The 68,773-nt window shown below is 57.5% G+C and overlaps 1 protein-coding gene and 1 long non-coding RNA gene across 11 annotated transcripts; one reads left to right on the top strand and one right to left on the bottom strand.

Annotated features, from left to right (window-relative positions):
- Positions 1-8,310: 8,310 nt before the first annotated feature.
- Positions 8,311-39,229, bottom strand: ELN (elastin). Of its 10 annotated transcripts, none has more exons than XM_032430985.1 (36): positions 39,086-39,229; positions 33,227-33,277; positions 32,110-32,139; positions 31,562-31,594; positions 29,597-29,626; positions 28,314-28,349; positions 27,869-27,961; positions 27,515-27,592; positions 27,361-27,429; positions 26,656-26,703; positions 25,763-25,834; positions 25,477-25,506; positions 24,948-25,019; positions 24,285-24,326; positions 23,860-23,919; positions 23,518-23,565; positions 21,764-21,850; positions 21,626-21,679; positions 20,925-21,047; positions 20,265-20,306; positions 19,571-19,693; positions 19,300-19,341; positions 18,823-18,909; positions 17,889-17,945; positions 16,517-16,576; positions 16,374-16,433; positions 15,816-15,941; positions 15,084-15,122; positions 13,620-13,673; positions 13,461-13,520; positions 13,203-13,283; positions 12,599-12,637; positions 11,900-11,944; positions 11,474-11,503; positions 10,837-10,887; positions 8,311-9,583 (listed from the first exon to the last, which is right to left on the bottom strand). In XM_032430985.1, exons 1-36 carry the CDS (start codon positions 39,165-39,167, stop codon positions 9,540-9,542), a joined length of 2,178 nt encoding a protein of 725 aa, XP_032286876.1. In that variant the 5' UTR covers positions 39,168-39,229; the 3' UTR covers positions 8,311-9,539. The 10 variants fall into 10 exon arrangements, with proteins under 10 accessions (XP_032286876.1, XP_032286877.1, XP_032286878.1 ...); XM_032430986.1 differs by having other exon boundaries at positions 20,940-21,047; XM_032430987.1 differs by having other exon boundaries at positions 27,869-27,943.
- Positions 39,230-41,937: 2,708 nt separating this feature from the next.
- LOC116648758 lies at positions 41,938-43,131 on the top strand. Its single transcript, XR_004302566.1, has 3 exons — positions 41,938-42,075; positions 42,681-42,853; positions 42,933-43,131. It is a non-coding gene; the product is annotated as an uncharacterized LOC116648758 (long non-coding RNA).
- Positions 43,132-68,773: the final 25,642 nt, after the last annotated feature.

Genomic DNA, 68,773 nt, shown 5'->3' with positions numbered 1-68,773 from the left:
TTCCCCGCGGGAACCCCTGTGACCCGAACCAGCTGGAGGCCAAGAACCCAGACCCGAGCTGGAGGAGGCGGTGTGGACCCTGAGGACCGTGGTGGTCGCCTTGGGGAGGGGCGCCTGTCAGGTCCTCTCTCTCTCTGTCTCTGAGGCCTGCAGTGAGGTCAGGCCCTGGCGGGGGAAGGCCATGGCCCAGGTCTCAGGCCCTCACCGCCTAGGCAGGGAGCTAAAGGAGGACGATCTGGGGAGGAGTGAACCTCTGCCCGGACCTTCACAGATGAGCTCAGGGGTCTGCTCTTCCCAGTTCTGGAGACCTGGAGCTGGCGCTACCCTGCCCAGGGTGCGGAAAGAGGCATAGCTGAGCAGGGTTTGGGCTGAGTGAAATGGCCAGAGGAATTGGGCCGTCCCCAAAGCACAGGTCCCCAGTCTAGCACTGAAGAGGTGGACCATCCTGCCTAGAAATGGAGAATCCTAGAATGCTGGACCTGGGGAGGGGGCGACCCTTTCTCCCTTTAGACGCACCCTCCCACTTCATCCCATTGCAGACAGGTGGTGAATGGAGAGGTTGAGCACCATGCCGAGGGGTGCCCAGTGAACAAGGGGCAGAGCGGCCTCGACTTGGGCTCTACATAATCGTGTGTAGAATCCTCTAGCCAGGACCCACTGCCAATGGCCTGCAAAGCAAGGGCACTCACCCCTGGGTGCAAAATACAGTTCCTGGGGGAGGGAAGAAAATATTAGATTTTTAATTTCTTTTCTTTTTTTTTTTTTAAGATTTTATTTATTTTTTGACAGAGAGACACAGTGAGAGAGGGAACACACGCAGGGGGAGTGGGAGAGGGAGAAGCAGGCTTCCCGCCCAGGAGGGAGCCCGATGCGGGGCTCCATTCCAGGACCCTGGGATCATGACGTGAGCCGAAGGCAGACAGATGCCTAACGACTGAGCCACCCAGGCGCCCCTAGAATTTTAATTGCTGACAAGAAAGAACCTAGGCTCTTAAAATACTTAATATTTAGACTGGTGTCAGTGTCCTTGCTCTGTTTGTTGGTCGGATGGCTTCGGGAGCAGGCCACAGTGCAGGCTGGAGGAGGGCACAGAGTGGACCTGGAGGGGCCATGCACCTGTGCCTAGTTAGCTGAGTGATATTGTCAAGTTTTAACAAAACTAACACAGAATGGACTGGTGGCTGCTAAAGATTCCTGAAAAGAAAGCTGAGATCGAAGACAATGCTGATACTGCAAGACAAACAAAAAGATGGAGCTGGGCTTCTATCCTTGGTAGGAACTGCTTGTCAGCCCCCGTCCCGGCAGAACCAGTGACTGGCTCATCAAATCTGACGTATTCAGTCACATTGCTCATATAAGGTATTACATCTTTTTTTTTCTTTTTAAGACAAAAAAAGAATTTTGTACTTTTAAGTAATATAATCGTTCAAGTATTGTTTTTCATCTTTTGAGGACTCTTCGTAAACTCTGCTTTTGCACGGTTATGGGATGACCATGTTTTGTTCGCATAGTCAAGTACGTCTATGATTTAAGTGAGTATGAGTATGTGTGTGTGGCGGGGAGCAAATTAAGAGCCCCGGCTTGGATGCATTAAGTTTTGGGTGCTTGTTTGCCATCCAAGTGGCAAATGTGTGTGTGTGTGTGTATATATATATGATGTTTGCTCAAAAATATTTTACTGATGGGGTTCATGATAAAAACTTTCTAGATGAGGGGTCAAGAGCCCTGGGGGGAAAGGCTCGTTTACTCTAGGTCAGTGATTAGGATTTGTCCAAACTCGCTAAATTGATGTCTGGCTAAACACAAGCTGGTGACAAGCAAGAAGCTCCATGGGGGATGGGGACACTGTCACAGGATGAGCCCAAGACTGTCACCCAGGGCAGGGGCCTGAGCCTGAGCTGTCCTAGCCTCGGGACAAAGAGATGGCATCATGGGATCCCTGCGGCCAGACACAGTCTGCCCCCTTCTCTCCCACTCTGGGTGACCTCACCCAGACATGTTGCTTGGTGACTCCCCTGCCCCGTCTTTGAACTGCAGGACCTAAGGACCCAAATGTCTCCTTGGCACCTCCACTTTGATGGCAAATGGGCACCTCACACTTAATGTGTCCAGGCCGGAGCTCTTAATTGGTGCCTGGGGGTGCTCTTCCGCAGCTGTTCCTCATCTCAGTAAATGACACTACCATCATCTAGTGGTTCAGGCCCAAACTCGCAGGTGCCCTTGACTTCTCTCATCCTCTCCCCTTGCCCCTTGCATCTGATCCGTCAGCACATTCTTTTGGCTTTCTGTACAGAATATATCCAGAATTCCACCATTTCTCCCTCCTCCCTGGTCTAGCTGCGTGTACAGGGCAATAGTCCCCAGGTCGTGTCCTTTTATGACCCTTCGGAGCCTCCAAACACATGGGTCAAAGTGTGACATTTTCTTGCTTTTTAAACCCAAAGCCCTTACTTCGACCTTTACAGGACTTAGCCCCTGGCTAGTTCTTTGCTTTTACTTCTTCTCTCCTTGCTCACTTTTGTTAACCACGGTGCACCTCTTGTGCTGTTCTAACTTCCCAAGCATGTGCTCATCACAGGGTCTTTGACGGGAGGTCAGGTATCCCCACCCCTTCCAATAATGTACCATTCTTTGTCACTCCCTATCTTCTTTCCTGGCTTTTATTTCTTTTTAATTTTTAAAAATATTTTTTTCAGTTTATTTATTTTTTAAAGATTTTATCTATTTATTTGAGCATGAGCAGGAGGAGGAGTAAAGGGAGAGGGAGAAGCAGACTTCGCACTGAGCAGGGAGCCCCATGTGGGGCTCGATCCCGGAACCCTGAGATCAGGACCTGAGCCGAAGGCAGACGCTTAACTGACTGAGCCACCCAGGCGCCCCAAAAGTTTATTTATTTTTTTAGTAATCTCTAAACCCAATGTGGAGCTTGAACTCACAACTCTTCCTACTAAGCCAGCCCAGTTCCCCCATCCTGGCTTTTAATCCTCATGGCTCTGATTCCCCTGATACTAGAGTGAATCCTTTACTGACTGTCTCCTGAGGGCTGCTCTAGCAAATCACCCCAAACTCGGCTTAAGTGAACATGAGTACGTGTGTGTGGTGGGGAGCAGATTCACAAACAACAGAAATTAACTTGCTCACAGTTCTGGAGACCAGAAGTCTGAAATCAGTTTGAGCCCAAATCAAAGGCTGCACTCCTTCTGGAAGCTCTAGAGGAGAATCAGTGTCTTTCTTCTCCTAGCTTCTTCTTTTTTCAATTGTGGTAAAAAGCACATAATATAAATTTACCATCTTAACCATTTTTTGCTTTAAGGAAGCTCCACGCCTAGCACAGAGCCCAGTGCGGGGCTCGAACTCATGACTCTGAGCTCAAGACCTGAGTGGAGGGGCGCCTGGGTGGCTCAGTCATTGGGCGTCTGCCTTCGGCTCAGGTCATGATCCCAGGGTCCTGGGATCGAGCCCTGCATCGGGCTCCCTGCTCAGCGGGAAGCCTGCTTCTCCCTCTCCCACTCCCCCTGCTTGTGTTCCCTCTCTCACTGTGTCTCTCTCTGTCAAATAAATAAAATCTTTAAAAAAAAAAAAAAGACCTGAGCAGAGATCAAGAGCCAGACACCCAACCAAGTGAGCCACCCAGGCCCCCCCCATCTTAACCCTTTTATTTTTTTTTGAGAGAGAGAGAGAGAGCTAGCTCGCACGTGCACGTGACCAGGGAAGAGGGAAAGGGAGAGAGAGAATCTTAAGCAGGCTCCACGCCCAGTGTGGAGCCCAACGTGGCGCTCAATCCCAGGACCCCAAGATCATGACCTGAGCAGAAATCAAGAGTCGGATGCTTAACAGACTGCGCCACCCAGGCGCCCCTGTTTGTTAAACTTCTAATTTTGTTCATGTATTATTTTCCTGATTTTGTTTAGCTCGTTGTGTTACAGCTCACTGGACTTCTTTAGGACAATTATTTTGCATTCTCTATCAGGTAGCTCATGGCTCTACCTTTCTTTACAGTTGGTTACTGGAGCTTTATTAGTTTCCTTTGGCAGTGTCATGTTTACTGGATTCTTCATGATCTGTGTGGCCTTGCCTGGATTTCTCAGCACTGAACACTGACACCCCTTCCAGTCTTTACAGACTCATTTTAATAGCTGAAGACCTGTTCCTGCCAGTTCCCTGGATTTATGGGTCTGTCTCTGGGATTGTGTTATAGTGGGGCTGGAGCTGGGTCTCATTTGTTGGGCCCACCGTGGGGTCCCACCCAAGGGCATGGGTGGGCATGGCTTCTGCTGGGTCCTTGAATGTGCTTTCGTTGCAATACTGGGCTGGTCCTTGCGTGGGCGGAGCTGCTTCCAGGCCATGGTACAATGGGGCTGGAGCCAAGTCATGGGGCTGTTTTAGGGACTATAGTCGGGTCTGAGGCCAGCAGGCCTGTTTACTGGGGGCTGGATGGGCATTCCTGCTCCTGGATCCCGTGGTGGAGGGGTGGGTGCCAGGATCATGGAGAAGCAGGGTGTGCTAAGTCCATAGCTACTGGTCTACTGACCACAGTTGATGGGCCTGCCACCAGTGTATGGATCTACCTTCTAAAAATGGTCATCCTGTGGGGCGCCTGGGTGGCTCAGTCAATGGAGCATCTGACTCTTGGTTTCAGCTCAGGTCATGATCTCATGGGTCGTGAGATAGAGCCCCGTGTTGGGCTCTGCCCTCAGCACGGAGTCTACTTGAAGAGTCCCTCCCTCTGCCCCTCTCCCCCAGCGCGCTCTCTCTCTCTCTCTCTCTTAAATAAATAAATAAGTCTTAAAAAAAAATAAAAGTGGGCATCCTGGGTTTTGGGCACCACTGAAGTTTCACCTTCTACCTAGCTCCTAAACCTCCCACAGAAGCATTTTTGTCCACGAACGGCTGCCAAGTATTTGTTTCGGTGAGGGTGTGTGGGCTGGGGATGTATTCTTCCCTCTTGCGGTCCCTTTTCTGTAGTTTTCTCTTCTTGTCATGTTTTTGTCTGATTTTGGTATCAGGGTAATGCTGGCCTCTTAGAATAAACTTGGAAATGTTCCCTCCTCTTTCACTTTTTTTTGAGGTGGGGGAAGAGTTTCAGGAGGATAGGTGTTCATTCTTTCAATGTTTGGTAGAATTTACCAGTGAAGGGCGCCTGGGTGGCTCAGTGGGTTAAGCGTCTGTCTTTGGCTCAGGTCATGATCCCCAGGATCCTGGGATCGAGTCCTGCATCGGGCTCCCTGCTCAGCGGGGACCCTGCTTCTCCCTCTGCCCACTCCCCACCCCCCGTCCTCCCCTTGGGCTTGTGCTCTCGCGCTCTCTCTCTTGCAAAAAATAAATAAATAAAATCTTAAAAAAAAAAAAAAAGAATTTACCACTGAAGCCATCTGGTCCTGGGCTTTTCTTTGTTGGGAGAATTTTTATTATTGACTCAATCTCCTTGTTAGTCATCTTTTCAGATTTTCTATTTCTTCATGATTCAGTCTTGCTTTGTTGTGTGTTTGTACGAATTTATCCATTTCTTCTGGGTTGTCCCAATTTGTTGGCATACAGTCTGTCCAGATTGTTATAAGGATATTTGTGATGGCATTTAGCGCCAACCAGGATAATCTCCCCATCTCAGGATCCTTAACTGAATCACATCTGCAAAGACTCTTTTCCCATATAAGGTAACTGTTATGGGCTGAATTGTATCTCTGCAAAATTCATATGTTGAAGTCCTACCCCCAGTACCTCAGAATGCGACTGTGTTTGGAGAGAGAGCCTTAAACGAGGCAATTAGGTTAAAATGGTCATCAGAATGGGCTCTGGTCCAATCTGACTGGTGTCCTTATAAGACGAGGAGATTAGGAACAGATATGCACAGAGCGGAGACCACCGTGGGAAGACACAGGGAGAACAAGCCGAGGAGAGGGGTCTCAGAAGAAACCAACCCTGCCCACACCTTGATCTTGATCTTCTGGTCTCCAAAACTGTGAGAAAATAAATTTTTGTTGTTGAAGCCCCCCAGTCTGGGGTACTTGGCTATGGCCGCCTGAGCAGACTAATGCAGTTAATAGTCACAGGGTTAGTTGGTAATATTCACAAGGCTCAGGACCCGGATACCTTTGGGGCTATTATCCAGCCTAACACATTCACTTACCATCTTTCTACCGTAGTGCATAACTAAGAAAAACAGGGCGTTTATGTATTTTATTTGAAAGATTTTATTTATTTAGAGAGAGAGAGAATGAGAGAGAGAGAGAGAGCACATGAGAGGGGGAGGGTCAGAGGGAGAAGCAGACTCCCCGCTGAGCAGGGAGCCCGATGCGGGGACTCGATCTTGGGACTCCAGGATCGTGACCTGAGCTGAAGGCAGACGCTTAACCAACTTGTTCTTCAGACAGTGTTTAGCCCCAGGGGAATTTACATTCTGGTGTGGGGAGTCAGATGAGGAACAAAGAGGTGAAATATCCTGTGTCACATGGTAGCAGGCGCTCTGGAGAGAAAGCAGGCGGGGATAGGTGAGGGAGGAGTGGACAGTTTGTGATTTTAGACAGGGAGATGGAGAAGGTGACATTGGAGTCACTGAAGGCCGAGCGGGAGCCAAGCACCTTGATAGCAGAGGGAAGAGCGCTCTGGGCAGGGGAGACAGCAGATGCTGACCCACAGCGGGGTGGCCTGCCCCCCAAAAGGAAAAGAGAGAGGGCCTGTGGAAGTGCCTGGCCTGACAGAGGGCGGGGGAGCGGGACGTGGGGTCAGAACAGCAGGTCCCACTCAGGTGGGGGCTCCGAGGCCGTCAGAAGGCCTTTCTGGCTTTGGCCCTGAGAGAGATGGGAGCCATGGCAGGATTTTGAGCGGATGCATGGCTTGACTTGACTTAGGTTTTTTTTTTTTTAAAGATTTTATTTATTTATTCATGAGAGAGAGAAAGAGAGAGGCAGAGGCAGAGGGAGATGCAGACTCTCCGCCCGACGTGGGACTCGATTCCAGGACCCCGGGATCATGACCTGAGCCGAACCATCTGAGCCTAACCATCTGAGCCACCCAGGTGACCTTGACTTAGGTTTTAAAGGGATTTTTTTTTTTTTTTTTTTTTTGGCTGCTACGTGGAGAGAAGGCTAATGGGGAGCCTGGGAGAGAATCGGGGAGTGAGGAAGCTACTGTGGTCATCCGGGCAAGGGCTCCTGGCGGACCAGGGTACCCAGCCCTGGAGGCTGTGAGAAGGGGCTGGACTCTGGGCGTCTCCTGGAGGTAGCATTGTGGGATTTGCTGGGCAATCTGCTGTGGGGAGTGGGAAGAGAGGAGTCACATTGTCACAGGGGTGTCACCCCTGTGGGTCTCCAGGAACATGCCCCTCCCCCCTTCCTCCCCGCGGCCCCCTCCCTGCAGGTGCTCCATCTGTCCAGACCCTCCTCCTCGGTCTTCCCAGTAAATTGCTTTTTTCGCTCCACTGTGCCCTGGGATATCCTCCCAGAGCATCACTCCACCTGCTTCTCCTTCCATCCCAGCCCCTCCTGGCTTTGCAGGCAAACACGCAGATACCCAGGCTCCCGACAAACAGCTCCCTCGCCTCCCTGCTGCCTTATGGGTGTGCCTAGCAGCTGTGGGGTCGGATGCAGGCGTGAGGCCGTGTGGGCCCCGGAAGTGGAATTGGTGGTGGTGGGGAGGGGATTCTAGAATCTGGCACCCAGGGCGTGGTGTGAAGGGGAGTTGTGGGCTCTAGGTGGGCACATACCCAGGCCCCGTGGATTTCTGGCCCCGAGGGGAGGGGAATGGCCCTGGGGCTGGGGGCCTCCGAGGGTGGTACTGAGGCTCCCAGTGCCACCTGCAGGACCTCACTTGTGGGGTTTTAGCAAGAACTGAAGCGGTGCCGTGTGGGTGAATGGCTCTTCCTTCGAGGGGATGTCTCAGAGGGAAGCCCGTCTTCTGGTTTGCTTAGGTGGGGCCGTTTCTCCCCTCTCCGCGTGGCTGTTCACCAAGGCCAAGGGTTTGGTTTGGACAGGAGGGTCATTTTGTTTCCTCTACCCCTTCAGCTCTACCCTCAGCACCTGGAGGCCACCTACCAGGCCCTGTGCCCAAGGTCTTGGGCCCAAGGGGCAGGCCTGGGGAAGGTATGGCTGGGTGGGTGAGCCACCTCCTCAGGGGAGACCCATGTGGGTGGGCATGCGTGGGGCTGGCTGGCCCTGCTGCCCCTGCACAGGGGCTTTCATTGCTAAAGGGCGAGCAGACCTTGGAGAAGGGTTGATACACCCAGAGCAGGTGATTTTGGCAAATAACCCCCCCAAATACACCTGTTTCTGCCCTCGGGGCAGAGGAGAGAGGACAAAGGAGGCCTTGACCCAGTTTCCTTCAAAAGGTTTTCATTTATTAGTCTTTTCTTAAGCAGTTAATTCTCTTTTCATATTTAAAAGGAAAAAAAAAGGTATGTGTTTTCATCCAGAGTTATACCAAAGTGATTAAGATGAATCTTCTCCTGGGGAATATAGCTCCCAGATCAGAAGAAAAAAAAAAAATTTTTTTTTTTTTCAATTAAGCACGAAAATAAAACCAGGAGAACATCAACAATCCAAAATCATCCCCAAATATCCAGGACAAAAAATAAAATATTTATTGATCTATCACAGCGAGACACAAAGAAACGGGCGGGGCAGGGGTGGGAAATGCTCTGAAGTGGGTACAGTGGTTCGAGGGAAGGACGGGGGGGTATACAGTACTGCATGGGGGGGACCCAGGTCGGGGAGGAGATTCCTGCCGCCCCAGCTGGTGTAGCTCCTCACACCCTGGGTGCTCAGGCCCCATCGTAGGGGTGTGTGTGGCGGGGGGGGGAGGCAGGGCACAGGTCGCCAGGACACGTTAACCAGGTTGATGGTGGGGGCACCCAGCCAGCTAGCGGTGCTGGGCAGTCAGCTGGGGACAAGGATGGATGGACGGATGGACAGATGGCTGGATGAATTCCACAAGAGCAAGAGCGCTGTTCCCAGTGGGGGTCTTCCCATCCGCAGGTGTCCCAGACGTGGGGAATAGGTGGGGGGGCAAGGGGGCTGAGAGATGGTATGACCGAATCCAGCTTGAGGCTTTAGGTGCTTAGGTACCAACTGGACCGCAGCCGGGGTTGGGGGGTGGTTCTGGTGGGCAGGGGGAGGTGGGACTGCCCAGGGAGTGTCCGCACCATCTTCAGAGGAGTCCCAAGGGGGGGGGTTCCCGAGGGGCCGCCCTTCCCTCCTCCCTCCCCCCAGGAAGATGAGAGCACCAGCATGTAGCACCAAGTTCCCCTGGAGATGGAGAGTGTGTGGAGGGGGAGCTCCTGGGTGGGAAGGGGGTGAGGGCGGGGGGCTAAGCCCACCCACCCCCGGCCTCTGAAGTTGGGGGCCTCCTGGGGGTCCACTTGGCTACCTCTCTTGTTTCCTTGCTTTGTGGATTTCCAAGGGCACCCAGCCTGGCCTGTCCCCTCCCAGGGTGGGGACGGGGGAGGGGGGATGGGGGATGGGGGAGGGGGTCACAAGGGGTTTACATTCTCCACCAAGCAGTAGCACCAACGTTGATGAGGTCGCGAGTCAGGGGTCCCGGGAAGCTCACTTTCTCTTCCGGCCACAGGATTTCCCCAGGCAGGCCCCACCTGGGCGGGAGGAGGCACTCATGACGGTCCGACCCCTCCGGGGTCCTGCTCAAGCCCCTGCCCGCTTGGACCAGCTCCAAGGTCTTCTCACACCCACATCAACACAGTGGGGAACAGAGGCTCCAAAGCCATGAGAAGCCTGGCCACAACCTCCCACCAAACTCTGAGCCATTGCACTGCCCTAACTCCTCCCAGGCAGGGGGGTGGGAGCAGGGCCCATGGGATGGTGGCCTAATCAAGGCTCAGGGAGGGGAAGGGCCCTGGCCTGGACAAGGTCTCCATGTTCTGAGTCCACTGCGTTTGGGAAGGCTTCAGCGAGCAGCTCTGAGCGCACCGATTGGCAAGACTCGTTTTAAGCCATCAAGGCACCACTGTCTGGTAGCAGGGCCTGATGTAGTTTCTACCCCTGGGGAGCTCAACACGGCTCCTTACCGCCACCTGGTGGCAGCGAGCAGCCGAGCGGGGCAGGGACAGGCTTCTCCCTGTGAAGCTCATCCAGTGTGTTTGGAAAGCAGTGTGATCAGGCCACACGCATCAAGTGGTACCTGAGAGTGGGTTACCCTGGACAGGGTCGGGCTGGTCTTGCCTCTGCCTCTCCCAGCCCTGGCCCCAGCTGCCCTATCTGTGTTGTGGGAAGCAGGTGGGGAAGGAAGGGATTCCACAGCCTGAGCAGACACAGGGGTGGAGCTGGGCGTCTTTGGGTCTCCTCTGGGTACTGTTGGGAGGTGCCTTGGGGGGTGGTGGCCATTACCTGCCCCCCCCCCACACACACACTCCCAGAGGCACGTCTGCAACTTTGAGCAAGGGTGTGGCTCTGTCTGGACCAGATGGTGGCCTCTGCCCACCCTGCCCGGCTAGGGGCACCTTGGGTCCCCCATCCACCCCTCAAATTCCCTGACTCTAAGGTCCATTGTCCCATTTACTCTCTCTTCCTCTGTTCCTCCAAGTTCCTCCCTCGCCCTCCTCCCTTCTCTTTCCCTTGGCTCCTCCCGGTGGGCAGCCGGGAGGGAGAAATTGCCAGGCCTGGCTTGGGGAGAGCCTGGAGGGTCCCAGGCCCACTCTTAGCTTTGGGTGTCTGTGTCGGAGGTAGACGCAGGGATGGGGGTGAGGTGCCCAGCTCCCCCCAACCTCCCCACTCCCTCCCCGCTAGGCCTGCTCCAAACGTGCTGCTCCCAGGCTGATGGACCCCAGCCCTTTGCCTCGGTCCGCTCCTCCCCGCCCTGCCCGCTCCCAGGGGCTGAGTCTCTACTCACCTGGGAATCCCAGGGCTCCCAGGGCCCCTCCATAGGGCTTGGGAGGTTTGCCTGTGGAGGGAAGGGTGGGGGTTGGGGAGGCGGCCAAGCTTTGCTGCCTCTCCCAGAACCCCCACCATGTACCAGGCCTCCAGCCTGTCACAGAAGGTTCTGAAGACCTTCCTGCCCCCAGCCTGGCCTTCGGTCTCACCCAGCTGGACACCTGCTCTGCTCCTTATGAACGGTATCCTGCCTGTGGTGGTCTGAGCAACTAGGAAGATGCCCCCGCCCACCAGTCAGACCCCAGGCACGCAGACTGCCCCACCTAAAAAGCCCTAGGCTTTGGCCTCCCTAACCACCTGCTTGAACAGACCTTGTTTTCCCCTTACATACTTCCTTTCCTTTTCTGTGGGGTCTCATCAGGTTCTACAGTTACACCAGAGACGGGGGCTGGCCCAGGTCTCTGTCTCCTGGTGTCCCGTCAAATGCCAGGCTGCGAGCCCCGGGAATGGGATCCTTGCCCCCCCACGCATCCCTACATCCCACAGCTGAATTTCCTTGGCATCGGAGGGCCAGCCTAGGGCCATGGCCTCGGTCACCGCTGCCACGGTAGCACCCCACCCCCACTCCACGAAAGTAGCTCAGGGCCCTGACTCACCACCAATGCCCAGGCCCCCGGCTCCGCCACCTGCAGGACAAGGGGAGGGGCTATGAGTGAGTCCACTCTGGGGAGCCCGCCAAGCCTCCCTCCCGCCCCCCGGGGCAGCCAAGTTCTGGGTGTCAGGAGCCTGGGTGTCAGGAGCCCTCAGCTCGGCCTCAGTCATCGTGTGACCTTGGGCAAGTCCCTGGCATTGTCTGAACCTCAGTGTGCCTCGTCTGGAACGTGGTGCTTTGGAAAAGCTGATGCTCCCTGGCCTTGCAGGGGAGGGGGAGGAGAAGGAGGGGAGGCCCGGCTTCGTGTAAGGGAGGTCATGGGTCTACCCCCGGGTCCTGGCTCCGCTCTTCCGAGCAGAGGAAGCAGGGGAGTGGGCAGGATGGGGCCGGAGCGCCAGGCCGGGCCGGGGGACAGGGAGCCTGGGTGTACCTGGGTAAATAGGGGACAGTCCGAAGCCAGGTCTTGCTGCAACTCCTGTGGGAGGGGTTCGGGGTTGGCGTGGGGCAGGCCCTGCTCCGGCCTCATCACCTCCTGCCTCTCTGCCCAGGACCACCTCCTCCCCGCCGCGTGCCCCTCGCTGGCAGAGCAGTTTCCCTAACAAGTCTTGTCTCCGCCCGGCACCCTGACAGGGGCCCCCGCACCCCCAGCTCATCAGCCTGGTGTCTGTCGCCTATGGTGTACCCACTGGTCTGAGGCCTGCCCCTTTGCCCAGGATGTTTCCTTTCCTGGACTGCTCCCTCCACCCTGTCTCTCTCTCTCTCTCTCTCTCTCTCTCTCTCGTGTCCTTGAGCTAGATGTGGCTCCAGGAGTCCCCCTTGCTAGCCAGACAGGCCTCCTGTAGACCCAGGCGGAGCAGAGGATCTCACAGAGAGATGGCCCCTATCTCCGACTTGGAATGGCCTGGTGGCTCCCAGGACCCCTCCTAGACCAGCGGCACCTGAGGAGAGGGTGGGCCGGGTTTGGATGAGGCACAGCTGAAGGGGCCCTGAGCCCCCTCTCTGGGTACTGGGGTCGGGGACATCCTGGGCAGGCCTTCAGGGGTAGTGTGAGCGGACTGAGGCGGGAGCTGGGGCAGGGATGGGGTGGGGGCAGAGACAGCCTGCTGCCTGGACAGAGGGAGCAACTCACCATATTTGGCTGCTTTAGCAGCTGCGGCCGGGGACACACCTGGGGAGACATGGGGCCAGAGGGCTCAGGAATAGCACCGCCCTCCCAGAGTCCTGTCCCCTCCTGGCCTGCTCGCCCACTCACCACCTGCCACCATCCTCCCATCTTCCCCAAAGTCTTTAGTGAGCTATTCCTGTGTGTCCAGTCAGGAGCACACAAGACGAGACACAGTGATGGCCCACGACAGAGTGACATGTCAACGTGGTGGACACCCCCCCCCCGCCCCAGGGGGTGGCAGAGACTTTGGGGAAAAATTTTCCCTCCCAACTTTGCTTTTCTCCTCTGGAAAATGGGCACAACCATCGTCATCCCGATGAAAACTCCCACTTAAAGTGGGTGGGTAGGCTGACACAGGAGAGGGAGTGGAGGGGTGCCCAGCTGCACGCGGTGGCCCCAGTGTGCGCTTGCTGAAGGTCCTCCAAATGCTGCCAGCCAGCCTGGGGCAGGTGTGGCAGGTGGGAAGGAAGCTCAGTCTCTCTCTCTCTCTCTCTCTCTCTCTCTCTCTCTCTCACACACACACACACACACGCCCCCTGCACCCTCTGATTCCAGAGCAGTCCCTCACCTCCAAGGCCTCCAAGCCCCCCGACTCCGAGCCCCCCGACTCCGAGCCCCCCGACTCCCAGGGCTCCGGGTCCCCCGAGGCCTGTGGAGAGAGCTGTGTGTTAAATTGCTTGTGGGAATGGCGGGGTCTGTCTGCAGACGGTGGGGTTCTCATCCCAGGACCCAGGTGGAGCCTGAGCTCCCAGGGCCTTGATGCCCCTGAGGGCCCCGTGCATGGTCAGAGCCCTCCCCCCAAGTTCCACCCCCAACCAATGCTCACCAAACTGGGCGGCTTTGGCGGCGGCTTTGGCAGCAGCGGCCGGGGCCCCAGGTCCGACTCCTGGGGACACAGAAGGAGCTCAGGGTGTGTAGGGGGGTGGGGGACTCTCCACTGGTCAGTCTTCCTCCCTGCCCAGCCTGTCCTGGGCTTTCGACTCACCTGCCACACCGCCTGGGACACCTATTCCGCCGAGAGCCCCGGCACCTCCCACTCCTGGAGAGAAGATGGAAAGTCAGTACCCCAATTTCTTCAGGACGGGGGCTCCCTGCCCCAGGGATGCTAGGCCAGCAGACATGTGGCCAAAGCCACGTGACCCAGTGGAAGGGGCACTGGACAGACACCTGAGTCTGAGTCCTGGCTCTGTCCTGGCCAATCGGGCAAGGGGGGGGGGATCCCCTTGAGCCGCGGCCCGCCCATTTCTGCTCCTTCCCAGCCAGCTAGGGCTGGGAGCCACCACCAGTCACAGTGGTGGCCATGAGCTGCGGAGGGGAGAAGACTAGACTCCTGTTCTGATAGCCCTGTGTTCGAATTCTGCTTCCTCCACTCATTATAGCTGTCGCCTCTCTGAGCCCCAGAGCCGATGATCCTTACCCTGCTCACGCTGCAGGTGTTTGGGGAGCAAAGGGACACCCCCACTATGCACGTACTCTGCGCTCTGAGCCACTGCTCAGGGCGGAGCCGCTGCGTGTGGCCACGGCTAACACTTGATGTAACATTCACGGTTCTCTGTGCTTCGCACGGGGTAGCCTGCTTATTATTCACTGCAGCAGGGAAGGTAGGGACCGCTATCATCTCCATTTTGCAGATGAGAAAATTGAGGCACAGCAGAGGTTAAGCAATGTCCTCAAGTTTCCACAGGCAACACATGGCTTGGGAGCCAGCGCCCTCAACTGCTTTGTTTCCCTGGCAACGTCTGTTAGACTCAGGCAGGCCAGCCGCCGGCCAGGAACAGAAGAGGGGCCTGTGGGTCACCAGGCCCGTGCGGGGGTGGGGGCTGAGGAAGCCGGGATTTTCCGAGGTGGAAACTGGCCCCAAGTGGACTGGCCAGGGCTGGTTGGCGGTTCCCTGGCAGGGGCCCTGGTCCGGCCCCTAGGAGGCCAGGAATGCGGGGGCCACAGACAGTGTGGGTCTGTCTGTCCAGGCGGGGCTGCCACGTCCTACAGGCTCGTGGCAGGCCCAGTCGTGCTGACAGCAAGGCGGGCGGGAGGCCGGGGGCCTAGGTGAGGTGTCCCGGCTCTGCTGACGAGGCAGGCCTGGGCCCTGGCCCCTGGCCTTGGGTCCCACGAAACTGTCAGGGGTCAGGGCCAGAAGGGCCTTAGGGACCACGTCCGGTCTTCATCAAGGAACTGCCACCAGGGGTGTTGGAAACGTGAGGGGCGTTTTGAGTTGTCCTGGAGGGGGAGGCATGCTAGGCATTTAGCGGGCAGGAGCCAGGGCTGCTAAACCATCCTTGATGTGTCCCAGAAACTGCCTTTTTCCACCCTGACCCTCCCAGCCTTGTGCTGCAGGCTCTGGGCACTGGGCCCCGGCCCCGCGGAGGGGAGATGGGTGACCAGGTGTTATCAGGGCTGGTGGGGCAGCAAGCAAAGCAACCCCAGGGGGCAGTGTGTGGGGTGCACTCACCATATTTGGCGGCTTTAGCTGCAGCCAGGGTTCCAGGTACTGGGGGGAAAGAGAAAAAGGAAAAGGGGGCTGGTCAGCAGCCGAGGTCTGTGCCCGGGAGTTCTGCCTCCTCCAGGGAGCCCTCCCTGACTTCCTCAGCCTTCATCACTCCTCTCAAAGCTCTGAAGCGGTGGCTCCCCAGCCAGGAGCTCCCCCTGCCAGGTAGAGAGCTCCAGTATCTAACCGTGCCGCTGCCAGTCTGGTCTGGGGCTGGTTGAAGGCTGAACTGTGCCTCCTCGTCCTATCTGCCCCTTCCTTCTGCTCCAGGCACAGTGTGACCTGCTGGAGGCTGGATGCAGAGCAGGCACTAACTAGGTGAAGAACTGGAGGTCCTAGTGGCCCTCTTGCCATAGTGCTGCTGAAGGGGAGCCGGACTGGCCCACTCATGCCCGCTGACCCCAGGGACCTCCACCCTCCTTCTCCTGGGTAGTGGGCTACTTCTCAGTTTGGAACCCTGTCACTCCTCTAACCGAGCAGGCAGAAACTCTGAAATCTAGCAGCCTGGGGCCCCCTTTGCCTGGCCTGCCACCCATCTGTTACCCCAGTCGTCTCTGATTGCTCAGGAGAACCTCATGGGGGATTCACTATGAGCCCCTGAGTGAGGCTGCTGGAGGATGTGCGGGCCGGAAGAGGGGTCTCCCTTCTCGGAGCTCAGGGGGGCAGTTTCCGCCCAGGCCCTACAAGGCCCCTCACCTGCACCTGCCCCAAGGCCAGGAACACCAACTCCAAATCCAGGAATGCCGGCACCAACTCCGAATCCGGGAACGCCGGCACCAACCCCAAAGCCGGGAACGCCAACAGGGAGCCCGGCTGCAGCCCCTGGGGGAGATGGGCAGTGGCGGGGGGGCAGCAGGCTAGGAGCATGCGCCCACGGTGGGGGGGGGGTCCTTCCCAGGGAGCTGAGTCAGCCCTCAGGGAGGGGGTCCAGACGCAAGCAGGGGCCTCCTCCCGCTGAACCTGCCCTCTATAGTGCCACCAAGAATGGTCTTCCTAAAACGCCCACTGACCGCCAAGTCCAGCCCCTCCCAGGTTGGCATTCAGGGCTGCACGGTGGCTGTGGACACCCCACGTGTCACACAGGAGGACGGGGGGATCTCAGAGATTGCTTTGGTAGGGTGGGCCCCAGGACCTGAACCCAGGTGTCCCTCATGCCCGATCTGTGCTTCCGACCCCTCTGGTGGCCGCTCTGGGACCCAGTGAGGCTGCATATCGTGCAAGGGGTGTGGGTGTAGCTCAGGCTTGGGTACTCACGGTACTGGGCTTTGGCGGCTGCTTTAGCCGCGGCTTTGGCTGCAGCGGGGGCCCCTGCTCCTGCAGGGAGAGGGAGGGGGTTCAGGGACGGCACCCAGGGAGGATTCAGAGGCCCCTCAGGCCCACTTACTCAGGCAGCTTACCTATAACACCACCGGGACCAATGCCAATGCCGGGACCCACGCCAACACCGGGGCCTAACCCTGCAAGAGCCAGAAGAGCTCATTCTTAACCAAGTCCTGACCAAGGACAGAAGCCGATGGAAAGAGCAGCGGGCTGGGAGTCAAGAGCCTTGGGATCTTGTCCCAGCCCGGACACAGACTTGCTGTGTGACGTCAGACAAGTTGCTTTCCCTTGAGGGGCCTCAGCTTCCTCATCCCTACAATGAGGCACGTGCAGGATCAGGAGCTCTTTTTTTTTTTTTTTTTTTCCTTAAAAAGATTTTATTTATTTATTTGAAAGAATGAGAGAGAGAGCACATGAGAGGGGGGAGGGTCAGAGGGAGAAGCAGACTCCCTAATGAGCAGGGAGCCTGATGCGGGACTCGATCCTGGGACTCCAGGATCATGACCTGAGCCGAAGGCAGTCGCTTAACCAACTGAGCCACCCAGGCGCCCCAGGATCAGGAGCTCTTAACTTTGAAGGACAAGGACCCCTTTGGGGCTTCTGAGGGTGATGGAGGCAGTTACACAGTAAAGGGAACTTGGCAAGACGGGTAGACCTGGGTTCAAAGCTCAGCTCAGCCGCCATTGAGCTGAGCGAATGTGGGCGCGTGACTCAAGCTCTCAGAGCCTCAGTTTCCCCATCTGTAAAATGGGAATAGTAGTACCAACCCCATAGACTTGGTGTAAGGATTACCTCCACACATACTGGCTTGGCAAAAAAGGGGTCGTTTGCCATACGTGAGTTTGGGGGTCAGCAGACCTGAAGTCAAGATGCTCTCTGGCCTAGACAGTGCTAAATTTTGTGATCGGAACCTTGATGTCTGCAGGTCCCCAAGGCCAAGGCATAGGGACCTCCCCCCGCCCAGGGCCTGGCGTACAGTTGGAATCTATAGAGTGGGGCTGCTGTGGTTTGCCCTATTCAGGAAGGTGTGGGTGCCTGGGGCTGCCAGGGTGGGCTTCGGAGGCAGCAAGAGACGGAGAGCTTCATCAGGCCGCAAGAAGTACTCTAGGAGGGTGGGAGTCCGGTGAGCCCGGCCCGAGGTCCAGAGGGGGGCAGGCCCCAGCTGCAGCTAGAGGCAGCAAGGGCTTTGGGAAAGCTGGGGAGCCGGGTCCTAGAGGGCTCGCCAGGGCCTGTTCTCACTTTGCTTTTCTGATCAGCCCTTCACCCACACCCCTAACAATGGTCAGATGGCCAGTGGTGGTGAGAAAGCCCCGAATGTGACAGCCCGAGGGGGCCTGCCTCCCGAGGAGAGCTGAGCTGCCAGACCCCAGAACAGGGAACATGAGGGGGAGCAGTGCTCCAGAATGGGGGCTGGGAGCAGAATGGGGGAGGGCTGGAGGGGGCACTTACCAAACTGGGCGGCTTTGGCGGCGGCTTTGGCGGCTGCAGCGGCTGGGGTCCCTACTCCTGGAGAGGTGAAGAGTAGGGATCAGGGGGCAGTCCCTGACACCCCTCTCCACATGCCCTGCCCCATCCCCTATTCCGGAAAGACCACCTGTAGGGAAGTGTCCCCTCCCCCAGAAGGCCCTCCCCACGCTGTGTCCTCAACCTGCAGAAAGAGAGGGGAACATGGACAGCCAGCCTGGCTTCCAGGCCTGCTCTGAGGATGGCCCACTAGCCAACCTGGGCATGTCCTTTCCCGGAGAAGCAGTTCTGCGACTGTGTTCTAGCTCTGGCTATGGCAGAGGGGAGCCCAGCGCTGATGGGTAGAAGCCCAGATCCTCTCCCAAGCCTCTAGAGGTCTTGTGCAGCTTTCTGCCGAAGGTGGTGTTAATTAAAAAAAAAAAAGTCCCAACAGCGCTTGTATCCCAAACTGGAGGAAACGGCTTGTTTTGGGGGAAAGCTCAAAAGGAAAATTTTTCTCCCACAAAGAAGGCATGTAGAAGAGAAATCGGGTGGGGAAAAACAACCAAGGAAGTCTATAACTTAATCTCCCTGTAACTTCCTCTCTTCTCTTTGGCCTCTGACTGATGGGGGAGAATGAACACAGGAAGGCCAAAAGGTGGCCCAGGCCTCCCACCTGATCCAGAACCAGAAAGGCCACTGGAGTAAAGGAGTTCTGTCACCTAGCTGGATGACACCTGACTTCCCAAGCCTCCCCAGCAAGCTAGGATCCTGCAGAGGGTCTTCCTTCCCAAGTAGGGGAATTTGCCCTCCCTCCTCCCCATCTCTGGCCTCCGTAAAGTCTTGTCAATCCGCGAAATGATGCGCTTGACCTGGTCAACACCAGGGCTCCTTCCATGAGACAAGCCAAACCCGTCTCTGGGTTGGGGACACCGCTCACCTGGCACCCCTCCTACACCTGGGACACCTGCCACTCCGTCTCCGATCCCCGGCACCAGCCCTCCCAAGGCTCCTGCCCCTCCAGCACCTGGAGGAGTGAAGGGCGTCAGTTCTGTCCCTGGAGTCGCCCACCCCTTGGGAGAGTGAAGGGTGGGGGTGGTTTGGGGAACAGAATGGTTGCAAGGCCACCTCCAACTTGCTGGTTGGGGCTGGGGGTGATAAGCAGGGCCTCAATATTCATAGTGGTGGGCGACTGAACAGGGCGGAAGGGTTCAGAGTGGCTTTGGAAGATGGGGCCAGGGACCTCCCGACCTTGACCTCGACAGAGAGGGAAACAGAGGCCTGAGCTTGAGGTGGCTCCGCCCTCATGCTGGGGGAGTGCTCTGACCTTGGAGCCTGGGCCCCCTGGGAGAGCAGGGCGGGGGAGGAGGGGATGGCACTGGCCTTGGCGTGGGGACGGGCAGGGCTGGGCACTTACCGAACTTGGCTGCCTTGGCCGCGGCTGCTGCCTGGGCTGCAGCTGTTGGAGGCGGGGGAGAGAGCCCCTCAGAAACCCCCCTGGATCTCTGGGGGGGCTATGCCTACAGCACTCTTATGCTAAAGTGCTAGAGCCCCTCTCTGCTCCCCCCACCCCAGCTCCTCCCTGAGCTCTCTGAAGCCCGGTCTACGCTCCCCTGCACCCCTCCCCCCATTGCCCTACAAGACAGAGGAGGCTTCTCCCACTTTCGCCTCATGGAACTCAGGCTCACGGGAAAGGGCAGCTCCAGGAACACCTCCGACTCCAGCTCCGATACCGAAACCAGGAAAGCCCCCAGCACCGACCCCGACCCCGTAAGTGGGAATGCCTCCAACACCCACTCCGGCTCTGGCCCCTGCAGACGGAAGAGAATCAGGTGGAAAACCATCTCAGTAAGAGAGGTCGGGGAGGGCTTGGGGGGTGGGGGATGGGGGGTGGGGGGGGATGCTGGTCAACTGGGAAAGAGGAGGTAAGCCTCCCCCAAGTCTGGTCCATGAAGGACCGGAGACCATAGAATGCATGGGCCCCGGGCCAGCCTCCTCCAAGGAGCCTTTACTGACAAACCTCCCCCCCCCCCAGTGCTCTCTAACCCCTTGGGGAAGGGCCCCGTTGTTGGCCTTGGAGAGACTGTGGGCAGGTCCCATAGCCCTAGCCAGGCTTGGGCTCCTCTGAGAGGGCCCCGGCTGGGGCAGGGAGGGTCAGGGACGCTGTCTCCGCTGGGAATGCCATACCGGGACTCTCCCATCACTCAGCCCCATGGCCTTATGGTAGGAGACTAGTGGAGGAGACATTGTCCCAGGGCCCAGCAGTTCCAAGTCCCAGCTCTGCCAGTGACCTCCCAGTGACTTGCTGTGTGACCCTGGGCAAGTCACTCCCCTTCTCTGGCCAGAACAGGACGGGGCAGAGCTAATCAGCACAGCACTCACCGAATTTGGCTGCTTTAGCAGCTGCAGCTGGTGACACAGCTCCTGGAGAGACCAAGGGGGACACAAATGACACAAGGGCCTACTTGTCCATGTCCCCATCTACTCATCTGTTCATCTGTCTACTTAACCACCCATTCATCCACCCATTGATCTACCCATATGTCTGTCCATTTGTTTGTCTATCCTTGGACTTCGATCCACCCACTCAACCAACGTACCTCTCTGTCCATCCATGCACCCACCCATCCATCCACTTATCCACTCCTCTGCCTACCTATCGATTCATCTAACTATGCAATGGTTCATTTTGCATTTGCCTTATACGCACCCATCTCATCATTCGCTCATCCAACCATGTGCTTATCCATCCATCATCCATCCATCCAACCACTCACCATTTACTGAGCACCTATTCAGCTAAGGGCTGGGAATGTACACTGAGAGCCAGAAGATGAATTAGAGAAGCTGATGCTGGCCGTGACTAATTAGGAGATTGTTACAGCCCAAAGGAGAGAAGACGAGGCATGGCCGAGGGTAGGAAGAGAAGAGGATAGATGGGTGAGGTATTAGAGGGAATCCAAAAGTCTTAGCAATGGTTTCAATATTTCTCTCTTACGTGTGTATGCACACGCACGCACGCACACACGCAGCCCAGCTCACCTGGGACTCCAACACCTGGGACTCCAACACCTGGGATTCCAACACCTGGGACCCCAACACCTGGGACCCCAACTCCCGGGGCGCCAAAGCCTGGTGCACCGGGCACCAAGCCTCCAGCAGCTCCTGGTGGAAGGAAAGGATTGTTCTCCTGGCCTGGACCCTGTGGGAACCTCAGAGGGCCTCCAAGGGCACAGCTCTGGGAGCTGTGGGGAGTGGTAGGTCCTGAGGGCAGGATCCCAGGTGGGCTGCCATTGCGCCTGCATGGATCCCACCCATCTGAGAGATGGGGAGGGCTGCCGGAACCTGCCCAGAGCTCTGAGGGTTTGGCTCTGTGGGTGGGAAGACCACGATCTAGGTCTAAAGCCGAGTCAGGTCTCTCCGCTGGGCCCCCAGGGAGCGGGTGCGGCAGTGGGACAGCCCTGACGGGAGGAGGGGAGAAGCCAGCTGCTCTGTGCGACACCGCCCCCGCCCCCAGCTGAGCTGACCAGCGGAGAACAATGGCCTTCCAGAAAGAGGGGCCAGGATGGGCAAAGGCAAGGAGGTAGGAACATTGCATGTTTGGGGAGTGGGGGGATAGAGGCTGCCGTAGATGGATGAAGGCCAGGTCCACCCAGCCTTGTAGGACTGGGCTGTCCCAGGCCCATGCGGATGGGGGGCTGAGGGCGCCGGGGTCCGGGCCGGCCACCCCTCGGGGCACTCACCGAACTTAGCTGCCTTCGCAGCAGCCTTTGCCGCAGCAGCCGGCGCCCCCGCCCCTGGAGAGACAGCCACAGAGCGTGAGGCCCTTCCCCCGGTGGCCCTCTCAAGAACACCCCCAGCCCCTGCTGGACGGACGTTACCTGCGATGCCTCCGATCCCAGGAATTGCGCCGGGCCCGCCGGGAATGCCGCCGCCTCCAACACCAGGGAGAACCCCGGCTCCCGCACCTGCCGGGAAGGGCACGCTGAAGACGTAGCTCCCAGGGCCCCTCCTGAGGCCGTGCAGGAAGGCTGCTTGGATGCTGGAATTTTAACCAGCACCATGTCCTCTGGGAATGCAGCCCAGGCATCTCCGGCTGGGCCTGCTCGAGGAGGCCCCCACCCCACTGTTCCTTGACTCACCCCCAAAGTGTCCATTTCAACATGCTCATTAAGGGACTTGTATGTTTTCAGACAAATCCCATTCTAATCACTGCCACATACTGAGAAACCACAAGCGGCCGCTCCCCGGGCCAGAGGGGCCCCTGTAGGAATGTTCAAGGCTTCCCCTCCCTGTGTTCCAAACACTCGGCCAAGTTTGTAATCCAAGCGCCTGGCTGCCCAGCTCTGGCAGCCCCTCGTCGCCCCACTCTCCTGCTCCCACATTCCAGCCATCCCCCACAGCGTTGGGGGCCTAGAGGGAGGGCCTGCGGGGCCTCCATGGAGCAGGCCTCCGGCTCGCTGCTTCCCCTCCACTCTTGCCCCCTTGGGATGGTGGGGATATGCTCTCCGTCCCATTGGGGTACAGGAGGGGCTCCCTGGGACTGGAGATGAAGACAAGGACCTCAGCCCCAGTAATGTGATTCTGAACTGGTGGATGAGCTGGGACGGGGGCAGAGATGCTCACTCTGCCCACCACACAGGCATGGGGAAGGCCGTGGCATGTCTGCAGGCCGAGGGATCAGGGGCTTGAGGAGCAGGTTAGAAGCTGTATAGTACATATTAAATTGATACTGAGCTATCACATCGTTTAAATACTCATGTCGGTACCGCCTAAAATGATCATTCTAACCATCATAGTATCCATCCCCTCTGCCTGGGCTTCTCCTTCCTGTTTTAACCACATGGCAAACTCCAGAATCAAATGTCATCTTCTCTGAGAAACCTTCTTGATTTCCCCCACGTAAAAATAATGTCTCCCTCTTCTTGACTCCCACCACAGTGCCTGCATTTTCCAGCAGGGCTCTTATTTGACCCTGGTCTCTGAAATAGCTGGATGGATGGATGGATGGATGGAGAGATGGATAGATGAGTGGATGGATGGAGGGAGGAATGGACAAATGGAAGGATGGATGAATGGAGGGAGGAATGAATAGATGGAGAGATGGATGGATGGACTGGGGGATAGATGGGGGGATGGATGGATGAAGGGATGGATGGATACGTGGAAGGAGGGATTGATGGAGGAGGGAGGGATGGATGGATGGAGGGAGGGATAGATGTGGGATGGAAGGATGGAAAGAGGGAGGGATTGATGGATGGATGGAGGGAAGGATAGATAAAGGAGGGATGGAAGGAGAGGGATGGAAGGATGAGGGAGGAATGGAGGATAGATGGATGCGGGATGGATGGGGGATGGATAGATGGATGGATGAATGAAAGGATGGAGGGAGGAATGGAGAGATGGAAGGAAGGATGGATGGATGGGAAGATGGATGAGGGATAGACAGGGATGGATGGAGAGAAGGATGGAAGAGAGAATGAGTGGATGGACAGATAGAGGAGTGGGTGGTATTGAAAACATTTGATAAATGGAGGTGGGGAGGGGCTGCCTTGGCTAGTTCTCTATGAGGCAGGCTCTCAGGGATAAAAGGGCTGGAGAGGCTGGGGGGCTGGGGGCTGGCAGGTGCACTCACCATACTTTGCTGCTTTAGCTGCTGCTGCTGCAGCCTGCGCGCCAACTCCTGGGGGAGGGGAAGGAGAGAGACTCTGAAAACTGTCCTCCTGCATTTCCAGAGCCCGCCTGTTCCAGCCCCACGAGAACCAACCCTTTGGCAAAAGGGCATGGGGGAGGGGCTTCATAGCAAGCAGAGCTGAGGGAGCTGCCCTCACCCGAGATCCTTCTCCAGGCTCAGACTGGGGTCTAGATGCAGGGTGGGCTGGCCTGCATCCTGGAGAGACCCTGGCCAGCCCCCGGGGCTCTGGAGCCTGCGTGATTGGGGCCCCTTTGGCTGACAGTTGGCTGAGGTTCTCCTTACCTGTCCCCGTCGGGTACCCAGCCTTGGCCCCGGCACCAGCCACTCCTCCGGGCCCATAGCCTGTGAATCAGAGAGGCTCAGTGGGCATCTGTGCAGATCTGACTGCGGCTGCCCCCCCACCCTGCCCTTCAGGGGTCAGGCTGCCCGGAGTCTCCACGCTCTCACTCCCAGCCAGAGTGAAAACACATACAAATGGGTGTGGATGCTTATTCCCATTTTACAGGTGAAGAAACTGGTTTGCCCAAGGCCTGGGGCTAAGCGTGAGGGTCAGGATCGAGAACCAGGCTGAGTCCAAGTTCTATGTTCCTTTCTTAGGGGATTCCCATTCCAAGCCTCTACCCCATCACCGGTTGGGTGCTGTCCTTGCTAGGCCCCTGCAGCTGGAAAGAGCTAGAAGCCCATCCATTCAGGAGGGTCTTACTCACCGAAGGGCAGTTTCCCAGTGCTGTAGGGCAGTCCATAGCCACCTGAAGGGAGGGCAGGGTGGGCTCAGGGGCTGCTCCATGGCAACCCTATGCTGGGCTCCCATTTGCCTGGGTAGACAGCCTTACCCCCACAGGTACTAAGGCCTGAGACCTGGCCCCCACGCATGCACCAAAGGTCCCGAGCTGCTCACAGAGGCTCCCTGGAGAGCAGAGGCCCTGGGTGGAGGAGGGAGAGGGCACCTCTTCTCCAGGGGCTGATGGCACGACCCTCCTCCTACAAATCCAGGACCTGCCATGGCCCTAGAATCCCCGAGTCTCTTCTTTATCATCCTCCCAAGAGCAAACATCTCATTGTCTGAGCTGATGGCGGGGGCAGGGGGTGACATCAGAGGGGTTTTTCCATTGAAGGCTGTTTCTTACCATCAACACCTATGGTTCCCCATGGGGGCTACGGCTCTGTGTACCTGTGCGTGTGAGGGAGGCCGGTGCCTACAGGACGGCTTCCCTTGCTGGCGACCAGACGTGGGGCGTCCATACTCAGGTGTCCTAACCCTCCCCACCCCCCCGCCGAGACACCAGTGGCCAAAAAAAGTCCCCCACACGCCTGCTTCTCCTCTGTGAGGCCCAGGGAGTGGTGCATCTTGAGTCCTCCTTCTGACTCACCTGGCAGCTTGGGTGCCTTGATGGGGTACCCCAGCGGGACGCCAGGCTGCTGGCCCCCAAAGGGTCCGACTCCTGTGGGAACAAGGAGAGCGAGCTCAGGTCCCGGCCACGTGGGCCAGCAGCCCTGCAGGGCCGTCGGCCTCCCACTCTACTCTCTGCTCAGAGTGAGCTCCAGAAACCATCCTGTTTTCCCGCGTCTTTGTCCCTGGTCAGCCCGGCCCTCCTCAGTGTCCCCGGGTCACTTCCTCCGGGAAACTGCCGGACTCTCTCCCCGCGCTGGGGCTCGGGCCACAGTCAGGGCCTGTAGCTCTCCCGGCATTTGACCCAGACGGGTGGGATTTCTGGGCTCGTTTGGCTGCCGCACAGACAGAGGGTTTGGGGCTGGGGAAGCGGCCTGTGATCGAGGCCACATTGTGCGGAAGCCGGTCCAAGGCCTGCAGCAGTAAGCATGAGGGAAACCGGACAGGCCTTGCTGGGATTCGGGGTGCCGGCCGGGGGCATGGTGGGGGGACACCCAGCTGTGCCTCACCTGGGATTCCGGCGAAAGCTCCACCTCCACCTGCAAGGACAGGAGCCATCAGCCTTGCCACCATGGACCCTCGGCGGGCCGCCCGGAGCTTGGCCCCATCTGCCCGGACCTCCCGGCTCACACTTGGGGGTTTCTGAGAGGGGTGCTACCCATCTCGGCTGCCCACCCGGAGGGCCCTGAGCCCAGAGTCCCCATCCCCACTCCACCCCACCCCGGGGGCCACAGGGGCCTGGATGAGGGTGGAGATTCCTTCCCGCCTTGGGCTCCCAGCCCACTGGCCGCATACCTGGGGTCTTGGCCTTGACTCCGGCTCCGGTGGGAACCCCAGGGAGCACCCCCACACCCGGGAACCGAGCTCCTGAGGGGCCGAGGGGGAGCTGGCCGTGAGGTGTGGGAAGGCAGACCAGCCACACACCCCCGGGGTCCCAGAGCTGACCTTCTGTAATGACTATCAGCCACGGGCCCAGCTCCCGGGCTGGTGGGGGGCCTGTGTGGCCGTGAGTCTCTTTCCCCGCCTGACCCAAGGTCAGAAGACCTGAGTGTTAATTCCATTTCCTAGCTACTCGAGCCTGTGCCTCAGTCGGCCTTCTCTCTAAACTGGAGTTAATTTGCAGCCACCCTGCCCACCGTCCCCGTACAAGGCGGAGCATCTGGTACTTGTCCCACTCTTGTCTCTGCTGGGACAGCCAGAGGGACAGTGGGGAGGGACACTCTGTCAGCAAATCCCTCAGAGCGGGCCGAGTCTGGGCTTTTGGGGGAATTCAGGAGGTCACATGCTGGGCGGGGTGGCCAGGCCAGGCCCTGGCAGGAAAAGGAGGGCAAGAGGGCAGCTCGGAGGGGGGTCTCCTGCAGGGCGGATGTGCCGGGCCAGCCCCCTGGTGACTCAGAGCTTTTGGGAAAGAGCTGGCCACGCTGGGACTTGCTGTGTTCCTGGGCGGCCCTCCTTGGGCTGTGACAATGGTCTGGCTTTGGGCCTAGGGTCAGCACTTGGGGCAGGCGGTGAAGCTCACTAGGCTCTTGGGGGAAAGATGACCGGGGCCTTCTGTCTGTTGGCCTGAGCTTTGATGCTCAGGGGGACAGTGCTGGTCAGGGCCCAGCTGGGGAGGCCACGGGCCACCAGGGAGGCTGCCGGGGGCTGCTCTCCTTGCCCTCGGGTCCCCTCCTTCTCCTGGCCCTCACCTGCGCCTGGGAGCACTCCACCTGGGTATACACCGGGCAGCCCCACACCTGTGGCGGAGAGAAGAGCTTTGAGCCGTGAGCCGTAGCCTGGCCTCTAGGAGCCCCTCCCGGGCCCTTCTCTCTGGAGCGGCCCCGGGGCTCCCGGACCAGCCACCCAGGGCCCGGAGGATGTCGCCAGAGACCCAAGCGCGGTGGCCGCGGCTCTCCCACGAGTTTCGGAAGTCATCTGCCAACCCTTCTGTGTGTGGATTTGTCTTGTCTCCCGGAGCCTGTTTACATGGCTGGCTCAGCCCACCTCTGGGCTAACAGCTTCCAGATGTTCCCTCCCTGCTGTGTGGACTCAGGCAGCCTTTTGTTCAACCTGAAGTCACTTCCTCAAGGGCTTGGGTGCAGAGTGCAAAGCACCAGATGGGGAGTCAGCGCAGCCCGGGGCTCAGGCCAGCTCTGCCGTGACTGCCTGCCCCTCCCGAGCCCCCCGTGCCCCATCTGCCCCTTGAGTGCTTGCCAGAGAGCAGGTCTCTGAGGTCCCTTTCTGCTCCCAGAGCTGGAAGAAGGACCCAGAAGGTAGGCCAGGGCCCGTCTCCGGCATCTCTGCCATGTTACACACGTGGGGCCAGGCCTCTGGTGCGGGGGGGGTTGGGGGGCCTCTCCCCTCCCCGTCCGGCCCCCCTCCTGCCCCCCCCCCTCCGGGGACTGCACACTGACCGGGCACCTTCCCAGGCTTCGCTCCGGCTCCGACTCCGACTCCGGCTCCAGGCTGAGGCACCACCGCGCCTGGCGTGGGACGGGGCCCGCATCAGAGTGGGGTTCCCCCGGGCCTGCGGCCTTCCCCTGGGCAGCCCAGCTCTACCCACCGTACCTGTAGACACTCCCAAGCCGCCGATGCCACCGAGGCCGCCCACCCCGCCAAGGCCACCGACACCGCCAAGCCCAGCCCCTACAAAGCCGGGAGTGGGAGAGGCCGGGGGTCACACAAGGGACGGTGGGAGGCAGGAGGGCCCCGGGCGGTCAGGGTTGAAGGCCCCGCGTTAAGGTCTGGCCCCGCCGCCACCTCGCTTTGAGACTTGGGCACGGCTGGCGGCCTCCCCGAGTCCCGGTGGATTGGGGATGAGAATGCTGCCCGCCCGCCCGTCGCCCAGGAAAGGGTCTTTGCAAAGTCGTGAGCTCACAGAGGCCAGAGGGCTTACGGCACGTCCCCAGGGGTAACACTCACCAGCCTTGGCAGCTTTATAGGCCGCGGCAGCACCCGCTGCTCCACCGGGCACCAGAGCCCCCGGGTAGGCGCCTCCTGGAAAGGCCCCGAGCCCTGCGCAGGGGAGGACCCGGTGAGGCTCTGAGCCCCAGCCCACGGGGCCCTGTCCCTCCTGGGAGGCCAACTGAGGTGGCTTCCATACCAAGCAGTGAGCCCTGCTCCCAGGACCAGGTTTGGCGCCAGAGAGCTTTAAATTGGCCCCTGGGGCTTCTCTCCCGCTCTCACGCAGGACCCAGCTGTGAGCTGCCTGTGCTCTGGGCAACTGCTACAACATCACCCCCATGCAAGCGCCCAGGACACGCCTGGCCTTTCATCCCTGTACCCCAGCTGCCCTCCGCACCTAACAGACACCCTGGGCTCGGCTCTGGCCCCCCGATGGGCAGGTGGCCTGGATGTCAACACTAACCTGCCCCAGGGCCACCACCTGCGAGCCCACCAGCACCTGCGGGGAGAAGGGGACAGAGCCAGGTGAGGAGAGAAGCTGGAGTGCGGGCCAGGTCATTCCTGGGCCCAGGGTGGGAAGGGCCTCGTGGAGGGTGATCAGGAACCGGGCAGGGCCGTGTGCAGCGCTCAGGCCCCTAAGCTGGACTCCAGCAGTTGGTACTTAGGGGCCGATCCTGATAAAATAGTGACCAGCAACTAGATGCCATGTAGGCGTGATAGCATTGACCTCCCCCATAACAGCCCTAGGCCAGACCTTGCTTCTGCTAGGCCTGTCAGCCAAAGGGGGGCCCAGCAGGGCTTTCTGTGCCAGGTCCTGCTCTGTTCTTTCCATCAGTACCCACCCCAGGCCTGTGCTGCTTCCTTGCAGGGGTCCCCCGGCTCAGCCCTCTCCTCCTCCCCTATATCTGGAGCCCCTTCCATTGCCCACCATCTGTCTGTCTGTCCATGCAGCCTGCCCTGCAGTCCAGGAGCCTCCTTGCTTGCAGACGGATGCTAAAATGTTTATGAGAAGCCAAATGGGTCCCTTTGGCTCTCTCCTTCCCACATCTGGGCCCAATTGCTCCTTCTCCCCCTCCAGGAGACATTCCATGGCTTTGGCCAGGACCGATGGGCAATCAGGTTGGAGTTCACAACCGAGCCAGGTTTGTTTCCAATTCTGTGAGAATCTTTTCCTGCAAGCTCCAGTCCTGGCTGCCAGGGTCCCGAGCCCAGGGGCAGGCCTCTCTGCGGACAGACCCCAGACGCAGGGGACTACTGAGCCCCAGAGGGTCTACCCGGCTTTCCCTGGGTGTGGTCCCCCTTCCTACCCCATCTCCTCCTTGTCTGAGCTGACCACGTCTGAAACTCAGTGGGCCCCTCTGCAAGGTGGGTCTCTGACTCCGGCCCCTCTCCCTTCCAGGCAGGTGCAGTATGCGTCCAGCCAGGCCTGGGGGTGTGCTGGGTGCATTTCCTTAGCACCTCAGGCCCTGCCCCTCCCCAGTTCTGTCAGGGGCTTCTCTCAAGCCAAGCCCATTTCCTGAGCTCCAGGAGGGCAGGGAACAGGCTCAGGCCTTTCCTGACCACAGAAGGGCTGGGAAGAGAAGATGAGGACCCGACAGGAAGTGAGAAGAAGCTGGGGCTGGTGGGTGGGCAGGCCACCCTTCTGCTCTGCCCTTTTCCCATGCTCCCCCACCAGCTGTCTGATCCCAGGGCTACCTGCAGCATGACCAGTCCCACCCCTGCTCACCCTCCTCCCTGGGGACTCACCTGCCCCGAATGCCCCCAGGAGTCCAGCCCCTGGAAAGGAGGAGAGAGGTGAGGAGCTGCCCATAGCTGGGAGCCCAGGGGCCCGGCCAGCTTAACCCTCTGTCTTCCCAGAGTCACAGAGCCCTGGATCCAAACCCTGCTGCCCCTAGCTACTCTGTGTATGAGGGGAGCAAGTCACTTCACCTCTCAGAGACTCAGTATCCCCACCTACGGAATGGCCAGCATGTCCCCAACCTTCCCGGGACCAGTGGGCTGGTGAGTAGAAAGTACTAGTGTGTGCCACCTGCCAGGGCACCCAGTGGGTGTCCCCCCAGCTCCTTCCCGTCCTCCCCAGCCGGCGGCTGGCTTCCAGCTGGTGCTGGGGGGGTGGGTGGTGCTGGTTCCCAGCTGCCTGGGCCCCCACTGAGAGTCCGGGCAGGCCAAGCCCGCCGAGGCCCCCGTGGAGTGGCTGCCAGGCCACCCACCCTCTACTTGTCAAGGGATTAATTGTTCCCAAGCATGACACGCGCCGCCTGTGCTCCGTTCCGTCCTGCCTGGGCAGGCCCGGACGTCCCCGCGGCCAGGCTGTGTAGATCTGCTCTGGGGTCGGGGAGGGGGGCACTGTGACCCGAGCCGGGCTTTTGTGGCCCAGGGTGCTGAGGCTGAAAGGGGGTGACCTCAGGCCCTTGCCTTCAGAAAGAGATGTCCTGACTTCCCTTTTGGTCTACTCCTTCACTCCGAGCCCAAAGTTCTTTCAGATGTCTACACTAAGTCTTGCACTCATTAACGCCTCGCTTTAGCGCCCATCCCTTATGGGCCTCTGTGGGCAGCCGTCCCAGTCTCCCCGCTGGTGCTTTATCACCACTGCCCCGGGTCCCCCGCTGCCGGTGGGATCCACTCATCCCCCCACTAGCTTTGCAGTCACGACTCCCACGAAGCAAAGTCCTTAGTGGGCTTTCCCGGCTAAGCAGAGTCCTACTCCCACGCCTTCGCCTCCTCCCTGCCCTCGGGGACCCTGTGAGGGCAGCTCGCCCCTCCAGGAAGGCTGGGATGCAGCTTTTGGCAGGATCAGCAGCGAAGCCCAAAGGCTCCCGGCCTCGCAAACTCCTACAGACCCCAGGAAAGCGCTTGCCCAGGACTCCTGCTCTCTCGCCTCTCTCCTTCTCGCCTGGCCTGGCCCCGGAGTTTCACAGCCCAGACGGGCTTGCAGGGAAGGGGGGATCTGGGTCTTGTAGATTCATTTGCACTTGGATCATCGAACACTGGGATTTCGTAAGAGCCGTTGGACATCCAAACTGTCCTGGAGCCTCTGGTTTCAGAGCCGGGGAGATGTGGAGCGGGGGTGGGGGGGCTGCCTAGGCCACATGTGGAGCGTCTCACGCCGATGGGGCCATAAATCTGGACCATTTCCTCCACCTGCTCCTTATCCGCCAGTGTTTCCAGAGGGACCCGCCCTCCCCCTTTCCTGGGGGTGTGTTTTTTGGAGCTGACAGTGGACCTCAGTGGCAGATCCGGGCCCCATGGGCAGAAGCCTGGACAGATCTAGCCAGATCTTCTTACTGGAAACCTCCAAGGTCTAGACATAGCTGGAAGGGGCCTGGTCAGGAGGGGAGCTCATCTGGGCCCAGGGTCGGGGTTCGGGCTGGGGTTAAGTCCAGGCCTCGGTCTCAGGTCAGGGTTCAGCCCGGGGTCAGGATAAGGGCTCCAATTGTCACTGAGGTCAGAGATGTCTAGGGTCTTGGCCTAGAGGCTGCAGAAACTTGGTCTGGGGTCAGGGGACCATCCAGGTGGAGTCTGGAGCCCACCATCTGATTCTGAGCACGAGAGTGACATTCATAGGCTTGGTGGCCATTGGAACATCAGTCCCTGCCTTCCACCGCCCCCCCCCCCCCCCCCCCCCCCCCCGCCAGCATCGGGGCTGTTTCTGAGACAGTTCACAAGTCTGTGGGCCCTGCCCTCCCCTGCCCCTGGGGCCTCAGATCTTACCTGGCTTGGGCGGTTTGCCTCCAGGCCCCAGAGCTGCAGAGAAAAGAGGTGGGAGTGAATGAGGAACCCCAGACCACGATTTTTCTACTATTTATCTCCCTGGGGCGGTGTGGGGGGGGCGTGTCTCACTCCCCAGATCCTAGAAGGGCTGATAGGGATGGTCCTCCCCTTTGGACAGGGAGCCGCTGGGAGCCCAGTGTCTGGATGTGTGGGTGGGAAGCCTAGCTCCAGCCCTGATTTATGGTTTCTACTCTCTCAGACTCAGTTTCTCAGCCCCAGAAGGGAAAACGATACCCACTCAGCAGGCCTTGCAGGGGTGTTGTGGAGGATCAAAAGCCACGTGAAAGGAGGCAGGGGCCACCGGGGAGGGGCTTGGGAGGGGCTTGGGAGGCCAGTGGGTTCCGGCAAGTCTCTCCCAACTGGAAGCTCTGTCTGTAGACTGAGGGATGTGTAGGCCTTCTGGGGGTTCTGAGGCCGGGGGACCTGGGTGGACCAGAGTGACAGCCAGACCCCATCCGTGAGGAACCAAGTTTGGTTTCTGAGCTCACCTCCTACTCCCAGACCTCCGAGACCAGCACCTGTGTTGAGAGAGAGAGAAAGAGACAGAACCATCAATGTCTCTGCCAGAAAGCTGCCCACGGACCCACGGTCAAGTCCCTCACTGCCTAGCTGCATGACCTTGGGTGAGCCTTAACCTCTGTGAGCCTCAGTTTCCCCATTGGGCCAACAGGCCAGTGCCACTTTGTGTCTGGGAGTGTGTCGGCAGCTGCCCTCCGTTTCATATCGGGCCTGAACCCTCAAATGCTTTTTTCTTTCTTTTTTCTTACTAGATCATCAGTTTATTATAAAAGGATGTAACTCAGGAATGGCCAGAGGGAAGAGGCCCGGGGTGGGGGTGGGGGGCAAGGTTTGGGAAAAGGGGCGGGGCTTCCACGCCCTCTCTGGTGCCTCTTCCTGCACATTCAGGTGTCCACCTCTCTGGAAACGCCTTTCCAATACTTTCTAAGTATTGAAAGGGCTACAGTTGATTTTTCAATCTGCTTTAAAGCATGATGCTTTTTTTTTTCATAGTAAAAGAAAATGTGCCCTCCCCCCATGCCAGAGCTGCAATATTCTGCCCCTTATCTTTCGGGGGTGTTCCCAGTCTCTAGCCGCACACGGTCATTGCTTTTACATTGTTAGCACCCGGAAAAGCACTCTGCCGTCCGGTTGGGCAGGTTGCACACTCCTATTTTTTAGTAGCTGTGTATTATGTCAGGGTCGACTCAATCACACCCTCCAGTCAGGTGGGCTTTTTTGTTTTATGTCTTTGCAAATAACCCCCCGATAAACTTTGTTCAGGATCTCTCTTTTTCTCTACCTTTCAATTATTTTCTTTGAATGGATTCTCAAGAGTGGGGTTCATGGTTTGAGAGGCGGGGGGGGCATGATGGCGCCCACTTCCGTACAGCCTGGCAAACAAACACTGTCTTTCATCTTTCAGAAAATGCATGCCCTGAGTACTTGTAAAAGTGTCACGCAGACTGCCTTTAAGTAGGAGCGGCTCGCGGGTCTGCTTGGGAGGCGCGCCAATGTTCTTCCAGTCTGCGCTGTCACGGGGCGCATCTCTTACGAACCGATCACGCTCTGCCTCACCTGGGTGTGTGGAAGTTTCATGTACGTTACCTGGGTAATAGACGCCTCCGGGAACTCCACCAGGAACAGCCCCCGGGACCCCTGGAAGTAAGTAAGTACTAGAACTAGTAAAAGCGCGGTGACCATAATAATGGCCCTATGAGGTTGGAAGGGCAGAGGTGACTATCTTCGTTTTAACAGATGTGAAATCGGGCTCAGAAAGGTTAAGACGGGTGCCCAGGGACACACAGCTGGAAAGAGATGGAGTCTGGATTCAAACCCAGGCCACCCCTCTGAGCGGGATGGTGGGCGCGGTGTTACCTGCTCCTCTCCCCGCGGAGAGGGCCCGGTGTGGGGCTGCGGCTGGGTCCCTTCGGCTGGGCAGCCAACGCTCCCCAGCCCTGGGCAGCATGAGCAGGGGCCGGAGCTGAGGGCGGGCAGCCTGGGCTGGGACCGCGAGCAGTAAGGGAGTGTGGCCGTTGCCAGCACTAAGCCGGCCAGCCCCACACTGATACGATGGCGTGAGGTCAGCGTCCTCAGCCGCCGGGCAGCCACGGTTGGGTGGGGTTCTGGCCGCCCGACACAGGGCTGTCTTAGGAGGTGCCGGGGCCCAGAGGGGGACACCATGAATGAGCAAAGTGAATAGTTTCCTAAGGAAAAGCTAATTCACTGGCCAGGCCAGGGGCTGTCTGCCCAGCCGAGATCACGAGTTCATTCCCCACGGACCCACGAAGCTCTCCCTGGGAAACGCCGAGCTGCCGGGCCCCGCACCGGGCCTGCCGTGGTCATGGCAACAGACGATCCCGGGGCAGCCCAGGCCCCGACTCCGCCACCACGGAGCGGCCCCAGCCTTGACGAGTGGCCTTGCCAGGGCTCCGGCCAGGGCCCCGGGACCACCCCGCTGACAGGGGCGCGGGTGGGGTTGGGGGACAGGGTCGGGCAGCTCTGCGGTGTGTCTGGAGGCCTCATGGCAGATGTCTGGCCACTGTGGTCCCATCAGCCTCAGCAACAGCCCAGCGGGGTGGGGAATGCCAAGCTGTCACGGCCAGCCCGTGCCAAAGCCCCGGCGCCACAGCCCCCCAGGGCCTGCAGCCCCCCCAGCCCCCCACCCCAGGGCCTGTCATCCAGACCTGGAGTGTGCAAGCAATCGGGTCAGAGCCTCGGGGACGCAGAGTGGTGGCCCCAGGAGGTTGGGCCTGCTGGGAAGGAGCGCCTGGGCCCTGTCACCGGCTGCCAAGCACGCACACAGCCTGCCTTGGGTTTCTGATGCCTCCCTCGGCCCGGCCTCCGGCTCTGAGTGCTGTCTCTTCTGTGCCTTTCCCCGTTTAGTCCTGGTGTTTCTCTGCTTCAGCTCTCATCCTCCTCCCCTTTCTTTCCCTCCTGACAGTCCCCTCTCCCCACCTCTCTGCGCTCTGGCTCCGGGGCAGGCTGCTCAGGACAGACCCGCCTGGCCTCTAATCCCGGCCGTGCCACTTCTTAGCATCTGCGTGAACTTGGGCAAGTCACTTAGCTCCCCCGAGCTGCAGTTTCCTTGTAAGCGATGCGGGACTGATAACCTCTGCCTTGCAAGGCTGTTGCAAACTGTCAAAGGGTCCTGCCCTGAATCTAGCATCCAGTGATTGCTCCAAAAAAAAAAAGAGGTGACTCTGTCTACACTTAGCTGCGCATGCGTGGCCTGGGGCCAGGTACCCAGTAGATAGTCAATAAACCACAGGGGAATGAGGTTGAAGGGAGACAAGGATGTTGCTTGTGGGTCTGGGTCCAACCTGTTCTATCCCCAACCAGCCTGGGGGGCTCCCCACCTTGGGCCCGGCTGAACCCCTACTTCCTCTGTCGAGGTTCTGCTCCCTTACACCTCATCTGGGGTTCTGCCTGCTCTCTCCCCAGCACGTGCCCATCTCTCTGCAGCCCTCCTGGCCTGCCCCAGCTGTCCCCACACCCCCCCCATGATTCAGATCCCAACAGCGATTGCCAAACTCCGTGCCCAAACCATGATGGCCTGGGGAGCTAGAGATTTTGACCGCCATTTTGCACTGAGCTAAGGGAGAAGGATCGGGGGATGCAAAGGATCCCGGCCCTGCCTCCTCTCGCCAAGTGCCGGAGAGGTGAGAACAGATTAAGACAGTAGTCGGTCAAGGGCCTTCAGAAAGGCAGATTTCATGCTCCAGCTGGGCATCCTCCTCCTCACCTTGGTCAGAGCCGTGCCTCCTGCCAGGAGCGCCTCTCTGCTACCCAAGTCCTGTCCTTCCTCCAAGACTGAGCTCAAATTCTCCCCCTCCTGCCTTCTCTGAGCCTGTGGTTCTCACTGCTCAGCTGGTCCAAAGGAGTTGGCTTGGAGCATGCTTGTCTTGTTTTATGTGGGTTTGGCTTGTTTTGCGGGCTAGCCCAGGGTGGAACTTGTCTCTTGCCTCTTAGAATCCTGATCCTAGACTCTCAGAGATCATAACAGTCTTCTGGCGTGGGCAGAAATTCCTTCCGCAAACATCCCCCTGTGCTCCGGCTTGCATGCCTCCGGTGACAGGAAAGTCACCCCCTCCCAATGCTGTCGGCTCTACCTCTTTCTGCTGAGATAGAATCTGCCCTTCCGTCTCTCCAGTTCCGCCTCACAGAGCCCCAGAGCCCCAGGCTCATCTCTCATCCACAGACGGCCTCTCAGGCATTGCCCTTTCTTTCAAGGTCTAACTCAAATGTCGCTTCTGCTATGAAGCCTTCCTGGATTTCCTGGGACTCTTCCGGGCCCTTCCTCACCCCCCTCACCCCCCCCACCCCCGCCGCCAGGGCCCCCAGTCCTATCTGCTTCCTCCATCACTCATGCGTGCTCCACCCAGCAGACAAAACATGGCGTGAGTAGCAAGAGGGAAAGTTAAACCTTAAAAATGTGCTCTAATTATAAGAGTCAATCGGTCCAAGTAAACACATTCTGAATAAGAAGATGGATCGTTTCAGGAATTCACATTCCCACAGTCCCCTTATTTGATGTGACTTTGGCAGATGTTACACGGCGGGAGCCTCCCACTGGGCCTAGGAGATAAATAGGGCAGGGATGTTTCTCCTCATTTGATGGCCAGTGAGACGGGGCGCCTGGCCCGGGACCCACAGCTGACCCCAGTCACATGCAGGGCCTTCTGCCTGGGCCCTGGGCTTCAGGTTCAAAGATGTGGAGAAGGCTGTTAGGGAACGAGCATTGGGCCAGCAGGCCTTTGCAAGGGGCTTTGCCAAGCCCCAGTCCAGGGGGCTGGCAGGGGAGCAGATAAGACCTTACGAAGCTGTTTATTGTTTGCCTGGAGAAAGGCTGCCAAGGGCTTTTCAAAAACAATCTGTCCTCTAGTGGGTGACTCTGTCCCCTCCCTCCTCTGGGCACGTCTGCCCTCCTGCCTCAGCCCCAGCAAATGCAGAGAGCGGGATTAGCCCTTCGACCACAGGTCCTCCACGCTGGAGGCTCATCGGAGTGACCTGGGCGGCATTTACAAAACCTCCACAATCCAGTTCCCTCCTCAGACCAAAGAAAGCAGGAATTCTTGGGTGGGACCCTGGTATCAGAGCCGTTTCAAGTTCCCGAGTTAACTCCAATATGCAGCCAGGGTTGACAAGCCCTGTTCCAAATTATCCTTAGTTCCGGAATCAGGAAAAGAAAAGGCTGATAATATTTCTGGAGCACGGGGGACGGAATTCTACCCGATTTAATTGTTTTCTCTCTCTCTTTTTAAATGGCGTGGGGGTTTGGGGCGGCTGGTCCTCAAAGCTACTTTGGACCCATCCTAAGTGGGTTTAGATAACCCTTTCCATCACAGTCTTCCTAGGGAGCCCCCTCCACTAGCAATATAGTTCTTTGGAGCTGGGGAACCCATGGGGGTGATGTCCTCTTGGCAGAGGGTGGGGTGGGGGGCAGAAGCTGGGCTCCCCAGGAGAGCTGGGGGGTGACTCCGTGTGTGTAGGCATATGACCCCTCCCATTAACCCCCGCCCCGACCTCTCGGAGGCTCTGGGCAAAAACCCCAACAGATGTCATGGATTCACACAGCCCTTACTGGGACCCAGTTGCTCTACCATCTGGGACCGAGCTGAGATTTATGTTTGCAAAAGAAGAACAAGGGCAGTTGAGGGTTCGCAGTGTCACCGAGAGCACAAGGAGAGGGTGCCTTCTGCTTGAGGGTGTGCCCACTCTGTAGGACTCATCCCTGGGCATGCTCCTCCCCAGAGGTAGCCTGGTACCCGGCCCCCCACCCCTCATCCTTTGGCAGAGAACTGGCTGGTGCTCAGCCCCCCTGAGGCTGCCTTACCCTGTCTCAGCCTCCATTTCCCTATTTGCAAAAGAGGATAATGTTCTCAACTCTTAGGGTTTTTGAGGGGGTTAATTGCTACGCTCCGGGTAGAAGCGCTGTCTGGGGAGGCAGGTGCTCAGGGGCCACACCCGGGGGAGCGGGGAGGAGGTTCAGGAGGGCCCAGAGCTGCTGCTCTGGGTGGGGGGCATGCTGGGGTGGCCGGTCCTGGGGGTTTGTCTCGCTCCCCCTGCTGGGCCCCACCTGATGGTGCACGGTCCCCCTGCCCCTCCTCTAGGTCCAGGAGCTGACCTCTGTGCAGGAACCCTCTGCTCCCAGCAGCCCTGCCCAGCTAGTCAGTCACATGGAAACCATTACTGCTGCCCAGCCCCGTACTCCAGCCCTCCGGCCTGGCCCTGCTCCCACCCGGCCCCCGCCCCCCGCGCTGGCCCCCACTGAAAGTCTGGTTCTTACGGCAAGGGACGTCCCCAGAAAGCTGACCCCCACCCAGGCTACCCCACCAGACGGCTCAAGTATCTGCACTCCTCTCTTCCCATGGCCAGGAGCACCTTTCGGGGGCCCCGGGGAGGCCACTCCCAGGGGCCCTTGAGGTGCGTAGCAGCCCCACGGGGGGGGGCACCCTATGGCCTGTGGCAGAGGACATGCCCAACGGTCCAGGACTGCCCCGAGGTCCACTTTAGCCTCTGGCCCTGGCCACCCTCTCTCTGCCAGGAGATTTTACCTTCCCCAGGTTCCCTGATCCTCATTTGTGTTCCGTACGGCGCGCACACGCACACACGCACACACACACAGTGACAATCCACACCTGGAGCGCATATTTCCCACGTGTGCATGCCTGTCGGGTGGCAGACTTTTGCACATTCTGCACCCCAACACACACACACACACACACCTGCTCAGGGATGAGCCTCTGAACAGACATTCCCCCTCTACTTTTTGACGACACATTTGGGCACACGCCCACACCCACGTGTGCAATAGCACGCAACACACCCGTTCAGGTGCACACGCGCACACACACACACACTCACACGTGCACACACACGCTCAGATGCCCCGGTCCTCCTCACCACGGACAGACCACAGCAGCGGCTTTCCAACCCACAACCCCGTAAGCCACTTAACCCTGACCTTCCTCAGAGGGGTGTCCTGACTTCCCCGGGGGACAAGGAACCTGTTGAGGTCACACAGCTCACCGCGGCGGAGCTGGCCTCCAGCCCAGGTCCCCTGCCCCCAGGGCACGTGTGCACACCCATCGGGTCCACAGGTGTGCAAACTGCTAGTGCCCAACGACCCAACGGGACCCCACCGGCCCGTCCCCAGCATGTTCGGGAGCCCCCCACTGGGACAGCGCCCGGGACAGAGCAGGGGTCCTCAGCCCTGTCGGGGGCGGCAGAACCTGGACCCGGTCGGGACCGTCCTGAGTCTCGGGGTGGCTGTGTGACAGGTTCCTCCTCAGCACGGGCTGGCTCCCGGGAGGGGCAGTTCCAAGGATCCAGTGGCTGAGGGGCTCCCGCCTGGGACCCCCCGGAGCACGGCCGGGTGAAGGGCGCCCTCTGGCCTGTCAGTCCAGCCACCTGGCCAGGAGGCCCTCAGGCTGCGGGCATCCCCGGGAGCAGGGTGAGGCCTACCTCCAGGCTGCGAGGGGTGGGCGATACACAGCAGGAGCAGAAGGACTCCGGGCCGCCGGGCTGCAGATCCCAGACCCGCCATCTCGGGGAGAAATGCCCCAGCCTGCTCTCTGCGCCTCGTTTTATCCCCAAAGCGTAATTGCTGCCTCGGCGCGCGGAGAGGGAAGGAGGGAGGGAGAGAGGGCGGGCGGGAGGGCGGGAGAGGGGGGAGGCCTGGGGGAGGGGGCCGCGGGGAGGGGGGCAATTACGAAAGGCCAGGCTCACAAGCCTCCCAGGCTGGGTCTGACTGGACGGGACTGTGGGCTTTTTTCCTTAAAACACACTCACACACGCTCGCGCGCACGCACACACACACACACACAGTCCCCCCCATCTCTCTCCCGCTTTCCCTCTGTAGCTGTTCTCTCACTGCTGGCCTTGTTCCCGCCAGAAAGTGCGAGGGGGGCCTCTGCCAGGACAGCCCTCGGGAGAGGAAGCAGGAGGGAGGGCCCTGCAGCCCGGCCAAAAATCCGGCCCCAGCCAAGGCCCAAGTGGCCAGGCCCCCGCCCCTCCGGCTGGGCCCCGGGCCCAGCGTGGGGACACCGGCCAGCAGTCCCGCGCCTCTGCCCCCACCCCGGCCCTCCAGACCCCCCCCAACACCCCCAGGTCTGGCCAGAGACGGTCCCTGCCCGAAGCTGGGGAGTTGGGGTGCTGGGCAGGTCTGGGGTCCAGGGCCTGGGGCCAATGTCTGCAGAGGTTGAGGGGCTGTGAGCAGAGTGGCCTGGAAGGTGAGATCATGTTGGCGCTGCCCCGTGGGGCATCTGGGGAAAGGAAGGGGGACCCTGACACACTAGAGGGCTCCATTCTTTATAGGCTAAGGTCGTAGTCTCCTGCCTGATGCTGCGGAGGGGAGTGAGGGGAGTGTTGGGCAGGTCTGGGATCCGTATCTGCAAAGGCCGAGGGGCTGCACCAGGGGAATCACCTGGGAATTAAGACCGTGTTGGCGTTGTCCCCTGGGGCGTCTGGGGGACATGTGGGAGACCCTGACACACCACAGGGATTCCATTTGTCATGGGTCAAGGTCACAGTCCCACACGCAGGCCTGTGCAGACCAGTGTCTGGTGAAGTTCAGGCAGGATCCCCAGGTGCTCTATGGGGGACCGAGGGGTTGAGGACCTCACCCGGACTGAGAGGTGGCCCAGCACCCCTTTATCACCCAGCCCCCATCTGTCTCAATGCTGAGCACTGCTAGCACCCAGACCAGACTCGGGGAGCCCCAGACTGCTAATTCTCTCCCAGCCCTAGGAGAACACCCGGGGCGCTGACATTCCTCTGGTGGCCAGGAGGGGGCGGCCCTGTGCTGAAACAGCTGGGACCAGCATTTCCAGGACTCCGGTGGTCCCAGCCTGCCTGAAACAGGATGAGGATCCCCGGGGATTTTTCTGGGGTCGGGTAAGGTAAGAGAGGGTCATGCCTCCCCAGCCCCCGAAAGTGGGGGAAGAAATTCGGGAGCCAGAGGATCGGGGAGGGAAATGGATACTTGCCTTCATCAGAGCCTCTGAGGGGGAAAAAGTCGAGGCCACAAGTTCTCTGAGCTTTTCCCTGCCCCCAGATGGAGAATGACGGGGAGCCACAACCACAGTTCTGAGCAAGGGAGCTAAAGGACCCCTCCTCCAGCCAGGAGCCCCGTGGCCGTCTCGAGTTCAACAGCCAGGCCATGCATTGGACTCAGGTGAACCTAGCATTAAATTCTAACTCTAGTGCTTTCTACTGGGGTGAGCTCTTTATAGAGCTTCAGTTTCATCTCACGTCAGGTGGTGATAAATATCCCTGCCTAGGAGGGTGATTGCAGAGATAAATAAAATGTGATCATATATTTCTGTACAATGCCTGCCAGATCCAAAACGCTCCGTTCTCATTTGGTGTTAGTACTAGTATTCACGCTACTATTTCTACCACTCATCCTGCAAGGACCACTCCTGTATTTAGTGTAAGTCTAAGTTCGACCCTCTGCCGGGCCACCTTGGGACCCCAGGTCATCCCTGCCTCTCCCTCTGGTCTCGGGCAGTGGCCACTCCAGGAATTTGGAAGAGGGGTGGGCACACGAAGAGAACAGGCTGGAAGCTGATTGCCCAGTAAATGTAAGCTCTTGCTTCGAGGGTGTGTTATTTGGGGGGACTTTGGGGTAGCTGATAGAGGTTATGCGCCCAAACTGGTCTTTGTTGGTGGGGGTAGGGGCTGCTCAGGGTCGGGGTCTGGAGGCTCAGTGCCTAGGGTGAGCCTGCCTGTGGGAAGGGGAAGCCAGGGAGGGGGTGCATCTGCGTGCCTGCCCCTTCCTGGGAAGGGGGAACGGAGGGGGTGCTGGGGAGGAGCTGGGCCCCACTCCTCTTGGGGCAGTGACGTGGGCAGGAACCGGCTTTCAGACTTGCAAACCGCAGTCTGCTCAGAGTCTTTATTAATTCCAGGACCGGGAGGGAGGCTAGAGCCAGAAGGAGAGTTCTTGCTGCCCAGGGATCCAGGAGAGGTGCGGAGGGGGGCTTTCAGGGAGAGACTCGGGGCTGCTGGGCCAGACCTCTCCCTGCACGGCCAGGGCCCTGTGCTCCACCCCCACCTGGGACCCCCATTCTTCTTAGCACCCTGTGCTTGAGGCAGCCGCTCCAATAACTTGCATCCAAGACTCTGTACACCGCAAAAGGGGCTTCGGTTCTGAACCCACCCACAGAACTGAGTCTTCAGTGCAATTTAGCCCAGGGCATTCAATACGTAATGTTAAGGACCGGGGGTTACAGTTATTAGTCAACATTCGTTCATTCATTCCCTCATACATTCCAGAAACCCAGCAGTCGTCAATTGCTCTATGCCCACCTCCCTGCATAGCTGCGTAGGTTAAATAAAGTCGTGAAGGTAGAACCGCCCACGGAGGGCTGCGTGATGCATCTCCGGCTGGGTGAGCCTGGCTTCCCAATTATCACCGACAAGCCTCCCCCGCCCACTCACTGCCGGGCATCCAGGTGAGTCACTGACAGGCCATCTCCGTCTTCCAAGTCCTCTAGGTGCACCTGTTTAGAAAGGACAGAGCCGTCAGCCCCGCAGGACTCTGAGCATCTTACTGATTTGCCTGGAAACCCTCAATTGTCTCCCAGATAAAGTCCAGACTTCTGAGTATGGCCTTCAAGGCCCTCTATGACCCAGTTCAACGGCTCTGACACTCTCCTTCCTTTTGGCTGGCCTCCTTTCTGGCCGGTGGAGCTGTTCCCTAGCTCCCAGACTTGCCTGGAGGGCTGGACGTTGGCAAGGCTCCCTAGTCTCAGCTTCTGTCCCTGCAGATCTGTGCCCTCGGCATCCCTGCCCCCAGCCCCTCTGAGGGGCGTTGGTGGGAGCCTTTGTGTTTGGGCTTGGCGCTTCATCTTAGGCCCCTCTGGCCTGGCCATCACTGAGGGTACTTTGAGGATGGACCCATTTCTGTCTCCCGTGTCGTCCAAGAGTGTTGGATAATAGCACAGTTGTGCCCTCCGGGAGCTGGGGGGCAGAAGCTGCTGATGTGAACCGACCCCCGGAAGTCTGGGTGTGGTTTCTGTTTCCCCCCTGTCTACACATGGTCCTTTTGTCTGTCCAGTACTGGATGCGGCTGTCTGCGTGGGACCTGGAACCAGAGAGAGAGAAAGAGAGAGACAAGCATTTGCTTTAGGGTTAGCCTGGGAAGAGCTTGGTGTGCATCGGACCTGGGACCCGTGCTGTGCTCCCTCCCAGCGCATGGGGCCCTCTGCTTTCAGTCATCTCCACCTCCGTGTGAGTAAGGGTCCTTTCAGCCAGTCCCGTAGGAAATAAAGTCAAGGTTACACTGGTAAGGAGAGCATGAATTTTTCAGATGGACCCAACTGAGGTTTGGGAAGGAGCGGAATGCTGGTCGGGAGCGTGGGTCCGAGTGTAGACACTTTTGGAGAGAATCAGCAGCAAGGCCAAGTGAAGGACCCCTTCCCCCGATCCGACCCATCCTCGCTCATCGGAGAGACCCAGCTGCAGACATGAAGGCCAGAACCTGCCCCTCTTCTGATTTTAAATTTTCCAGTAGCCTCACAAAATAAAGAAAATGTAAGTAAAATTAATCCTGATCATATGCTATATTTAACTGACTATATCTAAAATATTATCATCTGGGGCGCCTGGGTGGCTCAGTTGGTTAAGCGACTGCCTTCGGCTCAGGTCATGATCCTGGAGTCCCGGGATCGAGTCCCGCATCGGGCTCCCTGCTCAGCGGGGAGTCTGCTCCTCCCTCTCATGCTCTCTGTCTCTCATTCTCTCTCTCGCAAATAAATACAATCTTAAAAAAAAAAAAAAAATTTAAAATATTATCATCTGAACATGTAATTGATATAAAAGTTATGGAGATGTTCTACATTCCTTTTATTGTACCGAGTCTTAAAACTGGCATGGGCAACAAATATCATATGACCCAGCAATGCCACCTCTGGATATTGATCTGAAGGAAACAAGAATGCTACTTTGAAAAGACATCTGGGGGCTCCTGGGTGGCTCAGTCGTCGAGTGTCTGCCTTCGGCTCGGGTCATGAGCCCAGGGTCCTGGGATCGAGCCCTGCGTCAGGCTCCCTGCTCGGTGGGAAGCCTGCTTCTCCCTCTCCCACTCCCCCTGCTTGTGTTCCCTCTCTCGCTGTGTCTCTGTCAAATAAATAAATAAAATCTTAAAAGAAAAGAAAAGACAAGACATTGCACCCCATGTTCTTTGCAGCATTATTTACAATCTCTATGACAGAGAAGCAACCTACGTAGCCATCAATGAGGAAGAGACAAAGAAAATGTTACACACACACACACACACACACACACACACACAATGGAATGTTATTCAGCCATAAAAAAGAAAGGAATTCCTGCTATTTGCAAAGACATGGATGGACCTTGAGGCCGTTATGCTTAGTGAGATAAGTCAGACAGAGAAAGACAAATACTGTATGACCTCACTTACATGTGAAATCTAAATAAATAAATAAACCCAAGCTCACAGACACAGGGGACAGAGGTGGGGTGAAATGGGGGAAAGGGGTCAAAAGGTACAAACTTCCAGTTCTAAGATAAATGAGCCCTGGTGACGTCACGTACAGCTCGGTCACCCCAGTTAACAATGCCGTATGGTATATTTAGAAGTTGCTAAGAGAGCAGATCTTAAAAGTTCTCATCATGACAGAAAAGGTTGTCACTACAGCCAGTGATGGATTGTTAATCCGACTTACTGTGGTGACGGCAATATGTACAAATACCAAGTTACCATCTTGTGCCCCTGAAACTAAAACAATGTTATATGTCAATTACACTAAAACAAACAAACAAACAAACGACAAAACTGGCGTGGAAGTTACATTTAAAGCCCATCTCAATTTAGACTGGTTGCATTTCGAGAGCTCAGTAGCCACGTGTGGCCAATGGCCACGTGGGGTGGACAACGCAGGTGAAGATCATGAGGGGAGAGATGAGCCCGAGGGTGGCTCCCACTATTAAGATTATAGGAAGGACAGGGCATGAGGGGGAGGGAGAGGGGCAGGGAAGAAGGGACGTCCTTGAGGGCCGGCGGGGGGAGGCCTGGGGCACAACCAGGACAGGCAGCCCCAGGGGAGAGGCCCTGCCTCATGCTGGTGACCCAACCAGAGCAGGTGGAGGTTGGGGGGGGAAGGATGGGGGCTCACTGGGCAGCACCCGGAGCCAACACTTTGGCCAGAAAATGAGAAAGGCCTTCTGTGGCTCGTCCCTGCCCAGAGGCAGCTGGGGACCTCTCTGAGCATGGGCCAGGAGAGGAAGGGAGCCTGCCAAGGGGACAGATGTCAGACTTCGCTGGAGGTAAAGGGTCTGTAGTTAAAAGTCGATTGATGGGAAGCTGCGGGTCTGGGCCTGAGGGAGGAACAGGCGGTACTCAGAGGCGGTTTTTGGGAGCTGGGAAGGTGGCTGGATTCCAGTGCAGGGTGTTTCTGCATCTCCCAGGCTGGGGTGCTAGGAGGAGGCTGGGGGTGCAGAGGGGGCGGCTGTCATCATGAGCTTGGGCGGATCACCTAGTAATACCCAATAATGGTGACATCAACGGTAATTAACCCCAGAAAAATGGAGACGGGGTCTCCATGAGCCTTTAAGATTGAAAACCCGTGTCTGTAAGCATCAGGTAGACAGCCCATTCTCCAACGCAGGATGGGGTCCGTGACACCGTTTAGGCGACCAAAGCAGATGAGTGAGGCTGGAGGGAGAGAGGGGGGAGGCCCAGGGGAAGCCCCCTTCTCACAAGCACCACCCCCTCCTCCATGCCGCAGTTCTCGAGCTCCTCGTCTCTGATCCAGCAACCTCTGCGCAACGCCTCGCCTCTGCCCAGGCCTGGGTGTTTGTGTGTCTGAGTCATTTGTCAGTCTGGGTCCTTGGCCGGTGCGAGCCAGGGGGTGGGTGTCCCGGACAGGCTGTGCTGTTCTGCCCCGTGCTGTTCCCACATCGCCTCCTGAGCTGTCTGCTGCTGTCTGGGGGAGAACATTGCTAGCCGGGCAGACTCTGCACGCCCCCCTCTCCCCAGGGACCCAGGATGGATGAATCCAGAACACGCCTTTCATTTGTTTGACACTTGACAGTTTACAAAGCACATCTCCATTTGCGATTGGGGATATTATTATCCCAAGTATAAACACAGGGGTCAGGAGCCCTGTCTACAAACTCGGACCGCCAGAAAGAGCACTCTTTGGATCTCCTGTGGATCTATGTACTTGTAACTCGGAGCCCCTGTCATGTGGGCGGGCGGCAGTAAATTCCATCCTAGTCACTGGCTCTCTCTGTCCCCACCCTCCGTCCCTAACCAAAACCCAGGTGGCCCCTGGCCTCGCCAGCCTTATTGGAGCCTCTGTGCCTTTGTGTACCCCAGGACTGTGATGAGGCTGGGGAGCCCGGGGCCATCTCTGGGGGTGCTTGCCCAGCGGTAATCTGCTCCTGGACCCACGGGGAACTCTCCCATCCCCGGGGCAGGGAAATCTTCCCTCCAGACCTCCTGCCCCTCTAGTATATTCACTCGAAGAGAAGGCAGCTCTCTGCCTACTTTGGCTTACAGCCTGGCGAGCTGTGAGGGGCAGGATACGGGATGGACTCGCATAGGTATTCATGGCTCCCTAAACGATCTGGCTACCCAGGTGAGCAAACTGAGTCTTTTGGGGGTGCGCAAGCTCACCCACCAGCATTACGGCCTGGAGCGGAGGCCTCTAGGGCATTTCACCCTACCAGCCACCCCACTCTCTGATACGGTGATGGCCCTAGCTGTGGGGTACACTCCCCAAAGCAAGGCCCTCTCTTCCCGGGGCTGGGCACCCCAGTTGTTCGCCGTGCTGGCTCCGGGAGCTGGTGGGCAGAGCTATCCACACTCCTCTTGCCCAGTCCGTACTCCCTCTGCCTGGCTCTCGGCAGTGCTCCCTCCTGCACACCCTTATCGGCTCACCTCCTCCAGCCCATCGTGCCCAGGAGCCCTTCCAAGAGCCTGAGTTGGGAACACTGCTGGGCGGGGAGCTCTCTTCCTCCTGGGTTTTGCCAGTCTCCATTCCTACACCACGTTTGGCCACTCCCTGCCTTGGGCAGACCTCCTCCACCCATGCCTGGAACCCTCAGCGGGCCTGATCCCTGTGGCGCCAGGCAGGTCCCACTGGGCGGGCAGGGCAGCTGACAGGATGCAGGGTGGGAGGCGGGCGAGGCCGGGCCGGGGTCTCCCGCTGGGCCTGGGTTATCTACTCCCTCGTTCCTTCTGGTCTCCACATTCCTGAGCTGCCGGCTTTGGCTGGGCATTGGCCTTGGGAGGCGGGACCGACAGGACACCAGCATCTGCGATCCTGGGAAAGGGGATGTAATCAGGAGGGCTTCCTGGAGGAGATGAGGCCAGACTTGAACCTGTTCTCTTCTCTCAAAGGGAGATGTGTTCCGGGTGGTGGATGCAAAAGCAGGAAGGCTGAAAGCCCTGGCCTTTGCCCTTCGGCCACCCACAGACTGCCTGCTTGCCCGCCGGCCTGCCGGGGAGCTTCCGGAAACACAATCCCAGCTGTCCCGCCTTGTGTGAAGCCCGCCAGTAACTGACCCTGGGAGGATGCTGGCCCTTCCTACTCAGCCTTCACGCTCTCCCAGCACTTTTCAAATTGCAGGCTGTGACCCATCGGTGGGTGTGAAATTGATTTCGTAGGGGCAGGAACAGCATTTGAAAATGGAGGGAAGAGGATGGAATAGAATGGATGCAAATGTCATACCTGCGCACTGGAGTGTGATGAGTTCTTGTCAACCCTAGCTGCGCAGTAGAACCCATGGGGGTTTCTAAATCTCACTGCCCGGGCCATATCCCAGACCAGAGGCCCCGGTGTAGGACCCAGGAGTGGGGGTCTTCCCAGGAGCTTCTGATGCACAGCAGAGCTTGAGAAACCCTGAACCAGACGGCCCATCTTTGCAAGTGACTCTCGCACCGGGGGCTCCAGCTGTCGGGCCAGGGGTTGTCAGAGTTTAATGAGCACGGAAAACATTGGTTCTCAAAGTGTGGTCCCTGGACCAGCAGCATCAGCCCCAGAGGAGAACAGACCTGTTAGCAATGCAGATTTCCAGGCCTCGCCCCAAATCGGCTGACTCTGACACTGGGGTGGGACCTGCGATTGGTGTTATAATGAGCCTGCCAAGCATGAGAACCACTGACCTGACCTTGACCATCAGGCCCCTCTGTGCGAAGGTCACTTGTATCTTCCAACCACAGCTTCTGCTTCTGGAAAGAAGGTTTCCAGAGGGTGTACTAGTCAGCTCAGGCGGCCACAGCAAAGGACCCCAGACCGGGGGGCTCAGACAATAGGAAGTTATTGTCTCGTTGTTCTGGAGGCTGGCAGTCTGAGGTGAATGCCTTCAGTGTCATCCTTGCGATCCGATCAGCCTTGAGTCTTAAATGGTTGGTTCCTCCCGAGGCCCCTCTCCTTGGCTTGCAGACGGGACGGCCGCCTTCTCCCTGCGTCCTCTCGTGGTCACCCTTCTGTGTATGTCTGCATCCTAATCTCCACTTCTTATGAGGGCACCAGTTCACTTCGTTTTGACCTAATTGCCTCTGTAAAGACCCTAGTCTCCTCCTTCTTTCCAGGCCCCAAATGCAGCGAGGGAACATTCTGGAACTAAGCCCTCTGGATGCTCTGACCACCAAAATGCCCATTGCACCCTCTCCTGAAAGCAGACCCTCTCGTTCTGATTCTTGCCTGGGCTTGAGGGGTGGGTTTGAGGAGGTGTGTGCCTTTCTTGAAACAGTATTCAAGATGCCCTATAAGGATAGAATACCCCTCACCTGCTCTGACTTCTCTGAAGGATCTTTCCCAGTCACATTGTGCCACCAGATGGGCTGAGTATCCAGGAGGGGTATATGATTGTTTTCATTCACTTCTTTAAAAATCGTCTTTGGGGGCGCCTGGGCGGCTCAGTCCGTTAAGCGTCTGCCTTCGGCTCAGGTCATGATCCCAGGGTCCTAGGATCGAGCCCCGCATCGGGCCCCCTGCTCGGTGGGGAGTCTGCTTGATCCTCTCCCTCTGCTCTACAACGTCCCCCCTGCCCCCTGTGCTCATGCTCTCTCTCTCTCTCTCAAATAAACAAATAAATCTTTAAAAAAAATTCTTTGATTCAGGCTGAGCTGCTCACTCTTCACCCATCAGCCCAGACTAGGGAGACCTCTGGCCCCCCAGAACTGTGTGAGAGCTCATGATATAGAAAAAAGGCGTCTGAGAGTGTTCAGGGGAGGCCTGGCAGTCGGGGTCAGGCAGGAGAGGTGCCAGGTGGGGCCAGCCCAGGAAGGCTTCCCAGAGGAGGTGAGATGTGGCTTCGGATTCTATACTGAGCTCTTGCCACCTGACCCTAACTGGTTTAATCTCCAGACAGATGGCAGAGGTGCTGTTATTCCCTAGTATTAACCATATTTTTTTTATTCTGTATTTTTGATGCCTTGCTATCTTGGCGTCTTGTTGACCCTGGAGAGGCCACCCCTCCCAGGGCTAGCTAATTACAGATAGCAAACAACTTCTCTGGGGGCATGCTTTTCATGAACAAACTAATGAATCCAGAGCCCGCACCTCAACCACCAGCTTGACGGGGCTCTCCTGCTCCAGGCCGTTATCCACCTGCCCTAATCACCACATGGCCAGGCATCAGACAATTAGGGACGGTCTCTACACCCAAAAGCCCACTTGAGTTATTCAAAGTAGCCTCACCCGCTCTTTCCCACGGCAGCCACAGCAAAGCCTCCTGCCCCCCATTCCTTCCCCACGGCCTCCTGACCAGCCCTGGTGCATCCCCGTGTGTGGCCCTGCACGGCGTGCCCCTTTCTCCTGGGATCTGGGAGAGCTATCTTTTCAATGGGGTCCTCTCCTGATCTGTGGGACTCGCCATACCTGACCTATATTTTGGACCATCTTCCTCCCATTTTCGAAAGAGCAGACTGAGGCCCAGAGAAGTTAAATGACTTGCCCCAGGTTCTACAGCTAGTCGTGGCAGACGGGGTTTGAACCTTGTGCCAAGCCCAGCATCTCTCCACAGCCCCTGTCCTCAGATAGAGCGAGGCCCTTGAGGGAGCGCGGAGGAAGAGTGGTGTTTGAGAGGGGCCCAGTGCACCTGTCCTGGAGTTGGCCCTTTGCATTGGGGGTTCCCCCCACCCCCTGCCCAGTCTGTGCTTTCTCTAGGCTGACCCATCGCGTTTCATCTCTGGATTCTTGAGGGAGGTGGGGAGAGAGGGGGGAAACCCCAGCTCCTGGGGAAGAGGGGGCTGACCTGCCTTAAAGCCTGGCCCCACTCCCTCTGGATGTCTAGAATTTCTTTCACAGCCAGGAACTCCTTGGGGGATGGGGCCATGTCCGGACCCCACTGCGTCCCCAGCACCCATCTTGATCGGACCCAGAACACATACCTGGAGGAGGGCAGATAAATGCATGGATGTCTCCTGCACTCTGTCCCTTTCTCTCTATCTCTCATTCTGTGTCTCTCGGTGTGCTTATCTCTTTCTCCTGCCAGTCTCTGAGTGTTCCTGCCTGTATCTTTCTCTGCCTCCGGGGGCTTCACTTCTGTGGGGCCTGAGACTTTTAAGTCCCCGGGTTTGCATTAAGTAGTTTATCCTATGCAGAGAGCCCGACGCGGGGCTCGACCCCAGGACCCCAGGACCATGACCCGAGCCGAAGGCAGACCCTCAACCGAATGAGCCACCCAGGTGTCCCTCCACAAGAGCATTTCCAAGTGAGAACAGCACACGCAAAGTACACAAAGCTTAGGTGGGCAGCTTGAGGATTTTTACTTGTCTATATACCATATCACCACACCCACATCTACATCTAGAACATTTCCAGGCCAGCAGGGACTCTGTGCCCTTTCCAGGTGGTACCCGCTAGAGATCACCGCTCAGCTAATGTCTACCACCACAGATTAACTTCGCCTGTTCTTCGACTTTGCAGTGGGTTGAGTGGTGTCCCCCAAAAGATATGTTCACGTCCTAATTCCTGGTGCCTGTGAATGTGACCTTATTTGGAAATACAGTCTTTGCAGATATAATCAAATTAGGATGAGGTCATACTGGATTAGTGTGGGTCCTAAATACAGTGACTGGTGTTTTCAGGAGGCCCTCTGAAGACATAGGGACATAGAGACACAGGGAGGAAGACAGACATGTGAAGACAGAGGCAGAGATTAGAGTGAATCATTTATGAGCCAAAGAATGCCAAGGATAGCCATTGACCGCCAGAAGCTAGGAAGAGGCGAGGAAACGTTCTTCCTTGGAGCCTTCAGGAGAGTTGTAAGCCTTCTACCACCTTGATTTTGGACTTCTGGCTCCAGCACTGTGAGAGAATACATTTCTGTTGTTCTAAGACACCCCATTTGGGGTGATTTGTTACAGCAGCCCCAGGAAACTCATACAAACTTTGTATGAATGGAACTCCACAGCCTGTATTTTGGTGTGTGATTTCCTTTTCTCATATCATGTCTGTGAGATTTATCCATGTTGTTGTGTGTAACAATAGTGCATTCTTTTTCATTGCTGGCTGGTAGTGTTCCATCTTATGAATATACCACGATTTATTTACCCATTCTAATGTTCATGTACAGTTGGGTGGTTTCCTTTTTTTCCTTCTTTTTTGCTATTATGAATAACGTTGCCAGAGACATTCCTGTCTTTTGTGGACGTATGTCCTCATTTCTCATGGGTATAGACGTAGGAGTGTAATTGCTGAGTTTTATGGTAATTATATGGATAATTTTTTGAGGAACTTCCAGACAGCTAAACAGTGGTTGTACGGGGGCGCCTGGCTGGCTCAGTTGGAGGAGCATGCGACTCTTGATCTCAGGGTTGTGAGTTTGAGCCTCACATAAAGACCTCCAATTGGTCTTTATCCTGTCAACACTTAGAATTGTCAAGTCTTTAAATTTTAGCCATCTTGTTGGGTGTATAAGGGTATCTCATTGTGATTTTTAGCTTTCATTTCCCTGATGAGTAATGATCGTGAACACTTTTCATTTGCCTCTTGAGCATTTGAACATCCCTGTTTGTGAAGTGCCTGTTCAATCTTGTCCATTTTTGAAAATCGGGTTGTTTATTATTTTCCCATTGAGTTGTAGACATTCTTTATGCTGATATGATTCTGTCGTTGGTTATATGTATTAGAAAGACCTTCTCCCACTCTGTGGCTTGCCTTTCTTTTAATGTGGTCTTTGGGTGAACGGACGTTCTTGACTTTTGACGAAGTCAAATTTATCAGTCTTTTCTCTAGTGGTTAGTGCTTTTTCTGTCTTGTTGGGGAAATCTTTGCCTACCCGAAGGTCATGAAGTTACTCTCCTTGGGTTTTTTTTAGAAGCTTCATAGTTTTACTTATAACTTTTAACGTTGACCCAAGAGCATTTTAAATCTCAGGGGACCAGGCTTCAGCCTGCCCGCACACCCCCTCTCCAAGCCTGGTGGCCCCAGCGTCTGGGAAAACTCCTTCCCTCCTGGGTCACCAGCTGCCCTGCCTCTTTCCCTGGCCCCAGCTCTTCCTCCAGGCCCTGGAATTAATAAAAGCTCTGAGCTGCCTGTGGTTTTTGGAATGAGCGCTTGTTCCAACCTCTGTCAGGATTCAGGCAGCGAGTGGGGTCCCCTGTCCCCTCTCCATATGAACTGCTTTTCCCATCGGGTGTGGGACAAGCTCACCCGTTCACACAGCTCCGAGGGTCCCCAGACTGAGTCTCCAGGGAGCCTTCTTACCTGATCTTTCCTCACTCCTCCCTAAAGCCACCCCACCATCTGGAAACTTCACTGGTTTATAGATTCAAAGCTAGAGGAGCTTGTCCCCCCTCAGGACGGCAAATAGGTTCCATCACCAACCACGACGACTGCCTGGCCTGGAAGGGTGTTAAGCAGGATCCCGATTTAGCTAGTGAGAACCATATAGTTGCTTGGTAACGTCTGCCTCGGAGCAGGCACTGGGGGTTACGCCTTTAATATCTCTGATCTAGTCTGAGGCCCCATTAGGATTAATCCAAAGGAGAGTTTCAAGGATGCACTCGAGGGCACTCAGAGATTAATTAGGAGGTCGGGTTTGGAAGCACTGGCATGATCTGCTCAGCAGAGGGGTGCCTACTCTTCCGTCAGCAAATGCTGATAGAACACGTGCTGTATCCCAGACCCCCTGTGCTGGGCATGGAGAGCATAATGGTGGGTAAGACCTACTCTGGTGTGGACCTAGTTCCATGTACTTTTCTCGATGCCAATATTCGATACAGAAAACGAGCCCATCGGGGGCTTCACGTGACGGCCGTGTGCTCACCGCCTCCTCCCTCCAGCCCCGGTCCTTGGGGTGGGATCACAGCACAACGTCTCGAGAATGGAACTTGGTGGCTAACTGGGGTCCCCCCCCTTGAACTATATCTCTGCAGGTGACTTTCAGGAAGGAGATCCACAAGCAAGGCCTGTGAGCCAAAGGGTGTGAAAACCCGTTAAACAGACCAGGGGGGCTCTGGGGTGTCTAAAATAGTCCTTGGGGACTGCTCGGGCACTGTTCCGAGGCGAGCCCGCTGGTCCTGCCCTGTTGCACCACCTCAGGGTTCTCCACCCTTCTCCAGCTGTGACACACACACACACACACACACACGCACGCACACTCGGGGATGTGAACACAGGCGCAGTCTCTCTCTCTCTCTCTTCCCCACTCACCGGGTAGTCAAAAGCCTGGGCTTACGGATTTCAGGTTCAAGTCCCCACTGTCCCACTTTGAGCTGTTTGCCGCTGGGTGAGCCGCCCCCCCCCCCCGAGCCTCAGCTTCCCCACCGATCAGAGGGGGCTGGTGAGGAGCCAAGGAGCATGCTCTCTGTAGCCCCCCCCCCCCCCCCCCCCCCCCCCGTCCCCCCCCGGGCCCGGGGGGCCGGGGGGGGGCCAAAGGGCGCGGGCCCTGTGGCCCCCCCCCCCCCGCCCCCCGCCCGCGGTCCCGCTCAGGTCACTGGCTCAGGGCTAGTGCAAGAAACTGGGGCCCCTGGGGCTCCGCAGGACATTCATCTCTGCACCCCCTGCCCGGAGCTCGGCACTGAGCCGGGGATGTGGTGGAGACTCAGTCAAGGCCTGTCACGGGAGGGAGGGCCAGGACTTTGCTCTCAATCTTCTGGTGGTTTTCCCTCTGGGAAAGCCTTAATCTGTTTCAGAGGCATAAAGGGGCATAAATTCCGTCTGTTTCTGGACCAGCTAAGCTGGGAGAAGGCCGCTGTGGTCGAGGTCGCGAGGGGCCCAGGGAGGCAAGCCCCAACCTGCTGTGGAGCCGCTGACCAGAGCCCAGCCGGGTCTCCGTTGCCCTCCTGGGCCCCATGTTCTGTGCTTCCATCATGTCCGCCGCCCTGGCTGGGCCCTGGCCAAGCCCTCACTCGCTGGTGAGGGCCAAGCCAGGGCCGTGCCAGGCTCAGCAGAGGCCCTTGGCCAAGAACAGCAGAGCTGTCCTCAGGAAAGCTGGGGATTAAGCCGCAGGCCAGCAGGGACTCAGGTATCCCCCTTCTGCCCCAGCCCAGGGCTGTGGTGTCAGGGGACCGGCACGAGCCACCCACCCGGGGATGTGGGGACACAGCATTGCCTGGGCCAGCTTGCTCGAGGACAACCTTCGGGAAGAAGCCGAGGCCATATGCATCCTGCCTCCTGTCTCCAATAGTCCTAGGTCCCCCGGGGCCTGGAGTGCTCTCTGCCCCAGCCCAGGGCCAGACTGGACCCTGGGTGACAACAGCCTAGCTCCTGTCCCTGATGCCAGGCTGAGCCCTGCCCCAGACTTGGGATCTCAGCTCCTCTGAGTCTCCTGGGGTGGGGGCCAACCTGAAGGAACGGGGAGGAGGAAGTGGATGGCTCTGGGCAGATAGTCCCTTCTGCTGGGGCCGCCTCTGTGCCGAGCCAGGGTAATGTGGGGTCGACAGCCTGGCCATGCTGAGGACCGTGGGGCGAGAGGCAGACTCCAGCACCTGTCGTGGGCTGAGGAGGTGCCCACCTTGCTCGGGCATGAGTCCAAGTGCTAGGGCGCTCCTCCTCGCCTGGGCTTCTGCGCATTTTACTCCCATCTAGAGTGTGTTTCTCCCATTCCTGTCCTGTCCAGATCCAACCCATCCTTCAGGACTTGCTTGCCTCTGGGGGCCTTCTTTGACCTTGGGCTGGGTTGAGGTCTCCCTCCTGTGCCCCATGGCCCTACTGGTGTGACATCGACCACCTGGACGGCCACCATCTGCAGACACCTGTGTCTCCCTTAGACAGGAGCCCCTTCGAGGCCACCCCTCCTGCCTCCACTCCCCAGCCTCCTTCTCTTGACCTTAATGCTCTCACTGCCCTCTGGGCTGTGCCTGCCCCTGGCTGGGCCCCACCAGAGCAGGTGGCCGCCTGACCTGGCCTGGTCCTCTGTCTGGGCTTCCTCTAGGCCCCTCCCTGTGGGCTCAGGCGGGTGGGGGTGTCTGCAGGGACGCTGACTCAGATGTTATTTTGGGCTCCCCTTGGGCCCGGCAAGCTCTGGGGCCTCAGGCCTGTTTAGACGGCTGGGCCGGATGTGACCAACTCCAGGCACTCGGTTCTCCACAGGGCTGGGGGAGAGGCAGGCCAAGGCAAATGCCGGCTGGGCAGGGGGCAGGCAGGAAGGACAGGCCTGGCAGGCCAAGGGATCCGAAGGGTCAGTGAGGCCCTTCTCACCTCGGACCTTGTTCTTAGCTCCAGGGGTCCCAGCCGAGGCCCTGGGCTGGGGGGCAGGTGCGCTAGGCCTTGAGAGGTCATAGTCTGGTAGATTCACGGTCTCGGAATCCCCCGAAGGAGGATGCGAGTCAGAGGGGCCTTGACGCCCCTCACGTAGATATATACCTGTGTCCTCATGGCAGGGGCCGGTGGCCCGTCCCAGCCTGGGTCTCTGACCGGGCCCCTCCCCGGTTAGAGGATCTGAGCAGATCTGAGAAGCTGCTCAGACGAAAGCCAAGAGGCAGGTGCCCCATGGGCCCCGGGCAAACTCTTCCCCACAGCAGGCCCCAGCCTTTTTTGCCGGTGGAAAGAGGTGTTTGGTTTCACCACCCTTTGGATCCTGGCACCCGGTTAATTGGTGAGCCAGGACAACCCCAGGTCTGCGGTTCTGATGCGGCCTTCCAGACAGGGGCAGCTGGTGCCTCTTTCCCTGAAGTCATCCGTCCTCAGCCCCTGCCCCGGGCCCTAGCCCAGAAATGTCTAAGGAAACATGAAAATCCTTGAGCTCTGTCCACCATGTCCAAATTGAAAGCAGAAGAGCCTGGAACTCGGCTGTTAACTCCCGCAGAGCAGGTGACCAGCCTAGGGCTGCGGCCGGGGGCCCAGGTGGCCCTCAGGGCTGGCCCCTCTGGGGGCTCCATTGCTGGCACGATCAGGACCAGTTGGCGGGTGGGTGCTCAGCGTCAACCAACCTCACACCTGGGCCCAGGGACGAAAAGACCTGTTTCCTCGACGGGAGGCCTTCTGGAGGGAGGGTCGGATACTGCAGAGCTACTGGGTCACTGACGCTCCAGCCGCCCTGGGGGACCAGGGAAGCACATTCCCCCCCTCCCCCCCCGGAATGTTCCAGAGCCACCGAGGGCTGGGCCCAGGTTCCCCACTGGAGAGGGGAAGAATGCAGACAGCGCTCCAACCCACCCTTACCTTGATTGGTCACCCGCAGCACAAGGTCAGGGACCAAGGTGAGATGAGAGAGGGCCGAAGGCGAAGGAGAAGCTGGGGAACGGTCAGAGGGGGCATCCCAGGCCGTGTAGCTGGCTTCTGGGCTCAAAGCAGGAGGAAGGAGGAAGCTCTCGCAGGCAAGTGGCCAGGAGGAACACAGGCCGTGTCCCTGCCATGAGGTGTGGGCATGGGGATACTGGTGGGCCCTGTCTGTGCTGTTGGTCTGAGCTGTCTAGGCCAAGACCCAAAGTTTCTAACTCTAGACCCTTTGGATTTGGAAGGCCCCGAGGGAGCCCATTGTATGGAGGGTAAGACTGAGGCTTGCAGAGCTATGTGGCTTGCCTAAAGTCAGTGCTCAAGGCTAGTAGGGAAACCAGCGTCCATGTCTCTGTCTCCCAGACTCAAAGACAGTGCTTGGCCAAGCAGGGCCTGGGTGTGGGTAGGGGCGGTTGACCTCCATTCTCAGCAAACTGCCCCTACGGAAACCTGATCCCAACCCCAGAGATATTCCCAGCAGGCCTCCGGGCAGGTGGTGGAGAAGGGTGGCCTTCCAGGGCCCGGGGCCCCTTTGGACTGAGGACACGGCTGGCCCAGGCAGCCCAGCGTCCCGGCAGCCGCCCAAGTATGTGGACGGCAGTGTGGACAGTGTTCCCGCCACGTTCCCAGAACACGCACCAAGGAAAACACGGAATGTTTCTTGGATGACACAGTCTCCATCCAAAGTCATGCATTCCTGTGGGAGGGCAGTGAGGAGGGGTCGTGGCTGTCTGCAGGGGCGAGGGCCCTGCCTCAGCACGCACAGTCCTGTCTGCAGATGTGGGTCCCCAGGTTGTGCCCACGGCCAAGGGAATCTGTGTTGGATGCGGCGGCGGGCGGCCGTGCCATCGGCATGAGCCTGTGGTGTCTACACCGTCAGTCAGCAGACACCGGCCTTGCGCGTACGGCTGACAGCCTGGTTCTGCTCCGGGGCGCTCAGCTATACATCGCCCTGCCCCACGGGGACAACCAGTATGCCCCTGCTTATGCGTATCTTCAGCTCTGAGCAGGTAGCAGGTGCAGCCCTTGACCTTGCCCACACTGACTTTCCCTCGTTCCTGTGTCCTGACCGGGCCCCTGCAGGTGGGTCCGGTGCCCATACTGAGGCCGGGTGTGTCCTCACCCTGTTCTGGACACAGAGCCAGGGAGTCAACCAGCTTGGGCTCGACCGCTGTTTGAGTTGGGCTTGGATACTATGCACCCCTGCCCTCACCTCTAGCCTCAGGCTCCCCGTCTCTCAGCAGTCCTGGGCATTCCCTTCACATGACCACTGTGATCAGGATGGAGGGCAATGGGTCAGGACTGGGTTGGGGAGGACGACGGAGAGTCCTCCCCAACCCAGTTGAGGGGGTTTTGGTGGAGGCCCCATCCTTTCCGTGTTCCAGGGCAGGGGCCTCTTCACAAAAGGAGGGAGCCTCTGGCCTTGACCTTGGAGATTCTGAGTCCTGGACAGCCCAAGGTGGAAGTTGGGGACCCAGAGAGGGCCCACAGGAAGCATCTACCCAGAGAAGCCCTGTGAAAGGAGGTACACTCTGACTAAGAGGGCTGGGATGACTTTGGGGGGCTGGGAGAGCTGAGGGCTGCCCTTTCTCTACCTTTGAGCTGCAGTGATGACTCGGAAAGAGTGGGTTTTGAAGGTTGAATAGGAGTTGGCCAGCAGATTAGCATGGAGGATTTTAGAGCTTATGAGATGGGTTTTGAAGGTTGAATAGGAGTTGGCCAGCAGATTAGCGTGGAGGACTTTAGAGCTAAGGCATCATGGGTGCCAAGGCCCCAAGTGTCAAGAAGTGTGGGCATACCCTGAGAAATGCAGGAGGTCGGGAAGGCTGAGCTTGAGAAGGACTATGATGAGCCACAAGGGAGGGGAGCCTAACGTGGTCTGGGGGCAGTGATGAAGAAGAGCCTGGAGTCAGGGAAAATTCTGGAGCAGGTTTGCCTTGAGAGAAGAAGCAGAGTTGGGCAGGGTTCAATGATGATGCAGAATCTAACTGGGAGGGATGGGGATGGTCTGAGTGGTGGCGTGGAGGTGGCAGCATGGGGGAGGATGAGGGGTTCAGGCCGCCTGGTGGGGAAAGCGAGGCTTAGCCCTGGAAGGTCTTGATGTTTCCTCCCGTCCAAGATGGCTACCCCGTCCTGCCCCAGTCTAGGCGTCTCTGGCTGGTACAGGGAAACTGGGGTGCCCCCCCCACTATGGTTTACATCGCTCACATACTTCTGGGCTCTTATCTGTGAGGATCTGTCGTGCGTGCCCACCTTGCCAAGTGACCCCATCACTGCCTGCCCCATAAATCAGGCCTGTCTCTCCCCAACACCTCCCTGCTCCCACCACACCCTCCTGGTGCTGCCTGCCCCGCCCTGAGTTCCACCCAGCTGGGGAGGCAGAGAGGGGCCCAGAGGCAAGACTCAGCCCTGCCCAGAGCTCCCGCTTTGCAGAGAGGATGTCCTGGGTGACCTGGTTTTCAGGAAGCATTCCCAAAGATCTCCAAAGACTGTTCCCATGGCCGCCCTGATTCCCGGCTCCTGGGGGAGGGGGGGGGTTGGTCAAGCCTGTCGCTCCCTGTGGGGGCCTGACCTAGGGTGGGGTCAGGAGCAGGCAGATCCTACTTGCCACTCTCAGGAGGCTGGAAACCAGCCTTAGAAACTCCTAGGACTGTGTCTATACTCCACACAAATTAGAGCCCCCATCACTGCTCTTTAGGGCCTCATGCCCCTTGTCTGTAAAATGGGTACATTCACTCCTTAATTCAACAAACACTTACTGTGTGCCAGGCCCTGGGTATGGAGATAAACCAAGCAGAGCCTCAGCCCTAGTCCAGCAAGGAGACTATTGCAGTGGAGGAATGGGGTGCTCTGAGGTGAGCATGGGGCTGTGGGAGCCCAGAGGAGACACTGATCCTGACTTGGCAATCCGAGAAGGCTTCCTGGAGGAGAGGACCTTCCAGCCCCGTCTTCAAGGACAAAGAAAAGTTTACTAGTTCAAAGGGAGAGAGGGGGCATTGCAATCGGGGTGACCACAATTCAAAAAGCACAGAAGCAAGACAGAGCAGGCTAGGCTTTGAGTGGGGAGCTTGTGAGCTGGGGGGGCCGGATCCTGCCAGGCATGGATGGAATGCCAGACGGAGGAGTTTGACCGTCTCCACGGAGGTCAGTGGGAGCCATGCGAGGGTCGTAGCAGGGGGCAGCATGATCAGATTTGCATCCCAGATTGACCCTAGGGCCCTTGCTTCCTCCGTGCAGAACGTCACACCAGTGGTACTCAGAAAGGGGCTTTGGGGTCCAGGAGGGGCCTGGCCAGAGGGTCCAGGTGGTTTCACCAAGGAGGCATCACTCAATCTGGGCCTCCCAGGAGAAGAAGGACATCTGCACAGTGGCATCTGGCCCACATCTGTGTCCCCACGGCTGGCACAGACTCAGGGCTTGAGAAGGGAGCAGGCAGAGGGAGATGCGTCCCCTCTTGGAAAGAGGGATGGTTTGGGTCTCCCACCATGCCTAGGCTGTGCCCCATCCACACCGGCTCTGCTGGCCCAAGGCCTGCAGGACCGCCTCTGACAGGGCCGTGGCTCAGGAGGCTCGTCTTCCTGGCCCCAAGGCGACTGTTTGCCCCCAGCACCTGCACCTACCTTGCTTTCCCACTAGGCGTTTCTAGAAAGGGCTGGGCAAGGCTTGGGTCCCATCCTTCTGGTCTCTGATTCCTAAGCTGCCCAGCGTCAAAGGCATCCGTCTCGGAGCTCAGCAAATGCCCCCGAGGCCACCCCAGACTCTGGGAGGACCACAGCTGCAGTGGGCCTGAGACATTTATTCTCTGGAAAAATCTCCTTCTAGGCTCTTCTTCCCAGCGGTGGGCTCCGGAGGACTCAGCTGGGGTCAGGGCAGAAGGAGGGTGGGGCAGGCTGTTGCCCGCATCAACCCCAGAGCGAGCTTCTCGTGGCTGGGAGAGCAGGGACTGGAAAGGGGGTTTCAAGAAGTTTTCGGGGGGGCCTGGCCGAGTTCTGTAGGCTGACTGCATGCTCTCAACACAAATGTGAATTTTCATAAACTGAACGCATTTGTTCAAAAGTGAGTCGCAGGGGCGCCTGGGTGGCTCAGTCGTTTAGCGTCTGCCTTCGGCTCAGGTCATGATCTCGGGGTCCTGGGATCGAGCCCCGCATCGGGCTCCCTGCTCGGCGGGAAGCCTGCTTCTCCCTCTCCCACTCCCCTGCTTGTGTTCCTGCTCTCACTGTGTCTCTCTCTGTTAAATAAATAAATAAAATCTTTAAAAAAAAAAAAAAGTGAGTCGCAGTGTTTTACGATACACGCATGTATGAGCACGTACGTGTATGTGTGTGTCTACAAATCTTTCTCTCTCGGTCGCAGCAGTGTATCCGGGACAATCTGACTAATGCTTTCTCTCGTGCCGTTGGGTTCAATTCTGGGTGGGTGGGTGGAGGCAGGTACGGACTACGCAGTGGGCGCCCCTGCCCTGCTCACCCTGGACAGAGACCCGCAGACTGTAGGCCCCTCTCATCGTTGCCAGCTGGAGAAAGGAGGCAGACCAGGCTGCAAGCCCCTCGGGGCCCAGCGGCGCACCCCCGAACAGATAATTAAATAAGCCGGTGGCCTGGCTTGCAGAGCGCTGCCCAGCGCTGCTTGGGATGCCCGGAGGCGGGCTGGAGGACGGTTGTCCCAGTTATCAGGGACCTTCTAGAAAAGAGCAGTTGGCTCAGCTGGCATAGACTCGGGGACAAGGCAAAGGGGGACAGATGGTCGGACATTTGCACACACACACACACGGGCGCAGATACACGTGGACACACATGCACAGCTCGGCCCCAGACATCCAGACACACACTTGTCGTGCGGTTGAGGGGCACTCGTCCCACCTTAGACTCGGGGAGCCTTGGGGACAGGGCTGGTGCCAGTGTTGGGTGGCCCTTTGTTGGATGACCAAAGGGGTGAGGTGCAGATACTCAGGGGTATCCCAGGGAGACCCCCAGGCGGAGTACAGACATGCCCTGGGGAGGGCAGACCCATCCCGGCCGGTTCTCAATGGCTTCTCAGGCTGGTTGTGTCTTGGCTGGAAGGTCTGGATGCAAAGAACGATTGGAACAGCCAGAGAGGATTCTGGGAGGAGCAGCTTATTAGGTGGGTACGGATAGAGTCCCACACTGGAGATCTCAAGTTAGGACCCTCTGTTCCACTAGGATGGCGCAAGTGTCCCTGTCCCCTCGCCCCTGCCACCTCCTGATGACCGAGCCTTTCACCTCCCCCAGCCCTGGCCACCTGGCCGGGGTCCTTCAAGGGCCTGCTTTACCTAAGCGGTGGCAGCTCTGCCAGCAACCCCAGACCTCTCCCTGCCCCCTCCGCGACCCCTCCACTGTCTCCTGCCTCCCACCCTCTTTGCATCCCAGTCCTGACCTCACGTCTGCAGGGCTGCGGGTGGGGGCGAGATAAGGCGGGTGTTGCACGCTGCTCCCTCCTGGGGACCGGCGGGAAGGGCGGGCCGGGCTGCCAGCCTCAAGAGCGCCCATGACTCACCAGGTGGGCAGGGCCGAGGCCGGCATCCGGGAGGAAATGCCACTTCCTCTGGATAAGGCTGCAGGCCCTCCGGTTTTGCCTTATGGTGTGTGTATTTGGGGTTTTGTTTCAAGAAGTCCTGCCACTCCTGTGTGACAAAGATATTCTCCAACAGTTTATTCTAGCAAATTCAGAGTCTTGCTTTTCATATTTAGGTCTGCATTTAATCCCTTTGGAGACATTTTTTTAGGAGATAGTAGGTAGGGATCCAGTGGCAATTTTTCTCCATCGAGTGAGCCCATTTCTTCAACCCTACTAAGCACTGCATCCTTTCTCCTTGGACCTGTGGTGTGTTCGACTCTCCTCGAACTTGCTGATCTGCTCTGCCACCCACCTGGCTGTTTCTGAACCCAGACCCTCTTGCTCTCCTTCCTTCCCATGGCTTCGTGGTATGTGCTCATGGCAGGCCGGGCAAGGCCTCCCCTCTTGGTTCTATTTTTCAAAGTCGGCTAGCCATTTACAAATCTTTATTCTTCCATATTATTTTAGAGTAAGCTTATCAAGTTCCTCAAAAATATCCAGCTGGAATTCAGGACTCCAATGTGGCAGACAGGAGGAGGAGGATATTTGTGCCTTTTAAGCAACAAGGGACTGAAGTTCTAGAATATACACGGGATGCCACGGAGCAAGGAGAGAAAGACGGCAGCCCCTATAAAAAAATGGGCTAAGGGTATGAATTGGCGATTTGCAGAAGAGGAAATGGGAACAACCAGAGTACAGGAGTGACTCAAACTCACTTAAAACCAGAGAAATGCAAATTAAAAAACAATAATAAGATACCGCTTATCACCCATCAGGCCTCCAGACAGCACAGAGGTCGGTACTGGCCAGCACGTGGAGGATGTGGGCAGGAGCGCCTCCCCAGGTCCCCATCACTGGGGTGTGGGTGCAAAACCTGGCCATGCCCACCCCAGGGCACCACGTGGCAGTCACACGCGAAGCCACAAGCCCTGTGGAAGACAAGACTAGGTTGTCAGATCCTAAAAGCGCAGCTGGAAAAAATAAGAGAAATATGCAGCCCCTAGCCCAATTCCATTCACATAAATAATGCCCCCTCCCAAACGGCGATACACATTTACAAAAAAATGAGGTAAAATTCACAAAGCATGACATTGACCCCGTTGGAAAGCATTCAGTCCGGCGGCACTGGGTCTGGTCGCGATGTGGTGCAGCCACCAGATCTTTCCAGGTCCAAGACATGCCATTCCCCAAGAGGAAACCCCATGCCAGTTTCATCTTCAAGAATACACACAGATAAAAACACATGCATGAGAACGTTGCCGGGAGGGGAAGGAACAGGGCTGAAAGGAACAGGTCCATGAAGCCCCTGGGGCACAGGGAATATGGCTGATAGGACAGTAACAACGTTGTGTGCTGACTTACCGTGGTGCCCGTTCCGTAATGCACGTCCCCATCATTGTACACCCAAACTAATACAATACCGTATGTCAATTATTCTTCAATTAAAAAAAATTTAAATCAATCAATCAATCAATCCTCTGGGCTTGAGGGCCAAGAAGAGATTTAAAAATAACATATACACAGGAGGTCGGATTTCCTCTCCTCTAGGCACCCAGGGGTCAGAGACTCTGGAGAGACCCTGCGACCCCAAAGGAGCATCTCCCATCCCGTCTCGACTCCTGGCACACGGCAGGAGCCCAGGGTGAAGGTGGTAATTAATTGGGCCTGGGAAGGGGATGGTGGGGAGGAAGCAGGCCCTGTCAGGCAGGGGCTGAGAGGTGGACCACTTGGCGGGTGCACAGGGTGCTGCTGTTGGGGTACAAGGAGTGGGAACCTGAGGGCTGTTTTGGCCGACACTCTCTGCTGATCCCTGGACTGGGCAGAGCAAGGCTCCATTTTCTGAGCAAGAAACCCAGACATGAGTTTTGCCAGAAGCCTCTTTGTTTTTCTGGATTTGAGAATTTATTTATATGAAAAGTCTTACCAAGGTATAAACATTCTGGGCCTTTGCACATGCTGTGGACTTAGCTGGAATGTTCCCTCCAAGCCCCCTCTCACTGAGTGTCCTCCTGGTGAACTCCAGCCACCTCTGGGGGCACCTCCTTCAGGAACTTTCTCTGACCCATGTCCTTCCCTGCACCCCAGGGTGCTCAGTCCCTCCTGGGGGGACCCACAGCCCCTCATGTGATGATCACGTGATGAAACCCACGTCGGTGCTCCCTCCACCCCCACTTGGAGGCATTTCTCCGGGGCAGGAGTTTGCCTTGTTTTACTTTCCCAGGTGCCTGGCACCCCATGGGGCTCAAAAACGTCAGATGCACCGATAACCAGTAGATGTTTGGTTTCATGTGCCTGGGTTCATGGCCAGGGTGGGGGCTGTCTTCCCAGCACCAGCTCATTGGGGTTTGAATCAAAGTGGTCTCCAGACCCTTGCTCTCCTCCCCAGGAGGCTGGAGTAAGCTTATTCTGTACTGCCAGAGACTCAGGGTTCTGGGCTTGTGACAGGGAGCCCTGGCCTCTGGGGTGCTGGGCATTCACTGTGTGTGGGTCGTCAAGACCCAAGCCTCCAGAAGGCAGAGGGGAGACTGGGCAACTCAGACCTGGGCATGTTGGGGGTGCTTTGTGAAGGGCCTGGGGCTCCTCCTTCCATCTCAGCTGCCCTTGGTTAGCTAGAAGGATGGGGGCACCATGGGTAGCCTACTCCCCACCCTCCCAAGGCCAGATGGGGGCTGGTGTTGGGTCTCAGCAATGGGACCCCTTTCAGGCCCTCCACGGACCTCTGGGAACTCTCCCTGAGGATGTAACCTCAGCTTCAGAGGTTTGTCTCCAAGTAGGTTTGCTCTTCCCAGACAAGGGGTCTTGTCTGGGCCAGTCTGGGGGACTTTTGTTTAAGCTCCCAGTTTGGGAACATGAGGGAGAGAAGGGACTTTTTTTTTTTTTTTAAATGCATGTACTTTGGTTTTCTGTGCAACCAACTCCCAAAGTCACTGTTCCCCTCCTCGCTTGGCAGGGCTGCCCGCCTCGTGCTGTTGACCTTGGCTGTGGGTTTGCGGGGGCTGGAGCTCTCACACCATAAATTCCTGTCTTCTAGGAATCCAGCCTGGGAAAGAAAGGAAACACGGAGGAGAATATTTGATTAACATTTTTCCAACGTGACCACATCACAGAGACGTGTGGCCAGAATTCTCACCCTGGACTGGGCAGGGCACCACTCGGCTCGTGCCCAGCTGTGGGGAGGGTGGGCTGAGCTGGGGGCCCTTCTGGCCCGAAGGAAGAGTAGGGTCTGAATTGGCATTGTCCTTCAGGGTGGAGGGCTCTTGGATGGGAGCCGGTCCAGGTCAGAAACCTGGATCTGAACACCTGGGAGAGCTCACCTTTGAGCTCAGTGGTTCTAAGGCGGCACCCTGAGCTTGGGGTGCGAGGCTCCGACCTTGTTTTAACCATCAATTCCCCCACTCTGGACACTCTGGTCAGAGCCCTCTCTGACCCCAAATTGAATCTTGACCCTAACTCCAGACTCATACCTGGCCCAATGACCTCTGACCCAAGCCCCAGGCCGACTGGGCTTTCTTCTGTCACTGAGCTCTCCCACAGAAACCCTCCATGCCTTCCTCTAAGGCTTCGTCCTCAGAACTAGCCTGGGACTAATTCTATGGGATGTCATCAACCTCACATCTCCAGGCCTCTGGCCAGCCATCCCCTCTCCGCCCCCGACCACCAGCTATCATTGGCATTTAAACATCTCACTGTCAGAAGAAGAAGGGAACCCTCCCAGTGCCCCACTCTCGCCTCTGGCCGCCCAGCTCTCACCTCCCTGTCCCGGCCACTCTCCAGAAAGCTGTCTGCACGGTTGTCTCCACTCCTCACCTCCCTCACTCCCCGGCACACGTCGTCGGCCTCCTGTCCCCACCCGGTACCCAAGCGGTCCCCACCCAGGTCAGCAGGGACCCCACGGAGCGCAGCCCCACCGGCAAAGCCCTGTCCTTCCAGGCTCCTAGGACCCCCACTCTGCCCTCCTTGGTCTGGATGGGCGGTGTCATCTCTGCCTAGATGTCCATCTTTAGCACCTTGGTCTCTGCTGTCCAAACCCAGACACCTCCTCTTCCCCCCAAACTGCTCTCTCTGCAGTGCTCCAGCTCAGCGATCCCTGTTGCTCAAAACCGAGTCATTTCCACACGTCTCTCTTCCTCGCCGTCCCGGGTCCCGCCCACCCGCACACCAGGACATCTCGCCCATGTCTGGATTTCCACCCTATCGGCACCCCAGCTACCCCCACCCACACCCACTCCCTACCCTCGTCGCCCCCCACCATCCTACCCCTCACCCATTACCCCTGCGCTCCCCTCTTCCCCCTCCAAGCTGCCATCCGATTTTTATCCGATCTCCAAGGATAGCTTTCCGACTCTACCCTCATTTACTCCTGCCCCTTTTAATCCAGCTTGACCTGTTAAAAATGCCAATCTTATCGTGTCACTTGCCTACATCCCACCACTAACTACCCACTCCCCTGCAGCGATCTCCTTGGGCTCTCTTGTTCCAACTCGGCGCCAGTCATCCCGGACATACCCGGATGTACCGTGTGTCCCCCTCCCTGGAGTCCTCTCTGCCTTGTCTCCCTGTAACCGGCAGCGTGACCAGCTAATGTCTGCTCGTCCATCAGCTCAGTGCAAACATCACCTCCATCAGGAAGCATTCCCCTCCTTCCCAGGGCTGCTCTGGGGCCCCGCTGCTGGGCTGCCATGGGGACCAGAGGAGCACAGATCATGCTAGTTATCATTTCCTGGCTCTCTGACCTCAAGTTTGGAAGCCCCTCCCCCAGGAGCAGAGACCCGCCTGGGTGCCCTCCACTGGTTTTCCTGAGCCCAGTCACATGGTGGTCCCTCCAAACCATTTTTAGAATGAATGAGATAAAGAGAGGACCAGAGGACCCTCAGAGACCAGGAAGACATTAAGGCTCAAGTGGGGTAATGGGAAAGGGAAGCAGGCCTGGGTGTCTGGGGAGATAAAGAATAGGTTGGGGGGCTGGGCGACACCCCTTAATCAGGAGATACGTTTGCAGCACCATGTCATGGAGAGGGCCTTCATTTGATAAAGGGGCTCTGAGGCCCACAGTGGCCAGTCACAGAGCTGAACCCTGGACCAGGACCCTGACCTTGGGGTATGTTCTCAGCTCCCAGAAGGTTACAAGTCCCTTGGCTTTGGCCTTCACCTCCTGGGCTCACATCACCACCCCTGGTAGCCCACCTGGCTCTCCCTACCTGGGAGCCCACCTGGCTCTTCAGAACCTCCTCCATGACGTGCTCACCATCCCCACCTTTGACTCTCTGGACCTGGTCCCACCACTGGGCTCACATTCCCCAAACCCACTAACCTCCCCACCCCCGCCCATCCTTCCTCTCCCTACTGCCCACCCCAGTCCTCTACCTGAACCAATCCCCCCTACCCGGGATCATATACACATTAATGCAGCATGTATTGAAATGGTGGGGGTGGGCCAGGTGTTAAGGAGAAGCCTTTTATCTTAGAACATCACCAAAGGACCCTATTTTCATCTGGAAAAACACACGGGGCCCTTTCTTTTTTTTTTTTTTAAGAAATTCAAGACAGGAGGAGAAATGAAACAAAACAGGATCCTATGCATACTGGTAATAAGAACAGCACTTACTGTGCACCTGTGTGTTGGGCACTGGGCTGAGGGCCTCACAGGCATGCTGACTACGACCCCGTGTGAAGTCACTGGGAGAGTCTCCATCGCCATCTCCAACTCATATTCCTATGTGAAGGGACGTCAGCTAGAAGACTTTCCTGTACTCTCTTCTCCCTTGTTTCTCCTCCCCCAGGACTAGTCTTTTCTACTGTGCTGTGTAGTAATTTTATGGGGGAAGGTTCTGCCTGGCAGGGTGGAGGGAAGACCTGGGGTGTCCAGTGCTACTTATGACTGGGGTGCAGTGTATCTGAGTCAGGGATGAAGGGTGAGGGTGCCCACTGAGGCTTTGCTCTTTGGCTTGATTTTTCCCCCTTTTTTAAAGTAGGCTCCCCACTCAGCATGGAGCCCAACACAGGGCTTGAACTCATGACCCTGAGATCAAGACCTGAGCTGAGATCAAGAGTTGGATGCTTAACCGACTGAGCCACCCAGGCACCTCTGGCTTGATTTTCTAATCATGATACTTTTTATATTTTTTCTTTTTCCTTTTTTTTTTTTAAAGATTTTATTTATTTTTTGAGAGAGAGAGCATGAGAGAGAGAGCACGTGGGGAGGGTCAGAGGGAGAAGCAGACTCCCCGCCGAGCAGGGAGCCCGATGCGGGACTCGATCCCAGGACTCCGGGATCATGACCTGAGCCAGAGGCAGTCGCCCAACCAACTGAGCCACCCAGGTGCCCCCTTTTCATATTTTTTCTTGCCTTATTGAGATGGCTAGGCCGTCTAATGCAGAGTTAAGTGGTGGCAGTGGACAGCAGTCCTTGGTAATAAGGTTAATGTTTAATCTCGGTCTGATTCCTTTGGCTATCTCTTGGTTTGTTTTGAATGTGTGAGGGAGATGTTATTTATAGAACTCCTAATACTCCATTTTACAGATGAGGAATCATGAGGTATCTTGCCCAAGGTCACACATTTATTAAGTGGCAAAGTTCTCGTATGTAAATCCCAGTGAGTTCGACTTCAAAGACTGTAGTCTTAGCTACTATGCTATAAAGCCGTCCATAAAACATGTTCTAAAAGAACAATAATTTAAGAGTGTGGTACTGGAGTAAGATCAGAAATATGCACCATTGGAACAAAATACAAAGCAGCAATTTTATATAAGAGCCAATTATATATAAAAATGCAAGACTTGGTAAAGCATTTATAAATTGAATTATAAAATGAATTGGAGGGACAGCAATTCGGGGTGCAAGGAAATTAGCTAACACTTTAAATTCAACATTAAAATTATCTCCAGGCAGATGACAGAGTTAAAACTTATATAAGTAAGTAATAAAATTCTACAG

This window comes from Phoca vitulina, unplaced genomic scaffold (assembly GCF_004348235.1).
Source record: "Phoca vitulina isolate PV1807 unplaced genomic scaffold, GSC_HSeal_1.0 scaffold45, whole genome shotgun sequence".
NCBI lineage: Eukaryota > Metazoa > Chordata > Mammalia > Carnivora > Phocidae > Phoca > Phoca vitulina.
Note: the sequence above shows the minus strand (reverse complement) of the source record. Positions and strands in the feature narration are given on the sequence as shown.

Bases quoted from the DNA above. Each gene is read 5' to 3' on its own strand.
- ELN (XM_032430985.1), bottom strand. From the start codon at position 39,167: ATGGCGGGTCTGGGATCTGCAGCCCGGCGGCCCGGAGTCCTTCTGCTC. The intron at 33,278-39,085 runs GTAGGCCTCACC...ACTTACTTCCAG, and splicing joins CCACCCCTCGCAGCCTGGAG to GGGTCCCGGGGGCTGTTCCT. The intron at 21,851-23,517 runs GTGAGTGCACCT...CCTTCCCGGCAG, and splicing joins AGCTAAAGCAGCAAAGTATG to GTGCGGGAGCCGGGGTTCTC.